The sequence below is a fragment of the Mus caroli genome, unplaced genomic scaffold (assembly GCF_978045245.1).
Source record: "Mus caroli unplaced genomic scaffold, Mus_caroli_1 scaffold_12, whole genome shotgun sequence".
NCBI classification, from domain to species: Eukaryota; Metazoa; Chordata; class Mammalia; order Rodentia; family Muridae; genus Mus; species Mus caroli.
The window spans coordinates 93,626,525-93,698,613 of record NW_028227267.1 but is presented as its reverse complement, the minus strand read 5'-3'; positions in this window follow the sequence as shown (position 1 = coordinate 93,698,613).

The following is a 72,089-nucleotide window of genomic DNA, read 5'->3' as shown; positions in this document are numbered from 1 at the left end:
CTTGTTGGAATAGGTGTGACCTGGTTGGAGTAGGTGTGTCACTGTGGTTGTGGTCTTAATACTCTCACCCTAGGTCAGTCTTCACTAGCACTCTTTGGATGAAGATGTAGAACTCTCAGCTCTGCCTGTGCCATGACTGCCTGAATACTGCCATGCTCCCACCTTGATGATAATGGACTGTATCTCTGAACCTGTAAGCCAGCCCCAATTAAATGTTGTTTTTATAAGACTTGCCTTGGTCATGGTGTCTGTTCACAGCATTAAAACCCTAACTAAGACACTTCCTAATTTAGTTTTCTATACATGTAAAGTTATTATAAATTGAATTATTTTTCTTTAATTTTTACTTCACACAATATATATTGATAATGTTCTTTCCCCTCTCACAACTTTTCACATTTCCTCAATGACTCCTTACATATACAAGTGGATGTCACTTCTCTTTATTAATACAACAAAAAACAATGCAAGGAAACTAAAAATAATAATAAAAAAACAAAACAAAAGTATAAATTATATATATATACTCACTAAAAATATTTAACTTATATTTTCTTTTTAAGTACTCAAATTTGTTTTAAATAAAATGACCAGATAACATTAAGTTACTAATCTTATTTTAATTATACAATAGATATATAAATCACCATCTCTTATCATTTTGAAGTAATGCTAGCACAATAACACTAGAGTATTGTATAATTTAGTTTGGTTTTAGATTTCATATAAACTAGAGAATTGAGCCAAGGAGAAGAAAAGTGTCTTCCTCTAAATGATTTTTTTTTATGTTGTTGTAAGATCAGAAGCTAGTGTACATTACTGGGGCAATTGAACTCTGTTAAACATTTCCAAGTCACACCACAAGTTCACTAAATCAGCCTGAGGCACTGAGAAACTTAAAAGCTAGTCTGATAGGGCTTCTTACAAATATTCTTTGAATTTTATGACTTGTATCCCACATGAGGCGTAATAGTTCCGATGTTCTAATTAGTACTTGTGTATATTGCTATTACTTTGTCTCCTTAATCACATTATTAAGAGTGTTATGGAGATTCCTTATAGAATCACACTTTATAATAGTGTTTCTAATTTGAATATGTCCTGTTTTATGTTGTCTGATTCTGAAACATCATAAACTCTTTTTATGGGTCCTTTGATAGTGCTCACTTTCTTCTTTATACTTGATTAGAATGTACAGTACTGAGTAACAAAGACATTATCTGAAGCTTCAGGGTTTCAACTCAGCAATGTGCGTCCTATCTCTAGTTTGTATTCTGATAAGAATAGAGTAAATATAGAAGTTAATACTTTTTTAAAGACATTATTTATATGTATACAAGAAATTTGACTGAATATATATTTGACTATATTTTTAAAAATCTATACATAAGAGCCATGAACATTAATTGTTCTTACAACGCTTCTGTAAATGCTATTATTTTGTAAGGAAATATGTGTTATTCTATGAATAAATCCTTTATTGTTCTACATGGGAAACAAATAATACATTACAAAAATAAGATACATGGTTTCTAATAACTCCTAAAATTGGCACTGAAGTCATTGGTTAAAATAGGCTTTGTTTTTATTGATATATGCTTTTTCTTAAAACATGAAGTCATTTGAGACAGAAAAATAGAATGATTTTGTCTTGAACCTAGTGGATTCAGTAAAAGTTTCATAAAACCTTTTTCTTTTACAGAGTTTTGAGTCCTATATTCACATTTTATATAAATTATAAATTATAAACCTCACATAACCTGATACATACTTATTAAAATATACAAGAAAAAATTAAATGTATGTGTATTTTAATTTAATTTATAGTATCAGCAGCAAAATGATAAATATTATTCTCAGCCACTTACTTTCCTTTCTATATATTTACTATATAAATATTCATATTAAAATAAATTCATATGCATTGTGTTACCTCCCATTGACTTAAAAATAGTTTTGTAAATCCCATTATGTCAATAACACTATATGTGCTGATTGGTTTTACAGATGAGAAAAATCTCTAAAATTCTTTATTTTTTCTCTTTGTTTCTTTGCAAAACTTAAGAATAGTGACACATATTTTTCAGATTTAACAAAGAAGAAAAAAATATAACACACAGTTAAATTCACATTTCACCTTAACACCAAACAGTGTTTTTAGTAATAATCCATATAATATTTGGGATACACTTGTACTAAAATATAGACATTAAGAGTCTCAAATGTAGATTTAACTGAACATCTGCTTATATTAACTTGATATTAGCAAAGATTGAATATTAAACACTATTTCTCAAGGTTTAAAAGAGTGAGAATGGAATTTAAATTGCTGTCTCTTTTCTACTTTTCCAGAATAGCTTAGTAATCCTTTCTACTGTCCTGCTCTAACTTCACATTTAAAGTACATGTGTTATATAACTCTAGTCAAAGGCCAATAGTCTACTCTTAAATTGTAAGTCTTAAAATTTGATTCTGGGCATCTACATTAATAACTGTCTCAATACCCACTTATATCAAAGATTTAGAACAACAGTCCTGTACAATGTGAAAAATTGCATTTTAGAATTCATCAGAAGGACACTGCATTCTAGCTGAACTAGTAGGCAGTGAAGGACAGTAATGAAAGTGTGAGAGATGAGACAACTATATTATCTGTGTCTTAGTCAGGGTTTCTATTCCTGCAAAACATCATGGCCAAGAAGCAAGTTGGGGAGAAAAGGGTTTATTCAGCTTACAATTTTCCACATTGCTGTTAATAATCAAAGGATGTCAGGACTGGAACTCAAGCAGGTCAGGAAGCAGGACCTGATGCAGAGGCCATGGAGGGATGTTCTTTACTGGATTGCCACTCTTGGCTTACTCAGCCTGCTCTCTTATAGAACCAAGACTACCAGCCCAGAGATGATACCACCCACAAGGGGACCTCTCCCTTTGATCACTAATTGAGAAAATGCCTTATAGCTGGAGGCATTTCTCCAACTGAAGCTCCTTTCTCTGTGATAACTCCAGCCTGTGTCAAGTTGACACAAAACTAGCCAGTACAATCTAGTACTAGTGCACTTGAGGAATAACTCCTCACCAGAGAAGAATAGGAAATGACACACTTGTCAGTGGAAATTTATGAGTAAAAGCCACACCACTTGGACCTTGAGAAATGGATCACTGGTTAAGAGCATTAGCTGGTATTGCAGAGGACACAGGTTCCATTCCAAGGACCTTTATTGTACCTTGAAACTGTCTGTAATTACAGTTTCAGGGGATCCATTGCCCTCTTTAGAACTCTGTGAGTACCAGGCTCACACACTGAGCAAAGTCTTATATAAAGGCAAAACAAAAATAATATTAAATAAAATAAATGAATCCTAAAAGATACAGGTATATTATGCAAATTTGGCTTGATGCTCATTGACAGAGATAAGAAAAGCTATAAGAAAATATATTTTGGACATAAAGTATTGAGCATTAAGTACTATGTTTTATAGTATCTGAACATGCTAAGTCAGTTGCCAAAGGAAAAAAAAATCAATCAACAGTCTTAGCAAACAGCAAGGTTTGCTAACCACAACAATTACTAACATAGCAAGAAACCGCTAAGAGTAGGTACAATAGTGGTACTTATAGCTTTGGAGAAACCAGTAACTATCTAATTCAACTTAAGAACATCTTATATAAGGGAATTGATGCTTCATATATAAAGGTATCAGTATTAATCAGAGTTCTCTTGGGTAACAAAATTTGCATAATAAATCTCTCTTCATATACATATATTTTTATATATGTATATATATGCACATAATACATACATACATGTGAATTAATTAGCATTTCTAACAGACCAATCTAGATAATTCAATGATTGCTGACTACTGATTCAATATTCAAGTAGTAGTTTGGTCCACAAGGCTCGATGTCTCAGATGGTCTTCAACATATACAGAAATTTCAAAGAAATAGGCTCTAATGCCAGTGAAGGAATGTGCTTGCTAGAATGGTGAGAGAAACCAACCAAAGTGTTATGCTTCCTTCTTCCATTTCTTTATGTAGGCTTCTAACAGAAGTTGTGGCTCAGATTAGAGGTGGGTCTTCCCACATCATAAGACCTCAATTAATGGTATGTCTTTCCACCTCAAGATTTAGATTAGATGTGTATCTTCCCATATCAAATTAAGCAAGAATCCCTTACATGTGTGCCCCATCACTGTTTTTTTTTTTTCCTTTTTTTAATTGGATATTTTCATTTTATTTTATTGGATATTTTCTTTATTTACATTTCAAATGTTATCCCCTTTCCTGGTTACCCCTTCCCGGAAACCCACTAACCCATCCTCCTTCCCCGTTTCTACAAGGATGTTCCCTTGGTTGCTGGTTTAGTCCCTCAGAGCTCTGGTGGGTCTGGTTGGTTGATATTTGTTTTAACAGTTAATTTCAGATACAGTCAAGTTGAGAACCAAAAACTGCCATCACACTGGACAACCACCCATAGCTCTTGAGGTCACAGACCCTTAAAGAGGATCTACTACTGCCATTTACCTAAACCAAGAGCATAGGAGACAGTTTTGTTTTGTTTTATTTTCTGATGGTCTATATATGAAATTTAAATGAAATGGATTCATTATTTGGGAATAAATTGTTAAAAATCATGGTAAAAGTTTTGCTTTCTAGTACATGTTTACATAATTTAGCATTATTTTTGTTTACATTCAGTTTACAATAAAATAGTGGATTAGTCCCTAACAGGACTAAATTGTTAGAACATGATCTAGCTTCAAAGGTTAATGAAAATATAATTAGAATAGCGTGTACACCATGTTTCTCAAAAGAGCAGTAAATCCTATTAATCCTTCTTAGTTCACAAATTATTAACCTGATTGGCAATAATCTCTCAGTCTCATTTTGTCAACTTAACTAAAGTATTTGAATATTGAGCTATAAGGTTTTCTTATTATTCAATGTTATAAGTTAGCAGAAGTAATTCACTAATGAAAAGTAGGAAATTCAACTGAAAATGAGAATTTATTTTTGTAAGTTTTATAAAACTACTTGAATAAGAGTATAGTATGGAAGTATTTTAACCAATCTGACATACAACCTTTGAGTTTTCCATGGTGGTCTTTGATGATCATGATCTAATAATTTAGTCCTGCTAGAGAAGAAGCCACTGTATTGTAAATTGAATGTAAACAGAGGCTGACACTGTAGCCTTGAGGCTTCCTTCAGCCCATCCACAGGAGGATAGAGTATTTGGTGGAAGTAACTCGTAGAGTAAAATTAATTAGAAATTGGCATAATTTCCCCGAGTTCACATTCTAGGGCTCTTTTCTGCCAGTTATTCCATTTGGGTTGCACTGTGAAACCTGGGTACATTTGCAATTTGCCATCTGTCAAATTGCCACACCTTTTCATTGAAAGTACAGGCATACTGAATCTGTATTTTCCTTTGCGGTTATTTGTTTGTTTGTTTTGTTGTTAGTTTGTTTGGAGACAGGGTTTCTCGGTATAGCCCTGGCTGTCCTGGAACTCAATTTGTAAACCAGGCTGACCTCGAACTCAGAAATCCACCTGCCTCTGCCTCCTAAGTGTTGGGATTAAAGGCGTGAGCGACTACCACCCGGCTGAATCTGTATTTTCTGAAAGCCAAGCCACTTTTAGACTGAGCTTTTTTCCATCGTTGGTTTAAATTTTACAATGTGCTAAGTTCTTTATTGTAATGTCATTCGGGAAGCTATAAATAAATGTGAATATCTATATCTATAAATGTTAATTCTGATCTTTAGTCTTTTTGTCATATTCTCATGACAGTTATTTTTCTAACTCCACTTAAGATTTTTTTTCTTTGTCTTAGTTTGCACAGTAAGGTTGTAATCTACCATGTCTGGACAGACTTCTTGAGCTCGGTACAAAAGGAGGACTTCCTTTTTTAGCCAGGGCTTCTCCTCTTTGCTTGATCTGAGGAGCCCAACCCACACTCTACCTGGGGATTCTCATCTACTTTGTGAAATTAAAGATTCAGTAAGCTTCCTGGAATGCCTCTCCATGCAAATGAGATATCTCCAATACCTTAAGGCTCAGTCAATGAAACTATACCCTTCTCTGGGTTCACCTTTGGGGAGTGGAGGTGTATGCATAAAACCCACACCGAATAAAAGTATGTGCACAAGCTAAGATCGTCTCAGCAAGGATTTAAGGATCATTGGAGAAGGCTTTCATCTAAATGAGCTATAACACTAAACTCGAGGAAGCCCCCACCCCCACTGTACAGATCTCACCCGCTTTAGACTCCCTTCATCCTTCCAGTCTGATATGCAGCAGCTTCCAGGTACCCTGAGAGGGAGAAAACAGCGGACACAAAACCACATCTGGACCCCAACATGAATAACACAGCTAGCGCCACTAGGAGCCAACATTACTTCTGGTTTAGTGAAAGAGAAAAAGGGGGATGAGTGAACTCAGTACTGAGCCTCCATCCCCCATCCTTTGGTATCAGCCCAAAGGCCCAACCAAGCCTCCAAACTCTGAGAGCAGGCAGTCTTATTTTTCCCTACTTTGTCCTTCTCTGGATCTACAGTTTCCTTTCCTTTGTCATTATGGGGAATGTCTGTCTCATCTCATCAAAAGAAAAACAAAAAACCCCTCAGATTAGGAAAATATTGACCATCTTTAAATGCTCTATAAAACACTCACTAAAATGCCACATGAGACTCTGTTTAAAAAGCTGGCAGACTGCCATGCTGACTCTGACTTCCCCCATTCCCCCTCCCACGATTGAAGCTCCCCGATTCTCCTCCTGACCTTCAAAGCTCCAGTCCTCAGAATCTTTCCACATAAGCAGAGGAGACACCTAGTACTCTATTAGCTCCTTTCCCACAGCCCAAAATGGAGGAAACGCCAATCAATCTACTGCCCAGAGTGCAAGGATGTACAGCCAACCACTCTGTGGGTTCAGACTTGAGACAGTCACCTCACTCTCTGACTCACAGACCATTGGAACCTAACCTGGCATCTATACCTGTCTGCCTCTGCCTTTCAACTTTCCTGTGGTTACACAGACAGAGAACTACATCCCTCCTGCTGTAACCAGGCAGAATATGGTCTTGCAGGGCCAAGGAAGCAATTCACACACAACTGGAGGAGGGACCTGACCAACAGTCACAGACCTGTTGGTAGCTAGATTGCTGGTTGCAGTGAAGATGGCCCCTCCCCCAAGTCAGGTGTCTAACCCAAAAAGAACTGGACACATCAGATACACAGCACCAAGGGGAATACTCAGAGCAGAATGCTTATCCTAATCAACAAAGGGTTAAATGATGGGTGGAGTTTCATTGGGATGCAACCACCAAAAACCTTGATTTTTTTTTTTTTGTTTCTTTGTCTGAATTTTGTTTAAATATTGTTTTTTCCTAGTAACAAAAACAGCAGGGAGAATGTTTACACTTTTAACATAGAATCGTTCCCCAGACCTCTACTATGAAACAAAGATACATGTCTACTGCCTTTAAAATTTCTCTTAAGCTTTAGAGAATCTTCTGTGATCCACCCCTCACAGGTCAAATGGTCTATAACAAATATTATTTAATCTTCAAGATAGTAAAAATAAGATTATCTACTTAACCTATCTACTTAACCTAGTTTATATTTCACAGGCAGGCTGTGACCGCCTATCCCAGATATATAATTGACATGGTACTTCCTATTTCAGCCACCTTAAGCAGATTAGATAAGTAAATCATTAGCCGTTTCCTTTGCTTTTGTTGTGCCTATTCTAGAAACCCCAATGATCACCAAGGAGCTGACTCCAATGCAGTAATGCTAGAGTCTTTTTATTCAAGCTCAAGCTCAGGAAGGGCAGATAAGTGAAACTGCTTGGGGCCTAGTTTCAAGGAAGCATTTATAGAGGTACAAAAACAAGGAAGGGGGGTTGTTTCTAGCCTGTACACAGCTGATTGGGAAGCTACTATGGAATTTTGTTGCCCTTGAACATAATTAGCTGGTGCTGGCAGCCAAACTTAAACTTTTGCTTTTCTCCTGATTGGTGGTTGTTAGGAAGTGAAGTGCGGGGGCAGGCTTGTAACCTGGTAACTAGTGCTAGGTGCAGGTTTCTTAGGTAGTAACCTGGATACTGGTGCTAGGTAGTAACCTGGAAACTGGTGCTAGATGCCTGCTTGTTGGTTAACTTGAGTTCAACCTTAAATCAGGTTCTCTAACTAGAGTCTGATCTCAAGATCTGGGCTCTCACTTTCCTTATTTCAACACAGGTGACTTCCCATTTAAAGGATGCCAGGAAAGGATTAGGACTCTTCTAACATCTATCCCTTGCTTTTCTCCTATGCCTATACTAAGGGACCACAGATGTACTGTTAATCAAACTGTTACAGGCTTAACCTGTGCATTATCTCCTCTGATATATATATATATATATATATATATATATATATATATATATATATATCAGATATATATATATATAAAACAAAACAATAATCCCCCCCGGGTAGACATCCCCTGCCAGGGTTCTGCACCCATGTTGTGACTATTCCACAGAGTTTTCTGTACAAGGAAAAAAGCTGTTGCTGCAGATCAGTCAGAGTCAAGAGATATTCCTTTGCTGGAAGGAATAGATCCTGCCATCTTCCTTGGATCTGCTGGGGACACAACAGCTGCCTTTTTCCTGACACATCAACTGACAGTCTCATTGTTTAAAGAAAACAAAAAAAGGTCTTTCATAATAATGTCATATTCTGTAGATGTCTGAAGGTTTTGAAGACCATCTTTCTATCTAGAGTATAGCTGAATAAGCAAATATACCTTGTTTCTCGCAATATAGAATCTGTCCAACCTTGGAAACATAACTAGACTAGTCTATAACATCACCACCATATGATGGATTGAGTACTAACATGCATTTTACTTATCTTAAAGAGTTTGCAATAGCAGCTTTAAAAACAACTAGAACTTTAGGTGGCATTTTTAATAATTACATTGGTACAATATCTTAAAAGCAGTTGATATATAATATGTTGTAGCCAAATATAACCTTCATTTTGTATCAATGTACAAAAGCATATACCAATGTAATGACATATACCCCTAATTTTGTATCAATACACAAAGATCTATGCAAGATCTTTGGCTGGTAGTAGCTTATATAGTTTAGTAGTAGATTCAATAATCTATCCTTTGTTCCTATTTTCTTATATTATTCTTATATACTTTTTTCTCTTTAGCATAAGAAAGAAATATAGAAGAAAGAAAACGAAAAAGAAATCCCTGAGACTAACCACCTACATTTTTTTCCTCCCTAATCAAAACCATTAACAACTTGCAAACAAGGCCCTTAAGGACACCAAACACATCCAAGCACCCCAAAACCATCCATTCTACCTTTGAAGAAGGGGAGTCACTCTCTTAAAGATGCTTTCTGATGACTTGGGGTGTCACTTTTTTTCACACACAGTCCAAAAATTTGTGGTATTGGTTATTCGCCAGTGTCTGGCAAATACAGGAGTAGATGCTCACAGTCATCTATTGGGTAGAACACAGAGCCCCAATGAAGGAGCTAAAGAAAGCACTCAAGGAGCTGAAGGGGTCTGCAACCCTATAGGTGGAACAGCATTATGAACTAACCAGTATCCCCAGAGCTTGTGTCTCTAGCTGACTATGTAGCAGAAGATGGCCTAGTTAGCCATCATTGGGAGTAGAGGCCCCTTGGTCTTGCAAACTTTATATGTCCTAGTACAGGGAACGCCAGGGCCAAGAAGTAGGAGTGGGTGGGTAGGGGAGCAGGGAGGTGGGGAGGGTATGGCGGACTTTCAGGATAGCATTTGAAATGTAAATAAATAAAATATCTAATAAAAACAAACAAACAAATAAACAAATAATTATTTTTAATTAAGAAAAAAAAAGAAAAGAAAGAGGAATGGATATAGAAAATGTGGTACATTTACACCTTGGAATACTACTCTGTTATTAAAAACAATGAATTCATGAAATTCTTAGGCAAATGGATGGAACTAGAAAATATCCTGAGTGAGGTCACCCAGTCACAAAAGAACACACATGGTATGCACTCACTGATAAGTGGATATTAGTCCAAAACCTTGGAATATCTAAGATACAATTCACAGACTACTGAAGCTCAAGAAGAAGAAAGACCAAAGTGTGAATGCTTCAGTCCTTCTTAGAAGGGGAAACAAAATACTCAAGGGAAGAAATACAGAAACAAAATGTGGAGCAGAAACTGTAGGAAAGGCCATCCAGAGACTGCCCCAAGTGGGGGGATCCATCCCATATACAGTCACCAAATCCAGTGCATACTGACAGGAGCCTGATATAGCTGTCTCCCGAGAGGCTCTGCCAGAGCCTGACAAATACAGAGGTAGATGCTTGCAGCCAATCATTGGACTGAGATCAAGTTCCCCAGTGGAGGAATTAGAAAAAAGGACTGAAGGAGCTGAAGGGGTTTGCAACCTCATAGGAAGAACAATAATATCAACCAACCAGACAGTCACAGAGCTCCCAGGGACTAAACCACCAACCAAAGAATACACATTGTGGGACCCATGGCTCCAGTTGCATATGTAGCAGAGGATGGCCTTGGCAGGCATCTCTGGGAGGAGAGACCCTTAGTCCCATGAAGGGTAGATGCTACAGTGTAGGGGAATGTGAGGGTGGGGAAGTGGGGATGTGTGGGTGGGTGGTAGAACACCCTCATAGAAGCAGTGGGAGGGGATAGGGTTTTTTTTTTTGGGGGGGGGACTGGGAAAGGGGATAACATTTGAAATGTAAATAGAGAAAATATCCAATTAGTAACTCACCTTAAGGGACTAATTGAAGGTCAACCCGAAAGCACTAGAAAATAAACCTCTTGCTTTTACATTGGTGTATCACCTGGGGGCATCTCAAAGAAAATCGAGGGTGGGGGTCTTACATCTCCACCAGCATAACACATTTCTGTCCCTCCATTTTGAAGTTAGGATATCAGTAACATAAACAGGCTGAATTAGTTCAGTAAGTTTTTTCCATAAACCAATGTGTTTCTGCAGATGTTGTGTTTTGTTCATTAGCATTAAAAAAGCTTAAAGTTTATCTATCTCTTGGAATTTGGTTAACATCTTCTTTAAAGTGCAATTATAACTGTCTAAAATTGCTTGTCTTGTAAGAATGTAAGGTACCCCTGTAATATGCTTTGTATTTTAATATGGAAAAAATTGTTTAATTTTACTAAAGAATTAATTTGCATATTTATTCTCCTTATTGCCATAATTTCTAATAAATGTATAATTACAGAACCACCCTTTTTAGAACTTAAAGCAATGTTCCATTAAAATCCCGAATATGTGTGTATGGTATGGTGTTCATATTTTAATTTTCCAAACTTTGCAAAATGAAACGCATCCATTTATCAAATTTCATATCTTTGGGTGCCTTTTCAGTTATTCCCTGTATGTAATGGAGACTTCAGGGAATACAAAGAACAAGTAGGAAATTATCTTATAATTTCTTTAGTTTACTGCCAAATATTAGAAAAATCCCTTTTTAACCCTTTGCTATTAACATATTTTTTCTTATGAAATACTGAAGCTTTGAGCACATTTCTTATCAATAGATGATCAATTTCATCATTACCTTGAGTTGTGGAGCCTGGTAGACCCTTATGGGATCTGGTATGTGTTACATACAATAGATAGGTTCTAGTTCTGATCATTTGTTGTAGCTGAAAAACAGTGAAGGTAATTCTGAACTATTCAGAATGAGTTCTGCAGTTTCTAGTTACAAAACAACTCTTTTTGCATATTGAGAATAACTATATTAAGAGATTCTGTAACATCTAATAAAACCATAAGAATGACATATAGTTTTGATTTTTGAACTTAATTAAAAGGGCTCTGGGCCACTTTGTTTTTTCTGACTTCTTATCTTGACTTATTTGCATCAGTACAGAATGTAGAAGCTCCAGAAATCAGTATTCCAATTTCTGTATGAGAGAGAATCCAACTAATGGTTCTTATTAACTGATGTCACTTCCTTTTGGGGTATTTATTATTAACTTTCTCCAAAATTTTTATAAGCCATTTGTGAAGGTTCATTTTCTGCCCATGTGTCACTTTTTCATTGGTAAAAGGTACTGTAATTTTTGATCCATCTATTTCTGGTCACTTATGTAGTCTCATTTTTCCTTTCAGAATCACTTTAGAAAACTTTTCTATATAGGTCTTTATTTATTTACTGTTTTACTCTGCCTGTGTGCTAAAAATATCGATTTTAATATATTATTTTTTCTCTGGATATGAATTCCATTGGGAGAATGAGCAGAAGGCAAATAACTGAAATACAAGCTACTTTTGGATCCTAATGATCTATATGTGACCTTGTAATTTCTTTTCTACCACAGCCAATGCTTTTTTCTTCCTCAGCTAATAATTTTCTTGGACTACTAGAGTCTTTATCATCCTATAACTTTGAAATAAATTATTTATCTCTTGAGTAGTTAATCTAATTATGGGCCCTAGCCAATTAATGTTCCCCAACAGTTTTTGAAAATCATTAAGAGATCTCTCCTGATTTGGACCATCTGTGATTGAACCTTTTGTGACCTATCTTATATATTAGATCATTAATAAAATTTCTTCTTTGTATTTTTTGGGAGTAATTTGTAAGCCTCAACAAGGCAAAAATTATCTTACTTCATCAAACAATTTAAAAGATATTTATATTTGAATTAGCCCATAAGATACCATCCATATAATGATAAATTATGAACTGAGAAAACTGTTTATACATTGTTTTTAATGGTTGTTGTATGAAATAATAGGAGAAGGTGGGATTATTTAATGTTCTTTGGGGCCAAACTCTCCAATGATATCTCTTTATTGGAGAGCTTCTATTGAAAGTAGTTACTGAGAAAGAAAAAAACTTTCCCTAGTATGCTCACACAAATGGATTTTGAAAAGCAATCTTTTAAATCAATCACTATGATAGGCCATGTCTTATATAACAAGGAAGGCAATGGAAATTCCAGGTTGTAAAGAGCCTATTGGCTGAATGATTTTATTGATTGCTTTCAGATCTGTCAATACCTGCCATGTGCTTGACCTCTTTTTTAATGACAAATATAGCAGCATTCCAAGGGCTGGTGGATTCTTCTATATGTTTAGTCTCCAGCTGCTCTTGGTCTAGCTGTTGAGCATGATAGGGATGGCTTGACATGTTTCCCACCCCTGGAACAGAGTCAGCACGTTGTGGAGCTCCACAAGTGCTGATGGTTGCTGTAGGCATAAGACTTGTTTGTATAATAATATGCATATTCTTGTGTTCCCTCCTTGGAAAAATGTCCTCTGCCAAGGTTAATGACTCCATGATAACCAAAGCATGAGGCCAGAGGCAAAGGAGAGTGTGGCTAATATGTCAGCAAAATGGTTAATGGTGAGAATTTCAGGTCAACCCTTAAGGCTGAGGAAAAGAGTTCTGAAATCATGAGATAAAAATCTATGAAGTTGATCCTTATAAGGACTCTTATTAATGGGGAAGACAGTTTCAATTGGCCATCTCTTATAGCTAGTCAAGGATTCCAGTAGAGGGTTGCATTCAATTGAGTTTTGGCCAAGAGGATTCCCATGAAAATTCTCAAAGAAAAAAAAAATCCAGGTTGATGCCAAGATAGAGAATGGTTCTCCACAAACTGACAGTGTGTCCCTATGGCTGAAGACAACATTCCTAGAATACACTAAACATGCAGATATTGAGTCACTGTCTACATGGAGCTTCCACTCCTATGTTTAGCCTCTTTGGTGAGGGAAGACACTTTGCAGGCTATCCCCAACAAACACAGCCACCAACAAATCCACAAAATCATTGACCTGATATCTTTCCTGATGGCAAAATATGCTTGGGCAATGGTGGCATAGAACCTGGTAGTAGCCAACCAATGTCTGATTTCACTTAAGGCCCACTCAGGAGAAGGAATGAGTAACCATCAATCATTAGGTAACCAGGAAATAGAAACTAGAGGACACAGAGACCTAGAATAAAACAGAATACTATTAGTCAAAAAAAAAGTCAATAAAATCATTTATAATGTTATACTGCTATAGATTAGTTACTCATCCAGGCATCACCAGAAAGGCTTCCTCAGGCAGAAGAAGGAAACAGGTGCAAAGACTTATAGCTAGACAGAGAGAATCTAAATTGGAGGTCTTCAACAAACCCCTCCTCTCAAATCTCATAGAGTCCTGTGGATAAAGGAACAAAAAGATATTAAATCTAGAGGGAGAGAGAACACTAGTAGAATACAGCATCCATATCATCAAGGTGAGGCACATATTGACTGACAGAGACTGAAGCAGCAAGCTCAGGGCCTACAGGGGTCTACAGTAGGTCCATTGCACTTATAGTCTTACTATTATCTTAGCATTTTTATGGGATTCATGACAATGAGAATGAGCGAATGAGAGGCCCTCTCACTCTTGCCTGCTCTTGGGATGCATCTCCTCTTACTGGATTGCCATGTTCAATTTATATGATATGAAAGTTTTGCTCCATCTCATTTTATTTTATATGGTTATCTTTTAGAAGCCTGTTCTCTTCTAACAAGAATCAGAAAGAGTGTGGATCTGAAGGAGAGGCACTGGGCAGGAGTTTATAATCAGAATATATTGTATGAGTAAACAATCTCTTTTCAATTAAAATTTTTTAACTCTGTACCCCATTTTTAATAGGGTTATTTTGTTCTCTAGAGTAGCAGAGTGACCACAATGAGGGGTTTAGGGGAAGAACTGAAGAAGCTGAAGGGGTTTGCAACCCCATAGGAAGAATAGTAATATCAATCAACCAATCCCCCGCGCCCCCCTGCAAGAGCTCCCAGGGACTAAACAACCAACCAAAGAATACACATGGATGGACACATGACTTCAGCGTCATATGTAGCAGAGGATGGCCTTGTCTGGCATCAAAGGGGAGGGGAGTCCTTGGTCTTGTGAAGCCTTGATGTCCAAGCATAGGGGACCGCTTGGGCAGTGGGGCAGAATTGGGTGGGGGAACACCCTCATGAAGGCACCAGGAGGGGAGGATGGGAGGGTTTCGAGAGGAAACTGGGCAGGGGGATAACATTTGAAATGTAAATAAACAAAATAACCAATTCCAAATGTTAAAAAAAGAAATTGGTGAGATGAAAATATTTAGATAAAAATATGACCTAAATATGATGAATAATGAATATTAGATTCAAATCAACTCAGAACCAACTGAGGTTGAAACATTAGGTATCTTCCCTTTCAAGCTTACATGTCAAGTTTTCATTCAGAGCATTGTCTCAAGAATCAAAGACTGTCCAAAAGGCAGGCTGAGAGGTTAGGAAAAACCGGTGCTCATATAATATCATGCATCATCAAGAGTAAAAGAGAAACTGAAATCTGTAATTGTATAGTGGATATTTTATCCACTCAACGTTACATTGAGTGCTTTATCTCCTTGATAAGTCTTCTGATTTTATTTGCTTTTACTTCTTCATTTAAAAATACTGAATTAAAAATTTTAACCAAACCTCTACAAAAAAAACCCTTTAAAATAAAAGAAAAAAGCTAAAACAAAAATGAAATATTCATTTTCCATGGTACTCTGTCTTCTTTCCACTGAGACTTTGTATTTAATGATCTAATCAAAATGTTCACAGGTGCTGACATCATAAGGTTACCTGTGCTGTTTTGGACTGAGCAACTAAATGCAATCCCTTTTATGGTCCTGGATGACTTTCCCACACAATTAAAATTTCAGATTAAGTGTCTGGCAGATGCATTGGTAAACATTTGAAAGCCATTATTGATTTTGCAATGTATCAGGATTCAGTTCCTACCTTTCACATGGTGGCTTTTAACCCTTTCCAACTCGCAGATCTGTAGCCCCCTTCTGGTTTCTGTGGACATCTGGAATGAGTGGAGTTCATTTACATTCGGGCAAGATAAACAGACACACACACAGAATCAAAATCAATACGTTTTTTTAAATATTAGATAAAGGTGTAAAGTTTCTTTGTAAAACTTGATTTATCCCTTTCATTCTAGGCTCCTGTCATCTGTGCTCCTCTAGAAGAGAGTTAAATTTGATCACACACTTATCCATTTTGTTTATGCTATTCAAATATGTTTGAATTTTATATCTGACAGGTGACCAGTAAATTAATTAGATGGTACTAACTTATGGTAGGCCTGATACATTGCAAAATCAATCATATATATATATATATATATATATATATATATATGATGAAAAATGGATGCTATGTATCAGACGGTTACAACCTCTTATCAGAATCTGTGCCACAAATCCTTAATTTATAGGAAGGAACTTAGCAACAGTGTACACCTGAGTTAAGGATCTGGGGATGGGATAGTGAGCCTTAGCTATCAAAGCAATCTCAGTGTACTCACAATGGCGCTTCTACAAGAAAAAAAAGAAGATCAAAGAATTATCCACCACAAAGTATAAACAGCAGTAGAAATGATGCCCTTTGAAGATGCATGAAAGATCTCTGAGCAATACTGTAAGGTAAGCATCTTCTGTGTTCCACACTTGTGTTCTCTGTATTGGTAAGTCGTGGGACTACCCAGATTTAGTAGCAGAAGCTATATTTTTTCAATACCCATTGCCAAATATAGTCCCAAATATTCTGTGCAGTTAAAAAAAATATATCAGTCAAAAACTGATTACTTAGTTCATTCTGGGAAAACAAACAAACAACCAAACTGCTTGTAGAGACACACTCTATGGAAGTCATTATTTGCAGGAGTTTTGCTAACAGAAAAAAGACAATAATGTAATAAGTGCATGCTTTGGTAGTCCACACTATTTAAATGTTCTGAATTTATTTACGATGTTTCTGCTGTTTGTGAATCAGTAGGACAGTAACCATGCTCTCCTTTGTTTTCTAACATAGTTATTTAAGTTACTCTCTGATAACTTTCCTAATTGGAGAAGTTATAGTAAGAGTTGTTTGTAGAATAAACTCAACTATTCATGTATAAGAAGCCAGTGAAACTAATTGACAATGTTTCTGTCACAGTTGATTTCAAACATCTCTGTAATGAATCCTTTGGATAATTAAATGCATAAATCCTTAGTAAAATAAAAGTAACTGCGTCTGTAAGACACATTCTGCTTAATTCTGTACAGATTTAGGCAGGAAGGGAGTCAATAAGAGAAGTATTGAATAAACCATTAAAATTAATAAATCAAGAAAAGTAATTTAATCCAAAAATATATAAAAATAAATTTTAGCATTTGCTTTTGGTTTTCTTACGGTTGTGTTAAAAGTAATATATGTTACTAGACAGTAAAGAAATATTTCAAATTTACTATAAAGGGAGGGATAGAGTTAATGAGTTTTCCTTCAAATAAAGGCACAATTTTTTATTGTTTATACATAGGAGATAAAGCAATGGTTTTCTTACCTGATGTTAATGCAAATTGATAATAATATTTGAAAATTTATACTTTAAAATATATGGATAGAAGGGAAACCAGTGAATATCACACAACACCATGAATTTATTACAAAAGGACACTAATTTATTAAAACAATAATACTTTATGGAAAATTTAAACATGTTGTTGGTTATTTTTTCCACTTAAAATTCATCCAAATAAAGAATTAGCAGAGTGATTTATTCTTACCAAGATAAATGCTATTTTAACATTTTTCACCTGTAAAGAAATATTTTTGAGTTTCCTCATTATGTATTATACAGATGTGCATATGTGTATGTGTGTGTGTGTATAACTTTAATAATATATTTGTTACTTTTTAAAAGGATTGACTAACTTCTTTCCTTTTTCCTTACACAAACTTGATTTCAGTTTCTGATTTTTGTTCAGCAACACCTCAAGACAACTGTCTAGCTTTTTTCCTCTCTTCTCTGGATGGACTCACTATTCCCTGTCATTCAGTTCCTTTTCTATTGCTTCCAAGGTATGTTATGATCAAAGCCTCATATAGAAAAAAGAGTTTATTAGGATTACAGTTTCAGGTGGAAAGTCAATGACCATCAAGGCTGGTGGCCTGCCAGCAGGCAGGCAAACAGGCAGACATGGTTCTAGGGCAGTAATTGAGACCTTACCTATTGAGACAATATGCAAGGTACAGTGGAAGGCAGAACAAACTAGGAATGCCACGGGCTTTGAGGAAAATATGTAATAAAAATATTAAAAAAAAAAAAGAAGAGGAAGAGAACAATAAAAACTCAAGATTTTTTTAAAATAAAAAAAAAAAAAAAAAAAAAGAAAAGTCAATACCAAGTGTAGAGGCACCCCTCCCACTACAAGGCCCCACCTCCTTTCACAATACCCTGCCTCGTAATGTTTCCAAAATAGTTCCACACTGGAGGACCAAAAATTTAAATATGTGTATCAGGGCCTCTCTTATTTAAACTATCACATCTGTTTGATCTTTATCTTAAATTAATAAATATGAAAAATCAGAAATACAACCTGTTCAGCCTGTATTTGTTTGTCTGAATATGTTTTCAAGACTGAACTTTTAGCATTGGATTACCAAATGGTGTGGGGGAGGGGGGTGGATCTCAAAGCAAACTCCCTGTTCCTCAGGCTCTTACAATTCCTTTGCCTTCACCCAAGTTCCTCTTCTCTAAGGACTCCCAGGCCTCAGATACAGCAGTTGTAGTGTAGATGTACTGACATGGGCAGTGCTCAGCAACTCTGCATTCTAAATGATTTTGGTTTTCTGTCTGTTGCAAAGAAAAGTTTCCTTGGTGAGGAAAGAGGACTACACTTATGTGCTTGAGTTCTCTAAATAAATAAATAAATAAATAAATAAATAAATAAATAAATAATTGCCTAGGAATTATATCAAAAATTTCATCTTCCTTATCAAGTAGGGAAATGCAAATCAAAACAATTTTTGAGATTTCATCTTGCCTTGGTCAGAGTGCAAAGGTCAATTACAGAGTAAAAAAATAAATTCTGAAGAAGCTGCATTGATGAGGGAATGCTCATTCACTGTTGGCGGGATTTTAAACTGGTACAGTTTCTATGGAAACAGGTATAGACAATTCTCAAAAAGTACCAGACATCCAGGTTAGGTTAGTTGACTCTGTTGGTCCTCCTGTAGGTTTTCCACCACCTCATGGTCTTCAATCTTTCCCCCAACTCCTGTATAAGAGTTCCAGACCTCCATCCAATGTTTGGGTGTGGGTTCATGCATCTGATTTAGTCAGCTGCTGGTTAGAGCTTCTCAAAGGACAGTTAAGCTAGGCTCCTTCCTGCAACAATAACAGACTATAGTTAATAATGTCAGAGTTTTCAGAGACAACCACCAACCAAAACACACAAATGTGCTGGCAGGAGTCCCATATGTAGCAGACATGAAACTCAGTCTCCAGGTGGGTTCCCCAATGTCTGGAGCAAAAGCTCTCCCTAAAACTGTTGTAGCCTGACTGTTGTATCTCTTCTGCAAAGAAGCTGCCTTGTCTGGCCTCATTTGGAGAGGAAGCACCTAACTGGCAGAGACTTGATGCACCAGAGTTGAGGGGGATGTGGCAGATACCCAGGGGAGCCCCACCCTCTTAGAAGAGAAAGAAAGGGGGAAAGGGGATGGTGTCTGTGAGGGGGATGAGGAAGGGGAAGCATTTGGTAAATAAATAAATAAATAAATAAATAAATAAATAAATGCCAGACATCAGTTTACACAGGTAATCACACAGATAATGTTCTGTACTAGAAATAACTTGTGTCATTCAACTGAAATATGTGAATGTACATTCCCTCAAAAGTTAGAACAGGAAATAGAACCCACTGAAACTTGAGTTATAGGCTCGCATAAACTACTAAATATCTTTGCAGTGCCTGGAAGCTCAGTCCTCGTGAAAAGACACAGGAAATCTTAACTATTAAGCCATCTTCTCAGTCTCCTCTGTAAAATTTGAAAGAATCTAAAATGAATCTGTATTTTCAACATGTTTGCCAAATTAAGGGCATTTGGAACACTACAGTCAGAGAAATTCTGTGCTGATGGGTAGAATGATAAGCTTAGGTCTCTTATTTACAGTATGCATTGCATGTCTCATGTGCATATAACATGCATTTGTTACATTGATCAATCATGTAGTAAGATCTGAATACCAGCATAATTCTGTACAACTTGTCCAGATTCTGAGTCTAACATTTCCAATTTATATGCCTTTGGGCTAGCTACTTGAACATTTTGAAAATCATTTTATCATCCAGAAATTGAGACTATTACAAGTTGATGCTATTCATATTCAAGGCATGATAGAAATTTTTACCATTTTTCAAGATGGGATTTGAACTATGTTGTTCAAGATGCCTTTGAGATATAGGTCCACATATTTCTCTTACACCAGCCTTCCAGTAACTGGTAATGTATGGGAATGCCACTAGCTAGATCTTACTGATGATATAAAGTTTCAAATGTTTTGTGTAGTACTTGGTCAAAAAACACATGATTGAAAACCTGCACATTTTGAGAAAATGTATATTATCTCATGGTTGAAACATGTGTAAATGATTTAAATCTTCATTTTACTGCCTTCAGATTTACATGTGTGTTGAGCTACTGTATGCAGAGGCAAAATTAAGTTGAAGTTGACTGTGTGGCTTTGATACTTTTATTGGAACCTTGAAGTCAAGAGACTATGAAAGGAGAATAGAAAGCTACAAAGCATCCCCAAGAAGTGTTTAGTTGAAGGAACATTAGATAAAAACTCATGAAACTAAAGTTCTAAATCTGTGCCTAGATGCATCATGGTTGTTTCGTTTGTCATTTACTCTACCAATGAAGATTTTAAATTTAACATTTAAGAAAAATAAATCTAAATGTTGATATGGCCACAGTCAAAAGATCTAACTAATACTGAAGATACAGGAGTATCTCCTGGGCATATACTCAGAAGATGTTCCAACTTGTAATAAGGACACATGCTCCACTATGTTCATAGTAGCCTTATTTATAATAGCCAGAAGCTGGAAAGAACCCAGATGTCCCTCAACAGAGGAATGGATACAGAAAATGTAGTACATTTACACAATGGAGTACTACTCGGCTATTAAAAACAATGAATTTATGAAATTCTTATGCAAATGGATGCATCTGGAGGATATCATCCTGAGTGAGGTAACCAAATCACAAAAGAGCACATACGATATGCACTCACTGATAAGTGGATATTAGCCCAGAAACTTAGAATACCCAAGATATAAGACACAATTTGCAAAACACATGAAACTCAAGAAGAAGGAAGACCAAAGTGTGCATATTTCTTTCCTTCTTAGAATGTGGAACAAAATAACCATGGAGGGAGTTAAAGAGACAAAGTTTGGAGCTGATAGGGAAGGAAGGAACATCTAGAGACTGCACCACCCGGGGATCCATCCCATAAACAACCACCAAACCCAGATACTATTGCATATGCTAGCAAGATTTTGCTGACAGGACCCTGATATAGCTATCTATTGTGAGGCTATGCCAGTGCCTGGCAAATACAGAAGTGAATGCTCACAGTCATTTATAGGATGGGACACAGGGCCCCCAATGAAGGAGCTAGAGAAAGTACCCAAAGAGTTAAAGGGGTCTGCAAACCTATAGGAGGAACATTATGAACTAACCAGTACCCCCGACTCCTGAGTTTTTGTCTCTATTTGCATATATAGCAGAGGATGGCCTAGTGGGCCATCAATGGGAGGAGAGGCCCTTGGTCTTGGGAAGAGCATATGCCCCAGTACAGGGGAATGCCTGGGCCAGGAAGCAGGAGTGGGTGTGTTGGGGAGCAAGGTAGGGGGAGGGTATAGGGTACATTCAGAGAGGAAACTAGAAAAGGGGATAGCATTTGAAATGTAAATGAAGAACATTTCTAACAAAAATTAAAATAAAATATAAAATACCTAACGAATGCATGTCTTACAAACTGTAAGAGTAGAATGTTATGTATAGTGAGCTATGTTGAGTAGGTATGTGAACAATTGCAACAGCCAACCTAGCAAATGTGTGAACACCTTCTTCCATAGACTGCAAAGATGCACATCTGGTGACCAGATGAGGCAATATGTGGTACTAAAAGCATTATGTATAAGTATTAAAACTTACTTTGTTAAAAAGATCAGAAACAGTATAGCTGCTAAAGCCTGCTGGTAAAACTGGGCTATAAGAAAAACATAGTTAATTGTAGGAGGTAAAAATAATGCCAATAAATGAAAAGCCCACGTCCTACCATTTAGGCAAGTAAAAGGTCACAAAGCTTAGAGAAGATAGGCACTGTGAGTAAAAATGACAAACGACTTGTCTTCTGAGAATAAAGTAGCATATCTCAGGCACTGATGTTAGCAAAGATAAGTAGAGAGGAAGAAAAGGTGAAATTCCAGCACATATATGTGTTTCTTTATATGTTAGTATATACATATATATTTCCTATAATATAATTACATAGAATTTAAAATTTTGATAACACACTAATTATAAGGTAGCCTTTGACAATGTTGATGAAAGACATATCAATTACTTGCTCCTATAATATATTTTTAAATTTTATACTCTCTAATCCCACTATTTAAGAAGGTAACCTTTTCTTTTTTACAGTCCAGTAATTACCCTGCTCCTAGTCTTCCCTCCCACAGTTCCTCACCCCATTCATCCTCCCCCTGTCTCCAAGAGGATCCATCCGCTGCCAGGCCTCCCCCCTCCCTGGAGCCTCAAATCTCTTCAAGGTTAGGCACATCTTCTCCCACTGAGGTCAGACCAGGCAGTTCTCTGCTGTATATATGTCAGGGGCCTCAAGCCAGCTTCTGTATGCTGCCTGGTTGGTGGCTCAGTGTTTGAGAGATCTCAGGGGTCTGATTTAGTTGAGAATGCTGGTCTTTTTATTGGGTCATCCTCCTTCTCAGATTCTTCTAGCCTTTCCATGATTCAACCACAGGGGTCTGAACTTCAATCCAATGGCTGGGTGTAAGTATTTGCATCTGTTTCAGTCAGCTGCTTGTTGTGCCTCTTAGAAGACAATCATGCTAGGCTCCAGTCTGTAAGCACACCATAGCATCAATAATAGTGTCAGGCCTCGAGATGGATCCCAAGTTGGGCTGATCACTGGACTGTCTTTCCCTCAGTCTCTTCTCCGTTTTTGGACCCTGCAGGGTTTTTTTTATTTCATTTTTTATTAGATATTTTCTTTATTTACATTTCAAGTGCTATTCCCTTTCCTGTTTTTCCTCTGAAAATCCACTATCTCATCACCCTCCCCCTGCTCACCAGCCATGTACTCCTGCTTCCTTGTCCTGGCAGGAACATTTTTGGGGCATAGGTTTTGACTGTGGGTTAGCAATCATCCCATTCCTCCATTCCATGCCTTGTCTTTCAACTGGTGATACCTGCTCCCCACTATTGGGCATCTGAGCTAAGGTCCTTCCCTTTGAGTCATGAGAGTCTATCACCTCCCAGTCTCTGATGCATTATAGAGGGTCCCCCTACTTTTCTCCCCCCACCCCGGATGTTACACATTTCCATTCATTCTGCTAGCCCTCAGGACTTCTCTCCTGTCTCGCCCACCTCATAGCTAATCATGTTCCCCTTTTTCCAGCCTCTTTCCCTCCCCCAACTGCCTCCAGTGTTTGCTCTCTTCTCCCTCCCCATCCTCACTTGGGCCCCTCTACTTGTTAACCTTCTTGAGTTCTGTGGATTTTATCCTGAGTATTCTGTTTGTTTTTGTTTTGTTTTGCTTTGTTTTGTTTTGTTTTGTTGTGTTTTGCTTGTTTGTTTGGCTAATATCCACTTATTAGTAAGTAAATTCTATTCACGTCTTTTTGGGTCTGAGTTACCTTACTCAGGATGATATTTTCTAGTTCCATCCATTTGCCTGCAAAATTCATGATGTCTTCATTCTTAATAGTTGAATAGTATTCCATTGTGTAAGAGAACCACATTTTCTGTATCCATTCTTCCAATGTGGGACATCTAGGTTGTTTCCAGCTTCTGGATAAGTAGATAACTTTAAAAAATTGCCTTTAGTAATTCAATGATAGCCTATAGCCATATACTATATTTAGTCCTTGTTGGCATTCCTTCTAAGTTCCACCCAACAATTACCTACCAACAGCCAAGTAGGACTGGCTTGCTATAAGAGGGGGTGTTTGGTTTCTGCTTGCTCTCTCAGGCTATTTTTTCTCCTTAACCCTTTTTGGCCTCTCTTCCCTTCCCCCTCCCCATCTCTCTCCACATGTTCCTGGTAAGCCTCTCCTCTTTTCTCCTCCTTCCTTCTCCTTCTCCTTCTCCTTTTCCTTCTCCTTCTCCTTCTTCTTCTCCTTCTCCTCCTCCTCCTTCTCCTTCTCCTTTTCCTTCTCCTTCTCCCCCCCCCTCCTTTCTCAATTCCCTTTCCTTGCCCTAAATAAACTTTATTTAAACTCTACCTGACATATGACTGGTACCTCAGGAGAAGGAATGCCTCAGCATGTTCTGCAGAGGCACCCCTCTCACCTCACCATACTAAGCTCTACAAAGCATATCCTTGGCTCTTAAAAAAAAAAAAAAAAGAATACAGATCATAGCAGTGTTTGCTGTTTATTCTTTTGTTAACTTACAAAATAGAAAAGTGAAATAAATGATAAATTTCAAAATTTAGGAGAAAATGTTCTTTCTTTTACTTAATTAGCTGAATTTTAATAAAATAGACACCATCTGAAAACACACTACTGTTTTTGTTTTTGTTTTATATTTTTATTACGTATTTTCCTCAATTACATTTCCAATGCTATCCCAAAAGTCCCCCATGCCCTCCCTCCTGCTCCCCTACCCACCCATTCCCACTTTTTGGCCCTGGCATTCCCCTGTACTGGGGCACATAAAGTTTGCAAGTCCAATGGGCCTCTCTTTCCAGTGATGGCCGACTAGGCCATCTTTTGATACATATGCAGCTAGAGTCAAGAGCTCTGGGTTACTGGTTAGTTCATTATGTTGTTGCACCTACAGGGTTGCAGATCTCTTTAGCTCCTTGGATACTTTCTCTAGCTCCTCCATTGGGGGCCCTGTGATCCATCCAATAGCTGACTGTGAGCATCCACTTCTGTGTTTGCTAGGCCCCGGCCTAGTCTCACAAGAGACAGCTATATCCAGAAAATCAAATAACCCGATTAAAAAATGGGGCTCAGAGCTAAACAAAGAATTCTCACCTGAGGAATACTGAATGGCTGAGAAGCATCTGAAAAAATGTTCAACATCCTTAATCATCAGGGAAATGCAAATCAAAACAACCCTGAGATTCCACCTCACACCAGTCAGAATGGCTAAGATCAAAAATTCAGGTGACAGCAGATGCTGGCAAGGATGTGGAGAAAGAGGAACACTCCTCCATTGTTGGTGGAATTGCAAGCTTGTAAAACCACTCTGGAAATCAGTCTGGCAGTTCCTCAGAAAATTGGACATAGTACTACCGGAGGATTCCACAATACCTCTCCTGGGCATATATCCAGATGATTTTACAACCGGTAAGAAGGACACATGCTCCACTATGTTCATAGCAGCCTTATTTATAATAGCCAGAAGCTGGAAAGAACCCAGATGCCCCTCAACAGAGGAATGGATACAAAAAAATGTGGTACATTTACACAATGGAGTACTACTCAGCTATTAAAAGAATGAATTTATGAAATTCCTAGGCAAATGGTTGGACCTAGAGGGCATCATCCTGAGTGAGGTAACACAATCACAAAAGAACTCAAATGATATGTACTCACTGATAAGTGGATATTAGCCCAGAAACTTAGTATACCCGAGATATAAGAGACAATTTGTAAAACACACTACTGTTATATGCAGTTTACCAGAAGTAATAAAGTTGACACTGTTACATTATATTATGCTGAATTTTCTTCAAAGACATTATTGCACTCTAGAGAAATACATTAATCCAAAATTTATGATGGTACAGTTCTCAAATTTCAGAGACCTGCCTCAACACTCTGTCACAGCTGTTGAAAGAAAACAAAACTGAGAAAATCCTATGGTCAATGGAACCCTGTGGCTTCCTGGATTCAAGTGCGTCAATAATACTCTCATTCAGGAGCTGCTTCAAATAGGCCAATCATGACTAATTTATAGTTTAGAAAAAGGAAGCTGTAAAAAACAAATACAAATCTCATCAAACAATTACTTAAATCAATTATAACTGTAAAATATATAGCTTCAATTATTAAAGTACAAATAAATTTAGAAAACTGTACCATCAAATGTCCAGAGAAAATAGATACTTATAATTCTATTTCCTATTTCCAATAATACCATTATTATCTTGGAGAAGTAGGATTTCTCATCTACTGTTGAAATGAAAGTAGATCAACCCTTTGAAAATTCAATATATATTAACACTCAACTCAAATATTGTTGGAAAGCAATAGACGATAACTTGTTCTTATCATTAAATAATGCATTTGTTAAGTGGCAGAAGGACATTTGGGCTGTGATCCCATTCATTTGGCAGTCTCAAAGTCCTTATTGAGCTAGCAACATCCTTATCTTTTTCCGTTTCAATCTATATCACCTATAGTTTTGAAATAAGAAAGAAGATTGATTAAGTCTCGGCTTGGTATTTATTTAGGAAACTCACAAATCCAAGGTAACCTGATTATTTATTTATACCACACTTTCAAGCTTAAATTCATTCATCTAATTCAGTTTTGCAACTGTATTATATACTTGTACATGTATTTTGAAATGCGCTAATGATTTTGACAAATAGTATTGTTTGTTTCACACTGCTATTTGTTTTCATTTGGGAAACACCTTCCATTTCTTACATCTTAAAATAGTTCTCCCTTTTTTGACTTGTCTAAGTCTTAATGGAAAAGCTAACTTTTTCCTGTCTAAGTTTCTTCCATGTAAAGTTACAGCATGCAAATCCTTATTGGTATTTTTATAAACTCTTTCCCTAATATATCTGCATTTCATTACTAATATTTGTTTACTAGAATACTTACAGTTGCAACACTATTAAAAGCTAATACTGAAACCCTGAGGGACAGCAGAAAGAATGTAAACAGGCAACCTCAGAAAATAGGAGGTTGGGGAACCCCCACCACCACCACAGAATGCACCAGAGACCTGGGAGGTGAGAGACTTCACGGACTCAAAGGGAGGGACCTTAGCTGAAACATCTGACAGTAGGGAGAGGGAACTTATAGAGCTCACCTCCAGCAGGAAGACAGGACATCAAGTGAGGGATGGGGTTGCCACCACACAGTCACATTTCTGACTCATAATTGTTCCTCTATGAAAGAATTACAGGGATGGAAATGGAGAGGAGCCTGAGGAAAAGAAGGTCCAGAGACAAACCCAAAGTAAGATCCAGCTCAAGGGGAGGTCCTAAAGGCCTGACACTGTTACTGAGGCTATGGAGAGCTCACAAAAATGTATATATCATGACTGCCCTCCGAAAGACACAACAAGGAATTGAAAGAGTCAGATGCAGATATTTGCAACCAACCAATGGACAGAAGCAGCTGACACCTGTTGTTGAATTAGGGAAGGCTGAAAGAAGCTGAGGAGAAGGGTGATCCTGTAGGAGGTCCAGCAGTCTCAATTAATCTGGACCCTTGATATCTTTCAAACACTGGACCACCAAACAGACAGCATACACCATCTGATATGAGCCTCCCAACACACATACAGTAGAGGACTTCAAGGTCTGTGTTCATTCAGAGATGTTGCACCTAACCCTCAAGAGACTGGAAATCCCAGGGGATTTAGAGGTCAGGTGGGCTGTGGGTGGGGCCATCCACATGGAGATGGGGTGGGGTGGGGAGGAGGTATGGAATGGGGAACAGTCACAGGATGGATGGGGATGGCAGGAAATGGAATATGGAGTGTAAAAAAATAAATTAAAGATAAAATTAAATTAAAAAATATGTCCTGGATTATAGGTCTACCCAACAATTCTCTAGTGTAGTTCATTACAGATTAAAAGTTCAAATGAAAACAAAGAAAAAGCTAATATCATTTAGGAGATATTTCCTCTCTCATTTGTTTTCATTTTGAATTTTGTTGTTGCTGATGGGTTTTGATGCCTTGCTCTAGAAGCAAAAATTATAACATTAAGTCAATTAGTTTTTTTTGACACTTTTGCATATGCTCAAACTGTATCCTGATTACTTTCTGACCACATAATCATCCATTCCTATCTCCCTTCACTAACTTTCTATCCCCTTCCCCATTCCCTCCAAATCTTTTTCTCATATTCACCTCTAAAAGTGTTTTTTGTTTGTTTGTTTGTTTGTTTGTTTGTTTTTAATCTGTTGAAATTAAGCAGGGCTCTCAGTGGTACCATAGATTTGGAGCTATTCATTGGAGCCTGGTAGGCTTAGTAGTGGGTACACAACTAATAACAATGACTCTACTTCCTTAAGAATCCATCAATATCAGGTTACCTCACTAAGGATGATATCCGCCAGATACATCCATCTACCCAAGAATTTCATAAATTCATTCTTTTTAATAGCTGAGTAGTACTCTATTTTGTAAATGTACCACATTTTCTGTATCCATTCCTCTGCTGAGGGACATCTGGGTTCCTTATAGCTTCTGGCTATTATAAATAAGGCTGCTATGAACATAGTGGAGCATGTGTTCTTATTACCAGTTGGAACTTCTTCAGGGTATATGCCCAGGAGAGGTATTGCTGGATCTTCCAGTAGTACTATGTCCAATTTTCTGAGGAACCGCCAGACTGACTTCCAGAGTGGTTGTACAAGCTTGCAATCCCACCAGCAGAGCTTGTGTCTCTAGCTGCATATGTAGCAGAAGATGGCCTAGTCGGCTATCATTGGAAAGAGAGGCCCCTTGGTCTTGCAAATTTTATATGCCTCAGTACAGGGGGAAGCCAGGGCCAAGAAGTGGGAGTGGGTAGGTAGGGGAGCAGGGTGGAGGGAGGGTATAGGGAACTTTCTGGATAGCATTTGAAATGTAAACAAAGAAAATATCTAATGAAAAACAAAGAATCTATCAGTATCTACCAGTTCAGTAGTAAAAGGGAGGACCATAATTCTCCTATTAAATGACATACATCATGGTCAGTCTTGTGACAGTTTTGTGCTAGTAACCACAGTTGTGAGCATCTATTTGCAGTTGTTGTATTCAGTCTAGAGGTTAGAATTTCATTGTTTTTTTTTTTAGTAATACTATTCCCAGGGATATACGAAGCAATATCTACTTATTCCAAATAGGGAGATAGGGAACTGATGACACACTGAAGCAAGGATACTACCAAAGTCGGATTTGTGGGACAGTGAGTTTTCCTGGGGTTAGTTACAGAGGAAGATATGGCTCAGAGAAAACTGTTTCAAGTAAAGGCCCCTCACCTTGGCAGACAAATCATCACAGCAGAGCAGCAGGGAAATTGTTGGAGTAACCACACAAAGTGCAGTCAGCGCAACTGAAGCTTTCCTTTTTCATGCTTCTTCTAGGCAGCTCAGGTTGTCTCAGAGACACTAGGCAGTTGACATTATCTTAAAGTCTCTCTCAGCAGGCACTATATATACATATATATTGCTATATATATTATATATATACATATATGTATATATACACACATTATATATATATATATTGTGATATATATAATATATGTATATATTATATATATCACAAAACTATTATATATACTAATTTATATATATACTAGTATATATATGTACATATATATATATATTAGTTTTGTGTTATAAATATTTGTAAATAGTATTTTGTTTATATATATATATATCCAGTATTTTGTTTCTATATTTATAGAATATAATATTCTATAAATAGCCCGCTTATACACACATGCTTATGGAGGGACAAGCTAGTTGAATCTGGTATGTACAAACATACATATACACACATGCACACACACAAACGTATGATACATGAAGATCATGAAGTATCTTTTACTGGTATCACTAGTTTCTCCTCCCAGAGAAGTATTATTTTGCTGTGTGGTCCACTATAACAAATATAGCAACTCTCTTTCATTGAAAACAGGTATCTATGCAATATCTGATTTCTTGGAGTACATTTGCTCTGCTCAGCTATCATCATTGTCATCAGCTCCATCATCTTAAATCTTGAAACCAAAGAACTTAAAATAGCAGCATAATATCCATAGTTATACTCTTAAGTGTGGTGCACTTTAGAAACCAGGAATGCCATTTTAATTTTGCTGACCTCTAAGCTAGGTGAGACTTACAGGCAAAATATCTACATACTGTTTCTGTTCTCCTGAGTGCCATTTTCATTTTTTTCTAAAATACATTGTAAAACTATTCACATTTTTTAAGTTGCTTTAATATGTTATGTATGTAGGCCTTTTGCCTACCTGTATGTATGTGCACCACATGGGTGCTTGGTCCCTGCAGAAATCAGAGAGGGCACTGGATTCACAGAAAGTACAATGACAGAAGTCTGTGAACAGAGTGTGAGTCCCAGCGATCAAATCCAGGTTCTTTAGAAGAACACCACTTTGTCCCTTCTTAGAATTGAGAACAAAACACCCATGGGAGGAGTTACAGAGACACAGTTTAGAGCTGAGACGAAAGGATGGACCATCTAGAGACTGCCATATCCGGGGATCCATCCCATAATCAGCCTCTAAACGCTGACACCATTGCATACACTAACAAGGTTTTGCTAAAAGGACCCAGATATAACTGTCTCTTGTGAGACTATGCCTGGGCCTAGCAAACACAGAAGTGGAGGCCCACAGTCAGCTATTGGATGGATCACAGGGTCCCCAATGGAGAAGCTAAAGAAAGTACCCAAGGAGCTAAAGGGATCCGCAATCCTATAGGTGGAACAACATTATGAACTAACCAGTACCCTCCAGAGCTAGTGTCTCTAGCTGCATATGTATCGGAAGACGGCCTAGCCAGCCATCAGTGGAAAGAGAGGCCCATTGGTCGGTCGTGCAAACTTTATCTGCATCAGTACAGGGGAATGCCAGGTCCAAGAAGTGGGTGTGGGTGGGAGGGGGAGGGGGAGTGGGAGCAGGTGGGGGACATTTGGGATAGCATTGGAAATGTAAATGAAATAAATACCTAATTTAAAAAATCTTTATCTGGAAAATACATGTATTAGAAATTGCACATCGGATATTAGTCCCCTATCTGATTTGGGATAGGTAAAGATCCTTTCCTAATCTGTGGGTGGTCTTTTTGTCTTATTGACAGTGTCTTTTGCCTTGCAGAAGCTTTGCAATTTTATGAGGTTCCATTTATCAATTCTCGATCTTACAGTACAAGCCATTGCTGTCCTATTCAGGAATTTTTCCCCTGTACCCATATCTTCAAGGCTTTTCCCTACTTTCTCCTCTATAAGTTTCAGTGTCTCTGGTTTTATGTGGAGTTCCTTAATCCACTTAGATTTGACCTTAATACAAGGAGATAGAAATGGATCAATTCGAAATCTTCTACATGATAACAGCCAGTTGTGCCAGCACCATTTGTTGAAAATGCTGTCTTTTTTCCACTGGATGGTTTTATCTCCCTTGTCAAAGATCAAGTGACCATAGGTGTGTGGGTCTAATATCCAATATATATAAAGAACTCAAGAAGGTGGACTCCATAAAATCAAATAACCCCACTAAAAAATGGGGCTCAGAACTGAACAAAGAATTCTCACCTGAGGAATACCGAATGGCAGAGAAGCAACTGAAAAAATGTTCAACATCCTTAATCATCAGGGAAATGCAAATCAACACAACCCTGAGATTCCACCTCACACCAGTCAGAATGGCTAAGATCAAAAATTCAGGTGACAGCAGATGCTGGCGAGGATGTGGAGAAAGAGGAACACTCCTCCATTGTTGGTGGGATTGCAAGCTTGTACAACCACTCTGGAAATCAGCCTGGCAGTTCCTCAGAAAATTGGACATAGTACTACTGGAGGATCCAGCAACACGTCTCCTGGGCATATATATAGAAGATGTCTCAACTGGTAAGAAGGACACATGCTCCACTATGTTCATGGCAGCCAGAAGCTGGAAAGAACCCAGATGCCCCTCAACAGAGGAATGGATACAGAAAATGTGGTACATTTACACAATGGAGTACTACTCAGCTATTAAAAAGAATGAAGTTATGAAATTCGTAGGCAAATGGATGGACCTGGAGGGTATCTTCCTGAGTGAGGTAACCCAATCACAAAGGAACTCACACAATATGTACTCACTGATAAGTGGATATTAGCCCACAAACTTTGGATACCCAAGATATAAGATACAATTTGCTAAACTCATGAAACACAAGAAGAACGAAGACCAAAGTGTGGACACTTTGCTCCTTCTTAGAATTGGGAACAAAACACCCATGGATAGAGTTACAGAGACAAAATTTGGAGCTGTGACAAAAGGATGGACCATCTAGTGATTGCCATATCCAGGGATCCATCCCATAATCAGCTTCCAAACGCTGACACCATTGCATACACTTACAAGATTTTGCTGAAAGGACCCAGATATAGCTGTCTCTTGTGAGACTATGCCGGGGCCTAGCAAACACAGAAGTGGATGCCCACAGTCAGCTATTGAATTGATCACTGGACCCGCAATGGAGGAGCTAGAGAAAGCACCCAAGGAACTAAAAGGAAATGCAACCCTATAGGTGGAACAACAGTATGAACTAACCAGTACCCCGGAGCTCTTGTCTCTAGCTGCATATGTATCAAAGATGGCCTAGTAGGCCATCACTGGAAAGAGAGGCCCATTGGACTTGCAAACTTTATATTCCCCAGTACAGCGGAACGCCAGGTCCAAAAAGGGGGAGTCGGAGGGTAGGGGATTCAGGGGGTGGGTATGGGGCACTTTTGGGATAGCATTGGAAATGTAAATGAGGAAAATACCTAATTAAAAAAATGAAAAAAAAAAGAGTCATTTAACTATTATAAATGATTTTGATGACTTAAAAAATTTCAATTCTGAGTTGTATATTTTAAAATAAATTTATTATTTTAAGAATAAAAAAAGGAATGGAAAAGAAAAAAATTAACAACAGCAAAAAAAAAAAATAAGAAATTGCACATCGTGGTTTAGTTCTCCCATGACTTAGTCAAAATATAATAAAAGGATAAGTTTTTCAATTAAGACTTGGCATGAGTCTACACTATGTTTAAAAAAAAAAGAGCACCCAGTTCTCTTGAGGGCTGAGCCATCTCTGAAGTCTAGAATGTCATATATATATATGACATTATATATATATATGTATATATATGTATATGTATATATATAATGACTTTTTTAAACTTTATTAGGATTTATAAGTCTGTTTTCATCTACGATTATGGGTGAATATTTTAAGGTATATTCACTTATTGAAACAGCCTCACATTTACAAAATAATTTGCTATACTCACCTGTTTTTCCTTTAGTAATTATTTTACTAGGATTTTCTACATAAATAATGGGCACATGGATTTGTTGGCTTCATTTTCTTCAGGATATTTAAGATCATATTGGTAGTTAATTTTGCTAATTAAGGATAAGGTGGTTATATTTTTCATTTTATAAGCTTTTCTACTTTTGAAGTAGAAAAATCTTTGAATTTTCCTGATGCTTAACATTTGGCAGCAAAAAAAGAAAGAAAAAAAGAAAGAAAGAAAGAAAGAAAGAAAGAAAGAAAGAAAGAAAGAAAGAAAGAAAGAAAGAAAGAAAGAAAGAAAGTAGTGTCTAGTGATTAATTTGAGGGACTAACCAATTCTGTCTTTGTGTGGCTTAATTTAATAGCCCTCCTGAAGCTCCACTGAAAATTCCCTCCACCCATCCCAAAGAGAACTCATGTGCTGTAAGTTCTGCTGGCTCATATTAGACCACGTTGTACAGCAGGCTGAACCCACCATGGGAAAGCCCTATACTCAAAACTATCTTCTGTCAGAATCCCTGACCGTGAGAGCCTTGGGAACATCAAAATGAGAAATGAATGAGCTCTAGAGTCCAGATATGCCCACTAAGTTGTGTTTCTTTTCTAGTTGGTGGATTTACTGGGGATCTGATTTAAAAACAAACAAAACAACACAACCAACCAACCAACCAACCAACCAAAAACAGCAACAACAACAACAACCACCTTACCCTTACTGTAGAAGAAATGTAGCTGCATGTCTCAAATCATGGAACTCTTAGAAGTTTCACTAAGGTCCTTGAATTTCATTTCGATTTGTTTGGTATCCTCTGATGCTTTACAAAATCCCAAAGTGGTTGTTATTTCCAACTCAGTCCAATCAGTGCAATATCATCAATTCAATGGACCAGTCTGATATTTTATGGAAAAACATGTCATGAATATTCCTTCAGATCAAGTTATGACTCTAGTTGCAGAATTAAATACCCTAAAGGTATAAAAGTAATGGTTTACTATTGTCTTATCCAGCTGAAAACAAATTGTTTCTAGGTCTATATAGGCAACTGTGAAGCAAGACATTTTTTTCAAGATCAATAATTTTATACATACCAGATATAAGGATGTGTGTTAATCTGCTCAAGGAAGGAAACCACATCTGGCCTAGCAGCTGGATTCACTCTTTAATTAAGTTTGCAATAAATACAAATCATTCTCTATAATCAATGAATCTTGTGAATTGATCAAATAAAAAATTTATAGGGAGATATGTTGGGAATTATCTCCCCTGTATGTGTGTATGTGTGTGTGTGTGTGTTTGTATGTATATAAAATTTTATCTTTCATGGGTGTGGATGTTTTTCTTCTCAATGTGTTTTGAAATACTTGCATTACTGATGCTGGTAGGGGTGAGGAGAGGGCATCAGATCTCCTGGAATCGTAATTATAGATTTTAGTGAATCATCACACAAGTGCCCAGATCAAAGCCATGACCTCTGAAAGAGAAATGATGCTCTTAAACACTGAGCCATTTTTCTACTTTACTCCTGCATCTTTCATGTCTTTGATAGTGGTCTAATTTTTATAATCAAACCAATGATGTGATATTCATTTTAGCTTACTATATTCCCTTGTAGAGCCAGCTCTTGTGGCTCACATTTGACTCTTTCAATGATAATAAACATTCTTCAGGGAACCATGTTGGATTTCTGCCAGTTTTAAAGAGTATCTATCCCAAGTATTCAATTTAGTACTGGTAAAAATAACCACACATGTTATATGGTCTAATAGACTCCCAATAAGCTGAACTTTGTATGTATTGATCATTTGATCTTGATAAGTTCTCTCCACAATTTGTTGCAATATTTAGCTCCTCTCAGAGTATCTGAAAGGACTCATCATATATTTTTTCCAAGTGCAAAGTTATTTTAGTAATAGTTTGTAGGTACCTTTTGGGAAAAAATGAAAAAAAAAAGTTTAATAGTAAAACTTTTCCATACAGGAGGAAGATATTTACTTAAGGACCCAGCATTCTCTTTCAGTCAAAAGTTTCTATAATCTGAAAATTGCTGAGAGATTGTTGAAATAACACGATGGCCATTTATTATGAGTCAAATGGCTCTTTTCTTTGGAGGTTTCTCAGCATATCCACATTGTTCAGAAACTTAGCAAACATTTTATACCTAGTACTGTGTCTGGTACCCCAACCTGTTGTTTGAGCCTTTGTAGAAGAACAGAGCCTGCAGAATGAGTATACAATACAGAGGAGAAGATGGGGAGCATGTTAGATGGGTCCACCCTACAAGCTGGCTAGCCCTCACTGGCTGTCTGCATTCTGGGAAAGTTACAAATCTACAGCTGCTGGATCACTGAGATGGGAAGCTTCTGTGGTTCTGATTACACAGTGCAGAGCTGGAAGCTGAAGATCCTGGGTTCTGGTATCAGCAAGAAGGCACCAGCAGAAGCACCAACACATTGGATACGCTGACCAGAAAGGACACATGGCATGGAATACCACTTTATTATTTCTATGCCAATTTACTTGATGGTAGTTTCTTTTATTTTCTTCACTTCTTTCTTTTTTCACATTTAAAAAAATATTTTATATATAAAATTAAATATGATGTTTGGCTTCCATTACCATTCCCCACGTATTGTATATTCCTCCCCAAATTGCAACTATTAACAACTTCAAGATTTTATTTTTTAAATTTATTCTTATTTTCGTGTTACTAAGTCCAGTTGTCTATTTGTGCATGGATATGAGTCATGCACTGGACTCTGGGAAGCCTACAGTTGTCATATGCTCCTAAAAGAGTGACTATTTCTGCATTGTGGTCTTGCATTATAATTCAGCATACACATTTCATTGTTATCATGTTATTATTTTTTATGAGAATTTTTCGGAACAACTATTTCCTACTTTTATCTTAGCTCATTTCTTATTTTCCCCACGTAATACCCTTACAAAAACACTGCAGGCTTTTTTTTTTTTCTATATTGACCTTTCTCTAGTAATTTTGAATGTCTTCTGTTTGGTTTAGGTCAGTATGATGGTAAAGTAGAAATGTGCTTTTTTTCAAATTAGCTAATACCTTTCATATCTTTTGTGCATCTTCTGACATATTTTGTTTTATATTAGCCTTTGCACAGAAAGGAAAAGCTCATCTGATCAGAACCCTCATAATATAATTGTTGCTTAAAATACACTCACATACCCAGGGTCTTCCCTCAATCATATCAAGATTTGCCATAAAACAATTTTAACACTATTCTTTATTCATTCTAAATATATTGATTTGCATAACCCAAAATGGTAGCCTGTGACTTTCTCTACTCAGGCGACCAATTCCCTGACAACAGTATCCATCTTCCTATTCTGAGTTTCTCAACTTTGGAGATGTGTGTCTGTTTACTTTTAGATGCCACATACTAACAAGATTTTGTAGTACTGTTCGTTCTGTGTGTAACTTATTTCACAAAGTCTACTGGAGACTTGCTATGTACTCCAGCTGTCCTTTAACTCATATTTTACTGCAAGCTAGCTTATAACTTTTTCCAACTAGGTGTAAAACCACCTCTGAGTAAGATCTCCTTTTAAAATGATTACTGTCAGTGTGTATGTGTGGGGTGTGTGTGTGTGTGTGTGTGTGTGTGTGTGTGAGAGAGAGAGAGAGAGAGAGAGAGAGACAGAGAGACAGAGATAGAGAGACAGAGACAGAGAGACAGAGACAGAGACAGAGAACACATGCATATTTAACAATTTCTTCATTATTTATGTGCATATATTGTATTGTTTTTATATGTCGTTTGTTTTGAATAATGCTGCGGTAAGGTTCAGGAGCAAAGACCTTTATTATATGATGAAGATTTTATTTCCTTTCTATTCATACTGAATAGAAAGATTCCTGGTTTATATGGATTCTTTAAAATCTTTTTATGAACCTGCATAATATTTTACACAATTGCTATATTCATTAAAATTTTATCAATTGTTCATAATTCATATATTTTCCCTCCATTTCTTCAACCACTTTTCCCAGATTAGTAACCTCCTATGTTTTTGTTAATAGCTATTCTCAGATGTGAAGAGATACCACATTGTGGAACAGTGCGAGGTGAAATCTCGTTATGGAACGCTGTGAGCTTATATTTCACTATGGTTTTAGCTCACATTTCCATGGTGACTTTGAGCAATGCAGAGACTCCCTTCCTCTATCCCAAATGAAACTGACTACTTTCTGCAAATATGGTGAGATGATGATCTTTTTTGTTTTGTTGACCATGTGTGACAGAGTTTATTTTGGTGGCTCCTTTGAAAAGTATTCCCCTCTTTTTATACGAGCATATTGTAATTTCCTTTCGATTGTTAGCTAACACTGCTTTAACCAGAGTTGTAAGTAACAGTGGAAATACTTTAGTCGTTCTTGTTTTAAAAAAATATGAATTCAGCTTTATTTTGAAAGTTTTCCTTGATATGTTTGTATGAACTTCTTTTATTTTTTTATTGGTTATTTTATTTATTTACATTTCAAATGTTATCCCTATTCCCAGTTAAGCCCTCTATCCCCTCCCTCACACTCCTAGCTTCTATGAGGGTGCTCCCCACCACCCCCTCCTGCCTCAGATTCCTAGCATTCTCCTATGCTGGGTTTTCAAGCCTCCACAGGACCAAGGGACTCCCTTCTAATTGATGTCAGATAAGGTGATTCTCTGTTACATATGCAGCTGGAGTCATGCCACCCCCCCTCCCACCATGCTGTCTCTTTGGTTAGTGGGTTAGTTCCTGGGAACTTTTGGAGGTTCTGGTTGGTTGATACTGTTGTTCTTCCTGTGGGATTGCTAACCCCTTCAGCTCCTTCAGTCCTTCCCTTAACTCCTCCATAAGTGTCCCCACCCTTAATCCCATGGTTGTCTTCTTGCATCCACATCTGTATTGGTCAGGCTCTGGTACAGCCTATCAGGGAACAGCTATACCGGGCTCCTGTCAGCCAACTCTTCTTGGCATTTGACAGTCTTGTAGATTTTAACTTTGGGTTTATGAGCCAATCTCCCTATATTAAAGGTATCTTTTATGTGGAAGCTGGAAGAGATATTCACAACCCCAGCATAATCAAGTATCTGAAAGCATCCAAGTCCAGCCTTGTAGATTAGCCCATTTTATATCTCTTATCCACCTTAGCTTCTCAACTAATTCCCACTGAACAAAAGCAGATCAATTCACCATGTGCAGACATTAGAAAAAGTAAAATACTATTGATGTGGTTTACTAACTTTTAGGGTAGCTTGTTCCATTGCAACAGAGAAATTAAATAATGAATTGAAGCCAAACCACTGTTGTTATTTCTTCCATTTTTTGTGATTAAATGCTAAGTGCATGTTTGGGGGAACTTCATTGCAGATATGAATTTGAGATATATGCTTCTGTTTGATAAATGCCACCAATGATCTTTTCAATTTTAAAGAACTATAGTTATGGTTCTTTGATTTTTTTGAAGTATATATTAGGATAAGGATAGCATGTTGTCTGTATGATACCGGATTGAAATTGGACAACATTCTGAATAAAAACTAAAGCATAGACTAAATTTCAACACACTAGTTTTATAGTTCTGCTTCTGTGATCTTTTTCTTAGTAATGGCAGAAGCTTGACACAAATGTATTGTCACAAACTTGGAGACAGTTGTGCCCCGCTGCATATCAGAATCACAGTTCCACAGTCTCTGGGACATCAGGCAGCTTAGCTCATTTCAGTTTCCAACTGATTTCATTCCCCTCTCTGCTAGTCTCAAAATTGTCCCTTTGTCCTGCAATTAAATAGCTGAGTGGACCATGGTCTCATTTTTATTTATGAAAACGAATAATTCAGATTTTTTCTCTAAAAATGCCTTTTATATTTTAAGATGGACATTCATAAGTGTTTCTTTACTTGTATGAGTATTTGTAAAAAAAAAAAAAAATGAAGTTACAAAAAATCATGAACTAAAATGCTCCAGATTATTGTCTCCCATGCACAGCAAACTTCTAACGTGTGCCTTCGAGAGGACACTGAGACAGTAACAGAAATAATGCAAGTGAAAGTCAGTGTGGTGAGGATTCAATAACAGAAGAGCGAGATCAGAGGGGATTCGAAGCTGAAACTTCGGTTTCACTAAGGATTCAGCACAAGTCCTCACTTATTTTGCACCCATTTCCTCCTGTCATTGGATTCATCTAGATGTGGGGCTCTTTAGGAGACTACCTAAGCCATCTGTGTTTTCCCCAAACTTGGCTAATAATAAGGTGAAAATCATGATGCACACCTGGGCACTTCATCTAAGATGAAATGGTTGATCCCACGGATTCCCTTAGTGTGAAGGAAGGGTTAAAGTAGGACTTTTATTTCTGTCACAACTTGTCTAAAGTTCACTCACATTCTTTAGCCTATTAGAGACAGGGGAGTGGTAAAGAATAATTTAGATTGTATTATCAATATGAAACCATAACTTATGTCTGATTTCCCACAAATGCCCCAAGTTGTGAGTGTACAACAATTTAGGACAAACAAAAATTAATTTTATTAGTATAAATAAGACAGATTTCTTCATTCCCCTTGTGTCATTTATGTATGATAATTAAAAAATCTTTTTAACAAATCCCAATTCCCTATACCTCACCCCAGCTGTTAGGTGACTAGAACTCAGAAAATACAGATATTTATGTGTGACTAGTGCTAGAGTCTTGGCTGCCTTTATTTGTATGCATTTGGTATTAGTACAGTCTTAATGTATTTTACTTGACAAATTTTTATGCAGATATTACATCACATTTTTTGACCACATGTTGGAACATTTGTGAGGAAAAAAAAATCCCATCTTTATGTTTGAAATTTATGGGAACACAATTAAAATGAGAGGGGTCCAAAGGTATCAAGATAATTACATTTTTCTAATCTTACTAAACAAGATAAATTACCTGCAGGCCCTCTTATAAAAGATGAAATCTTCATAATAAGTGAATTAATCAAGCAGCAGCTTGCTACTGCACTTGCATTTATAACAGAAATGATTCAAAGACTTATTTTATGGGGAAATTAATGGAAACAGGCTTCTCATTCTTCTGCACCAATTGAAAACCTCAGCAACCAGCTGCCCACTTGTCAAGGAAACAGAAAGAAGCTGGAAACAAAGATAAATAAAAACACCTTTTTCCTGGCACTTTTGAAGAGAAAAAGGAGCTCTCATTTACAGCAGCCATCTGTTTGTTATTTAATATGGGTGAATTACATGCTGTAATGAGTTTGTTTCTGCATCACTCAGTGCAATGGAACACAAGTTCACTCTCATAACGGGCAGCAGTTTTTAAAAGCTAATCATTTAATTGGACACAATCGTCAATGACAAATGGAGATGTAAAAACTCAGCCAGCTGTAGAGTGAATATGTAATCATTGTGAAATCATATTATTTTACACGCTTGAAGACTCCTTAATAGTATCTGATGTTGGCCATAACCGCAGACTCTGAAGAATTGAAGGAACACAGTGAAAAACAGCATTTCAAAATGGCCTCATGTAATTGGCCCGTATCAATGCCTGTGTTAGAATCACCATTTGACTTGGGTATGTAAAACCTTTCTAAAGCATTTATGATTGTCTAATTTTAGTTTTTATTTTTATATATTTTGCCTGCATTCCTTTGCAGTTAAGAGTTACTACGTAGAAGCAGTTTGGGTGTTATTTTATAATGCTTTAGCTATTTGTAGTGATTTGTTGCTTTCGCATTTAACATCACAAGCAGATAAACAGGGAGACCTGAAAGACTGGAAGTTAGAAGTTTTTTTTTTTTTTTCATTTCTTTTCAATAAGTTGTACCCAGACTCTTGTGCTGCATTAAACCAAGCCTCCATGCTATATCTAAAGATGTGCACACCTTGGTCAGTATTTAGACAGTGCTTCCATGCTCTTATAAAAATGAAAATAAATCTGCAATCTGCATTACAAAGACTTTACTCTTGAATTCTCCACAAAGGAATTGGCCTCTTGAAGAAATCTCAACAATAACAATCATATTCTACTTCTAGGTATCTTCAAAGAATTATGAGAAATAAAGTCATGGCAAATTTGCTTTTGTAATAAATTTTGTAACTTGTATATATTTTCTTTATATATTATCGACAGAGTTTTATAGAAGTGAATACTTTATTTATGGTACTTCTAATAATGGTACCATTCATAGAATGTTTTAATTATTAAAAGGCATGTCAGGATATATTTGGAACAATAATATTCTGATAGTTCTATACTTGATTTATAGTATATTTCAGGACAGATGAGAAATAACCCTTATTTAAAAAATCTCTTACTATTCTCTCTGTACAAAAATATGTCAACCTTTGTTATTATACCCAATAACAAACAAATAGCAATATTCTCCCAATAATTATTCTTGTTTGTTACATGATGTTCTTATGGCAATGATACATTTATTGTTATGTCTTCTATTTTAGTATTTAAAACAAAAGTTGTGTTTTCTAAGCAAACCTTAAAAAAACAACATATTTTATATATTTATTTTCTTTTGCAGTTCACAAGTCTTTTATCATGCTTATCTTTTCACACATAGTATTTTTAAAACTTGTAGTTTGTTATAACAAAAGGAAACAATCTTTGAATTTTCATAGAGGATAAAGACATACAAATAGGGCATGCTTCAACATTTCATTCTATCACTGTTTATACACAGAAATTCTTTATGTCATATCAAAGCCTATACTAAAAATGTTAACCCAGAATCACAATATAAATCACATTAACAAAAAAGACAGCAGAAAAACACCTTCTATAAGGTGAGAATATTAACCTAGGAAGTAAGGGGAAAGAGATGCCTTACAAGTTAAGAAATCAGTCCAAATCTTCTCTGAATGTTATCTGAAAGAGAACAACTGTCACAATCTGTCTACTAAATGATTAGCAGACAGGAAAAGTAAATGAATAAGGATGGAAAGTAGAGTTTTGATGATAAAATTAAAACTTAGTTCTAGCGTAATATACAATATAATTAGCTACATGAATTTGTGTAGTGAGCTTCACCTAATCACCAACATAACTTCAATTCATTTTTTTTCAAAGCTAATCAGAAACGAAGGTATCATTACATACATGAAAGAGACTCTGAAGCAGAAACCCATGGACCCACCTATCTATTGCTATGAAGATGATGACAATTATTCACAAGAGACCATATTTTTTTTTAATTGTGTTTGTCTTTTGTATACTCCCAGAGTTATCCCTGGCCCTGGGAATCATGTAAGTAACCCAGGGGAAATAATGTTGAAAGACAAAAGCATGATGAACCCCAGTGTAAGGAAGGAAGCTTCCTTGTTGTTCAGACCACACTGGAGAGGTTTGTAGCTGACAAGGCACAGCTACAAAACCTTTGAGTAGCTGTTGTTGCCATTGCTGTTTCTTCAGACTATAAAAACTCTTCACTATAGAAACCTTGTATACCTCTCAAAGTGTACACTGACTGTTCTTTAAGCAAATCTTTTATTTGAGCTAAGACATACTAAGAAGACATTGTAAATTGTTGACCCAAGTTCTTATACATGATCACCTTTCAAAGAATAATGACTTGTAATTTTCTAGACTGAGTTCATATATCAACTCTTATACTGAGTTATTCCTCATGGTTCAAGTTCATAGGAAAGTGATCCCACCCTAAATTTTCAGAGCATTTTTACTTCTCTGAACCATTTTCATCTAGTTATGAAAGTATTTATATTTCTGCCTACATTTTGCAAAGAGTGAGTGTTAATTAAATTATTTCACTGATTTTACTCCTTTTTTGAAGATAGGATTGGACCCAATGTACATAAATATATCAATTTACTAGTAATTACATGCCCAATGAGGTTACACTAAATACCCTATATTCTAAAACATCACAGAACTCTTCAGAGTAAGTCATTCATCCTAGTGCTTCCTTATAGAGCTAAAACCACAGAATGTATCCCCTATTTTACTATTTTTTAGTTCATTTCAAAATTCTTTTACTCATTTTGAGTAATTCTCAATGTAATTCTCAGTACTTAACTGATAGCAGTGATTAAATAATTGTATATCGTATGGAGTTCCTTTAAGGCAGTGACTGGTTATTATTACAATGTTGTTCAAAGTGAAGTGTGTAGCAGATACTCAATAATTTTCAATTTAATGATGAGTAAATTTTTCGAAGAATGAAAAAAATGACAGAATGAAAAAAATCAAACACTTTCAGGTCTTATCTTTGTAAATACATGGAATTTTAAACAATGGAAACTATATAAGTCATTCCCTAAGATAATTCTACCATGGAGGAAATTGAGAGCAGACTTCTATGCCCAATTGTCCTAAGTCAGTCATCTAGAAAAGCATGGCTTCCCTGCAGTGTGCACTTTCCAGCACACTGTCTCAATACCTTAATTTTGTAGGTCTTAGCAAATAATATGACTTTATCTGAGTCAAGGAGATAAAACAAGAAAATGGATTTTTCCCATTTTTCCCATATACTATCCAAAGAACCAATATAGACTTAAAAAGATTCCATGTTCTCTATAAAAATAGCCATTAGATGAACTCACATTTTTATTAAATTAAAATGTTTGGGACACAAATTATTCTAAAATGTATAACGTTATTATGAGAAACCCTGCATAGTATAAGTAAAGATGTCATTTCTTTCAGATTCTTTAATGAAATCAGAACAAATATAAATTCACATTTTATAAATAATTATATGAAACAAATAGAAGTGCAAGAAAACTTTGTTTTTCGAATGATTCCAATAAAACCAATTTATCTGCTGAATACTACAACCTATCATGTATCTGTTCAACCTTTCATTAAGGTTTGAAGTAAAATGGTTTTTATCACCAAATAATAATTGTAAATGTAAAAATAAACTTATGTGAAAAGGTATGTTATGTAACATTATAAAATTAGACAAATGCCAAAGAAGAAACTGAATACTATACTAAAAAAAACATGATTAAGTCAGTAGAAAGGGAACACTTGATATTTTAATAATATGTGTGATAAAGAACTGGTAAAGCATTTCTGTATTTTACAGCTGTCTTCATTATGGTGGTGTATTTTAGCTGCTACTGACTTGTTCATCGTGGATTCAAAGGAAGACATCTACAGAGCTGAGAGGTAGGTGGACAACTACATGGGTGATTGGTACTTCAGGATCAGGTACACTTTACAAACACTGAGAGGGTCAGGTACACTTGAAGAACTGAGGCATCAGTATCACTTAAGAAGAACCAGAAAGCTATTCAGGAGGAAATATCAATAGTTAATAATGTATCTTTAAAGAGGACAAAATCTAGAGAAAGTACCCAAGGAGCTAAAGGGGTCTGCAACCCTATAGGAAGAATAATATGAACTAACCTGTACCCCCCAAAGCTGTGTCTCTAGCTGCATATGCATCAGAGGATGGCCTAGTTGGCCTTCAATGGGAGGAGAGGCCCTTGGTCTTGTGATGATCATATGCCCATATATAGGGGAATGACAGGGCCAGGAAGTAGTAGTAGGTGGGTTGGGGAGCAGGGCAGGGGGAGGGTATAGGGGTCTTTGGGGATAGAATTTGAAATGTAAATTAAGAAAATATCTAATAAAAAAGCCTTTAAAAAGCCATTAAAAAAAAGAGGACAGAATTATCATGACTCCTACTTTTTTTTCCCCAGTATTTTGGAGAACTCTGAAAATAACAATGTCATTAGTCATATATTTCCAGGATTTTGCATAGAAAAATAAAAGTCACTATTCAGATTATAAATAAGATTAAGACTATTAGTCCTGCGTAACTAGAAGTGTAAGCACCTCCCTTTTCTCCAGGTCTATGGTCTGGTGTATATTCCAGAACAATAGTACCAAAAGTCCATTACAACTAATTGTATTTCTACTTCTTTGATGTAGAAGTTAGTTAAAAACTACAAAGAATCAGAAGGTGATTCTCTCCCTGTGGTGAAAGGAAACTTCTCTCACAATGGAGAAAGTCTCACACCTGTTTTCTCTGAAGATGCCCTTCTGAGCCATCTCTGTAGGTAGAGAAGTCCTCAATTCACAGAAGATGGGGTCTCTTACTTCATAAAATGTATTTAGGGAACAAGGACTGAGATGAGCAAAAAAAAATATTTTCAAATCCTATATTCATTTCAAATCCTATATTCAAATTACTTATATATTTTTTTTATTCTACACACACTTCAATGATATAGAAATACATATTCTTTATGTTGAAAATGTTTTGTATTCATCTGAAAGAAGCAGGAAATTATTACTAATAGACACAGCATTCTTTTTACCTGCTCTGTCCATTGCATTATAAATGGAAGTCCAAAAATTGCCCTTTATTGTTTGACATGTAAAGAAATTTACATCTGTCAGTCAGTGGTCTGGAGACATGAGGAAGGGAAGAAGAGAAATTAACAATGGTTTTCACCCAAATTCAAGCAACCCCAAGGCAATAAGGAATTTATTTGGAGGGTAAATTATTCCTTTTAACTGGAAAATTATAAAATCATTTATCATATTGTCGAGATATTTTTCTTACTAATATTGTATCTCATCCATTTAACTGTCATGGAAGCCACTGCCTCTGTGCTTCTGATGTAAGTGAGTCAGGGTAACAGGCATGCTCTCATGTGTGAAGTAAAACAAAGAGAAAAAAAACTTAAGTAGACTTCATTGACTGAATATAAGGAATGTGAAAACAACTTTGTAATGACAGACTGTGCATTCCCCTAAGTGTTTTTCCATAGTTTCTTAAACATTTGTCTGGGAGACTGGGAAGTTTTACCTCCTTCCAAAGTGGTGAGCCCAAAAAAGACTACTATCATTGCTTAGCAAATTACTACATACTAGTTTTCCTTTCTCTCAGTCTCTCTCTGAGTGTCTCTGCTTCTGTCTCTGTCTCTGTCTCTGTCTCTCTCTCTCTCTGTCTGCAACATTAATACACACACACACACACACACACACGTGCGCATTTAGGATACTTTTAGTATTTTATTCTAGGACCCAGTTTTGATATACCATCAATTTCTTTATGTTTTCTACCATTCAGTGGAGAATAAGAGAAAAGGAAAAAGACAGATAACTTACCACTTTTTATTTTTATCATAGTTTTATTGTATTTCATTTTTTATAATGTGTTAGACTGGTCGATTCTGTTGTTGCTGGTTTGGGGCAAGAGGATTGTTTCCAATTTAAAAGCATCTAGGTATGCACAATGAGATGCTTCCACAAAAAAAAGAGGAAAATTATTCTTTGACTTGATGCAAGATAGGGAATACATGAGCGACAAAAATCCCTTTTTAAATTTTTTTTAAGATTTATATTTTCTTTTTTTTTTAGATATTTTCTTTATTTACATTTCAAATGTTATCCCCTTTCCTAGTTTCCCCTCTGAAAATCCCCCTATCTCCTTCTGCCTCCCCCTGCTCCCCAACCCACTGACTCCTACTTCCTGGCCCTGGCATTCCCCTATACTGGGGCATAAAACCTTCACAGGACCAAGGGCTTCTCCTCCCATTGATGACTGACTAGGCCATCCTCTGTTACATATGCATCTAGAGCCATGAGTCCCTCATATATTTGGCAGGATTAATATAGTAATCCCACTTTGAGCCTATTGCTGGACCTTCTTTTCTTCAGGCTCCTCTCCATTTCTATCCCTGCAGTTCTTTCAGACAGGAACAAAGACCTGACACTATTACTAAGGCTATGGAGCACTCTCAAAAGGGGACCTATCATGACTGCCCTCCGAAAGACCCAACAAGCATCTGAAAGACTCAGATGCAGATATTTGCACCCAACCAATGAACAGAAGCTGCTGACCCCTGTGATTGATTAGGGAAAAGCTGGAAGAAGCTGAGGAGGAAGACAACCCTAGAGGAGGACCAGCAATCTCAATTAATCTGGACCCCCGAGATCTCTCAAACAGTGGAACACCAACGAGGCAGCATACACCAACTGATATGAGGTCCCAGCACATATTCAGCAGAGGACTGACAGATCTGGGTTCATTCAGAGAAGATGCACCTAACCTTTCAAGAGACTGGAGGCTCCAGAGAGTTTAGGGGTCTGTTGGTGTGGGTGGTAGGACATCCTCATGGAGACAGGGGGCTCAGAGGAGGTATGGGAAGTGGAACAGTTGAAGGGTGGACCAGGAGGGGAATAAATAAATAAAAGAGCGTGGTGCCTTGTGATGAGACCGGAAACCCTGACAACAGAGGAAGGGAAGCACACACCTAAAGTAGTAAACTGGGATACAGGCAACAGAGAAGATTCTCCAAAATTTTCTGATTTGGATGGGTAAGAGGCTTGTTTTGTAGTCTATTTGGAGGAACTACCTGTGAATGGTAGTGAATAAAAGCAAATATCTAGATATAGAGACCCCATGGTGCAGTACTTCCAAGTGGAAGAAATGTCATTTTCATAGGCAGTGGTATGTGAGAGAATAGCATTTTATGTGTTTTTTTCTAGTTTGTTTGTAATGTTGGGAACCATCACATAACAACCAGAAAAAAAATATTTGCAAGCCATATCAGTGCTACAATTTAGTTTAAATACCTGAAAAAAAAATCAGCACTATTTGAATGTTTAAAAAAAAAGGAATGATTTATTTTTGTGACAATAATTGTAGCCCACAATTGAGAACAAAATGTGCATTGAGTGCTACTAGTTAATGAGGAAACCTGGAGAACACCTGTTTCAAATACTGTAGAGTGTATGAAGACTATCATATCAGTTTTGTGACAAAAACTCATCTTCTTTTTATGTCTGATTTATTGTGTGCCAATACCCCATATTACTGTAGTATATTAAGGTTGCATTGCAGAGAAAATCAGAATAGGATGTCCCATCACTTGCACAGAGTCAGAATAGATGTTGTTATGAGATCTTATGTTATTTAGCTGCTGTTTTTATTAAATACCAGGATTTCAATTAGATCAGCTTCTCCATTATCTGTAGCAGCACATAAACATTCCTACACACGGTGGCTGGATGCGTGCAAATGATAAGATTAGTCCGCGTCTCCCCCTCAGCACCGCAATGAAGTCTGGCTATTTGATTAAGAATTCTAATGATCTCTCTTATTTTTATGCTGCCATCTCTAAATGCTTCTGACGCTATCTCGATCCTGGTCAAACTAATGAAACATGCTACAAATAACACTCAATGCTTGATTACCTGGCCGAGGGTGATTAAATATTAATAGATAGCCAAAATTTATAACATAAGCTGAAAATCGTGAATGGAGGGTAAGCAGAGATCTTGAGTGTCTGACTGTCATGGCATGCTGATTTACAAATCTGCATGAGCATACACTTTAGTAACCAACCCAAGCTATGTATGATGGAGAAAGTGATGACCACTAATGCTAAGACCAAGGGAACAGGCTTAAACCAAGACATACTGCACTTTGCCTATTCTTATCTTTCCTCATCCTGTCAACGGCAGAGATTTCACCATTATTTTTATACTACAAATACTCAAAGATTGCCAAAAATGAAAGAAACCTTTCATGAAGATAATGTCACTGGTGTTATAAACAATTCTTGAGACATAAAAAAAGTATTTAAGCACCATCGTAGATAAGCATTATTGAATGGCTAATGTTTAGCAATTTACATCCTGGCAATTTTGCCCTCAGTCTTTGTTCTTTTATTTGATATTTACAGTATTATGGTATACTTTAACAATTAGCAAATAATTGTTATCCATAGTCACTACTGTTCTACAGCCCCGTGAAAGGGCCTAGTGTCAGCTAACTGTAACCTAGCCATCACATATCACAGCCTGTTCACAACACTCCATTTCCCAGACTTTACAGTGCCTACTTTGAAATGGCTCAATCCTTAAAAGATATATTAAACTCAATAACCATAATAATGTTATCAGCCTTTGCAATGTGGGTTCAAAAGGTGTGTGTGTGTGTGTGTTTTACCCCAGTTAGTAAGATAAACCCATAGGGGAAACATGAATAATCTTCCTGCCTGGGTGTCCTATTTCCAACAGAAACCAAGCATCTACACCGTTCTTTATAGACATCCATACAGGTCACTTTCACAGTGTTCTGTATTGGTCTCCTCCTTAAGTTCTTCCGTATTCTAAGAAACTCAGCCCTAAGGCTGTTATTAAAATACACTGCATCTTCTCATAGTTCTATCCATTTATCACTGTACATGATGATACTGAATTTGTTGCCAATGTTCAGCCTTGGAAATAAGGCAATACATTTTGTTTACTATAAGAAAAAACTGCCTAAGACTTGACTGACTGAAATAATTACTCTTGAGAGGAGAGTGAAGCAGAAAACTAGTTTATTTTGATGTTTGCCAGCATACCTAAAATGCCAACATGGAAGGAACTTGGAAGAAAAATGCTGGGATCTTTCAGATGTTAAAGGAGAGTAGGATAACAAAAAGCACAAAAAAGACAGCAAAATCAATAGACGTGCTGATCTATTCACTTTTATTACTGAACTTTGGGGTTTTGAGCTGAATTTCAGCTATTCCACATGTCCCTAGATATAATGAAGGGATGATATAGGCTTCTGTAAGTTATGGGGTTTATCTCATACATGTGAGTGCCTTGTAACTTATTAGTGCCCGGAGCTATAATGAGTTATGTTACAGTTCTCATACAGAGTCCCCAAAATGTGTAACTCACCAAAACCCTGGGCCATTTCATTTATTTAATGCCTTTTTAGTACTGGAGTTTCTAATCCAGAGTTTGTTAATTTTTTTTCATAGTTATTTGGTAGTGTCCCTTGTGGTATGTTAAATTCCAAAGGTCAGGAGTCTCTATATATTTTGCTGAAGTGAACATTTTCTGCCACAACATCTAAAGAATAATATTTGGGGGTGGCACACTAATACATCATGTCATGCTGACATTTATATCATGAAGTTTACTGTTTTCTGGTGATACTGTTCATAATGTACGCCTTTGACTTGTTTGCAATCACAAGTCGGTAGGATATAGTGGTCTGTTAAGCATCTCTGGTGGAGGTTTGCAATGAATGTGTGACTGCTCTACAAATTTTCAGAGATGCTTTGCCCTTTCATTTTGGTAGGAGGATAGATAGGATGATAAAAGGCTCTATTCATCTAGTTCTATTTCTGTGGGAGTGTCTTCAAATTTTCCTGGATTCCCTTTTCAGGTGGCCATGTGTGTATATATGTGGGTCATCATTCTGAACAATAGCCCTGAAGAAAATTGCATGTGTTGGAACTGATTCCAAAAAATAAAGTTGTATTAAAAGTGGTCTTTGCACACAATAAAATAAGATTGCTTTGGGCTGCATTTGCTTTTCTGCCATATTTCTTGACTGGTCCTTGGCTTGCTTACGGAGTGACATGGGCAAGGAATCCTGGAGACACTGGTTAAGTTGAAATGCATCTTTCTTAAAAATGTGAGGCAGAACTAGTTTATAATAATGTGCAATAATTTGATCTAATAAATATCAGAATTTTCTTGAAATAATTCAACATTTTATGCCTTGTAATGTTAAAATTAAATAATAAATATTTTCAGACATGAATCCAAAGATTATCATGACTAAATATAATTATGGTATTTATTTATTAATGATTTCTTGTTTGAATGAGCTTGCCAGTAGAGCAATAATATATACAACTTATCTCTTTTATCATACATAGGATGGATTCTTCCTTTTTCTTGGTGTACACTCAGTTAATGGCAACTGGTATTACTCAAAATTAGAAGAAAAAGCATAAAGAAGGGCTTACTGACTGGAAACACATTTTGTTTATTCTAGAGTCAAATATAATGGTCTTTGGGTCCTCTTCTTTCCTGGAATGTCTTTGCAACTTCTCTGCTTGTTCCTGTGAGTAATTGAGAGATGATAGGATTTGTATATTACATTAAATGATTCACATTTGCAAATTCTAAAAGTAAAAGTCCATTAAAATAAGACCTAATTAAAATAAAGTAGATGAAATCCCTGGAGTAACCTAGACTTCCCCCTAAGAGCTAGCAGCAATCAGGAAGAGAAGAAAAACAACCAGATTGTTGAACTTGACAGTCCTAAAATTAAGTGTCTTTAAAAATCAAGCAACATTTAGAGAGGATTATCACGTTATAAATAGTTGGAAAAACACTTTAGTGCACTGTTTTCCTTCCTTTAGATGCCGTCTTTGTAATAATCTTTTTCATGGCCTTCCAGCTTAATATTTGTTTCTGACTTTTGCTTACTTGACATTAAGGAGTAATTCATTGTATTACAGATATAATGTAAACTAAATAATATAATGAGATGCTGACAATTCCAAAAGAGATACAGGAAGGCATTAGAAAAGCAAATGAACAGGGCACTCTCTAATAAATACTTAGGACTAAACTACAGACAAGAGGAGTGTGCTTTTCTTTATCCACTGTAAAAATATTTGATTTTTATTGTCCTCTATTATTACATAAAACATCAACAACTATACAGATCTTCTAGGAACAGGTTAGAAGCAACATTATTTTTTCTGTCAGTTTGTATGAAATTCCCAATCTACTTTGATTTCTTCTCTCTCTCTCTCTCTCTCTCTCTCTCTCTCTCTCCTTCTCCCACTTCCCCACCTTTCTCTCTTTTGTGATGCAGTGGTATAACCAGTGCACAAGTGAAAGCTATGCATCAAGGAATGAGTACCTGACTACTAGCTACATCAAAGGATAACCTCTCCCCTAGCAGCTACCCCTGCCTTTGACCCTCCTGAGCTTGCTGTCATCCTATGGCTCCATCCTTTGCTTGCTCTGGTTACTAGCTAGACTGTATTCAAACAACCACACTTGCTTTGCGTTCTTAAGTGCCAAGGTCATATCCTCCCCATAATAATGCATTGTGACCCATATTTTCTGACTTTAATATTTTTCCTCTCCTTTTCTGACATGTTCACTGAGTACCAGATCAGATGATATAGCTTCCCTGGTTAAAGGTGCACTACAAAGACAAAGTACATAAACATGCATTCCCATTACTTCTACTGTTTTAGTCTACCTATCTTTTTAAACTCTTGCATCTTGCTTTAGGTTTTAGTTAATCTAAAAATCTCCACCTCTTTATTGATTCTTTCACAAGACAGTGTATTTACTGGAAAACAGAAGAATTGTAAAAAAATGCATATAACAAACTATGTGTATAAAAATGCATGCATTGCATGTTTTACATAGATTAGGTAAAAACACTTAGGCTTTCTTGGTGCCATGCTCTCACTCTATACTCTCTGAGGCTCTTAATTCTTGTGCAAACATAAAAAAAGCAAACAAACAAACAAACAAACAAACAAAAAACTAGAAGAGATGAATGGGTTGTACTTCAAAAGTTAGAGTTTATTTACTACAGAGTAAAGGAAGTACCTTGAAGGCTGGAGATTGGGAAGTGACCCAAGAGACTGTTGTACTATCCTGCATTATTACATAAGATTTATGTGGTTTTAAAACTCTCTAGAAAGATAGCTGCCTAGGAAGTCCTGGCGATTGACAGGCACATTGGCACTGGAGAGCCAATGTTAGAACTTTGTTGTTTACCAGAAAAGTCCAACTGGATAAAACAATTTTTAAATGTGTTTTTATAAATGTCGCAATGTTCAGAGTGGGTTATAAATAGTTGGGGGATTTTTTAATAGTACTCATTTTACATTATTTTAAAAGCTGCTCTTTTTCTTCTTTTCTTTCCTTTTTTTGTTTTTTGTTTTGTTTTGTTTTGTGGTTTTTTTTTTTTGTTTTTGTTTTTGTTTTTGTTTTGTTTTATGTTTTTAGAAACAAGGTTTCTCTGTGTAACCCTGGTTTTCCTGGAACTCACTTGGTAGACCAGGCTGGCCTCAACTCAGAAATCTGCCTGCCCATCTGCCTCTGCCTCCCAAGTGCTGTGACTAAAGGCTTGTGCCACCATTGCTTGTCTAGAAGCTGCTCTTGTAATCTTCCTGTTCATTGTGTTTTAGCTTCAAAGTTGTTTCTGACATTTGCATAAGAAACTGAAGACTTCTTATACAGTGTAAAATGTCATGTCTCCATCTAGGACAAGCTTAAGATTCAGTTCTCTTCATTTTGATCAGTAATGAAAGAGTTACGGCTTTGATTCCCTGGTATTACAAACTACTAGTCATGGCGATTTGTCCATAGTCATGGAATCTCTACCCTGCAAATTACTAGGCAACGATTGACCCCAATGTCCTGGCACAACAGGTTTGAGAAATGAACCTTTTTAGGTGCCTTTTCCCAGTGGTGCTAGCAAAAGGAAGTGGTCTCAGTCCCTTGTCCAGAAAAAGGAATGAGGGAGTGACTGAGCAAGTGTGTCTTTTTATAGAACTGTAAGTAACACAATATTTTGTAAAGGGGATATTAGGGTTTCAGGATTGCTAAACATGAGCTTTACCTCTGAGTAAATGGCAATAAAGATGCCGATTATATCCCCATTTTTTTTGTCTAGAAGGAAATCTTACAGTCGTTTCTTTCCACATGTGCCTTTTCTACATACTATTATTATGATTAATCATAGTATACAACAGCCAAAGTGTAGCCAAACGCTTATAACAAACTCATACACGTAGGCCACACAAAAATAAGATCCCTATCTGACATGGTTTAGAACAAGCTTAGATTACCTTTATATTAACTATTTTTCTTTGAGTTTTCTCTTTAAATCCTTAATCATAAGGTGGAAAAAAAAACCCTATCAACGAATGCATAGAGCACATCATTGTACATAGAACAATGCTTTTTTTGTTCTTCTCATTTGTACACAACTATGACATCTTTGAGTCTTCATCTCCCTTGAAAAAGGAGACTGCATGCATTCCTATTTTGCTTCACACATGAGCAGCTATGTGTTTTGAGCAGGATGGTGGTCTGCATTTAAACTCAGCTCCACTTTGGTAGGCAAAATAATTTTGAGTCACATGTAATTCTAAGGGATGAGTGGGATGGCACTTCAGGGAGCTTCTTGTCCTTGGGGTAGGGTTGTCCATCTTCTGAGAGGCATGGAGTAAGTCTTTGTTTTGTTTTTTTTTTTTTTGAAGGTCAGGTGACAATTACAGGAACTATAAACATTCATCCTATTCAACTGATAAGTGATTTCTACTTTAAATTGCTTCTAAATCTTTTCTCACCCACCTTAAATCCAATATTTATTTTAACCTTGAGCTGCCTAAGACCTTTAATAGGAAGCTTCAAAGCATTTTAAAAATCGTATCCTTTTTAAATCTTTCTCATTTGAATGCAAGTGCCTTGAAAGCTCAAACAGTGTTGGCTGTTCTTATTGAAGTTTATAATGCTTTAGATATTCAAATCAGCTCTGTGTCTTCCATTTGTTATGCAAATCTTTAAACTTTATATACTGCATGGTTTATCTACATTAATACAGCTTTCACTAACAGGTCTTACCAGAGCAGACATATACTCCAAAGGTGCACATTTTTAGTGTCTTGAATTACCATAAAATCATAAAAATAGTGTGTATTGCTTTACTCTAATCAGACTCAGTTTTATGTGGTTGTTGAAAGCCCTTTTACATTCCATTCTGTGTCTGGAGGACTGTGTATAAAACTGATTCAGAAAAAGCAAAGTGAAGACACCTGCTGGCTTATAGCACAAATACTAAAATGTCTTAGAGCCTGCTGAAAGGAGAATTGGAACAATATGTCATTACTGAAGGCTCACTTGCAAGTTCTAATGTATTATAATGAAAACAGTATGACAGACCTAATGAGACAGTGAAGATTTGGGTAATTGTTTCTACAATGTATGGTAACTTTTCCAGCCGTTATTGGCAAACATAAAACCTAATGAGATTTTATTAATTTAAATGCAGTACGTCTGCAAAACATTTCCTTCCTTGCATTTACCCAGTCTTCTTTCCACATGAACTTGATCCTTTTAAGTTAATTGTTCTGTATAGTACACTCTCCCAACAAAGCACTTGACATAAATGTGAATAATGCTTTTTTCCCCTTTTTATTTTTGTACACATTGTCCTGAAGCGCAACATTACATGCAAGCTTAGAAACTCTGTCAGCATAATTTTAATAAAAACATAGTGTTTGCATTTATGCTTAAACTGTGTTTTACTATAATCTTTTTGATATTTTTCCCAAGCTTCATAAATGCCATTTCTTTTTAATTTGTAAAGAGATGAAATTAATTTCCTGTTATTTTCTGCCACATGTTTTAAATTGTCAAAAGATTAGAGATGAATCAGAGGCAGCACTCTACCCTTGATTGGCTCTTATTCACTCATTTACTATTAGCTGATGTTTAGAGCATTAAACATGATGGAGGACTGAATCTATTTCTATGAAGTTTAACTTCCAATTTTCACCATACCCTTTCAAAGAAATATATTCCATTAAAAATAAAAAAAAATGTTTTCATCGTAGATGTTTCCCAACATAGTGCACATTTAAACAAGGGAAAGAAACCTGAAGATAATGTTAATTTCCTGTTACTATTCATTAATTCACCTCCGGTTTTTACCTCATTCATTGCATCATATCATTTTAAGCTACAGAACAACATGTGTGTGCTGGAAGAATGAACTTATATTGATGAAGGCCATAGTAACACATCTGCAGCTCCTGGTAGCGAAAGCAATACAGCTGTCAGGAAATTCAAAAAGTATATTGTCTCTGCTGAAATAACTGAAGCAGCATTGTACCCTCATTCCCTCCGGGCTTTGCAGGTCACTTCAGATTTCCACAACAGCATTTTATTACAGTGGAAAACTCTATAGAAACCTGAGGTGTCTGTTGTTATCAATGTTTTCCATCCAAGCAGATGAGACTGAATTGAATATGTTGATCTGTTTCTATGAAAGTAAATCCTTCCATACAGATATAGTTGCCCTATTTGATCCTCAACATTTTAGATAAGGCATTTCTTTTGTTATAATGACCTTGATTTTGTAAAATAGTTGAAGTATTTAAATGACCGATAATTTTACAAGAGTTTTCAAAAGGTTTTGGTCAAAATTCACCAAGGAAAAATAGATTTCCCCTACATTCTAAGTATTTCATCAATGTGTTTGCAGCTACACATTCTTAAATTCTCCATATATTCTATGGATAGTGAATCTTTTCTAGCCTTTAAATACATAGATAGCACAAGAAGATTGCAAAACAATTTCTGTCACCAAAACCAGTGAAAATAAATATGAGTTCTCGAACTCCTTGACTTTGAAGTTCATCCCATAATTACTTAGTTTGTTACTTTAAAACTTTTTTTATTATTATAGTGCATAACACTTTGATGTAATGTTGCTTCCTTTCAATTTATTATATTATTATTATGAAAAGTCAGGGTTTATTGTTAGAAATAACAAAATATTGGGTAAAAATAAAATTCTTAAAAACACATAAATTCTTACCTCAAAACACAGTTTTAATGTTGAGAAGTATTTCTGAAATATTACTGAAAGAAATCAAAGCTCAGAGTTGTTTTTATATTGTTGCCCACTGCAGATTTTTTTTCCTTGTCAGTCATTGGTAAACTATCCTGTGTCTGTGCCAGGCACAACATTCTTTGGAATGTTCATGAAAAGCGCAGAAAACGTAAAGATTTGAAAATGAAACATGGAGCTTTGTTACAGGTTTCATACTTTTGTGTTTTCTTGTTGCCACACATGTAAGCATGGAGCATGAAACTTGTATTAACATTCAGGTTCCTATGGTTTTATTGCATATGACCATAACCACACTCTTCCTATTATCATTAGAACTTAGAAACACCACACACACACACACACACACGCGCACACACACACGCACACACACACACACACACACACACACACACGCACACACACGCACACACACACGCACACACACGCACACACACACACGCACACGCACACACACACGCACACACACACACACGCACACACACACGCACACACACGCTCGCACACACACACGCACACACACACGCACACGCACACACACACACGCACACACACACACATACACACACACGCACACACACACACACACACGCGCACACACACACGCACACACACACACACACACGCTCACACACATGCTCACACACACGCACACACACACACACACACACACACACACACACACGCACACACACGCTCACACACACGCACACACACACACACATACAGGGTGAGTACACTTCATTTGGATAAATCACTTGGATTTTCAATTATAGCAGTTAATTGAACCGAGATGGAAATGTGGAAATCCTTGCTGATTAACCATTTTCTCTTTGTCTTTTAATCGGGCATCATAATTTCTCCACTACTAACTAAAATATAAAGAACACAGTAAGAACTGCTGTTGAAAAAGGATTGACAGTTTTTTCTCATGAGAGCCATTTCAGGAGTTCAACTTCAACTAGCACTGTGCCTGGGCTAATGAGTTCTGACCGATTGTTTGTCTTTTGTTTTTCTGTTTGCTCTGTTTGAGCCACAGGTGAAGACTGGCTTTTAACTATGCATCTTCTTGCTTCGCCTCCCTACATACCAAGATTACTGGTGTCTTCATCACACCCATATATGTATTTATTTTTTAAATTTATATTTTTTGTAAAAATAGTAAGAAGCAAACTTTGATCAGACTAATTTTTCTATATAGTCTACACACCACATTAGATAGGAATTTTGACAACTAATGAAAGTGTTCTGGTTTCATTTTCCTGTGTATAAAATGGAGAAGAGCATTAATATGGCACAGATCACCATATATATTATGTAAACTATTGTAGGCAGCACCCCTGCCAATCCAGGAACATATATGTGTTCAAATAAACATCCATTCTATCTCAGATATTGGTGGCTTCTTTTTGAAATACTTTATATTTTAGGTAATATAAACCAAGAACGTCCTTGCTTTTCCATGAACAAGGTAACAGACCTAGTGTCTACCACTTGTAACTCAGCGAAAAATAATCCATGCTTTCTAGAAGCATGTATGTATCTACTGACAATGTCTGCATTTCTTAGAAGAAGCACATTCACAAATCCAGTTACAATGTTTGTTTTCTTAATTTAATTTCATTCTGTTTTACTTTAAATCTTTCAGTTTCTGTGCAGATCTTCTTTTTGTCCTTTTGGCTTCTTCTCAGGGGTGTGTCATCTTACAATTTCATTGACATTAAATTTATCTACCAGAAAATAACAATTTTAGTCCATAAAATATAACTTGAATATTTATTTACATTCATTGTATTTGGGAAATCTTATCTGGCATGTTCACTCACTTACTATTGTAAAATATATTTTTTAGTTTATGTATGTGTTAGTTTATCTTTTAAAATTGGTTTGGATTAAAAGATGAAAATGAAGCCAGGCGTGATGGCACGCACTTTTAATCCCAGCACTCGGGAGGCAGAGGCAGGCAGATTTCTGAGTTTGAGGCCAGCCTGGTCTACAAAGTGAGTTCCAGGACAGCCAGGGCTACACAGAGAAACCCTGTCTAGAAAAAGGAAAAAAAAAAAGATGAAAATGGGATGCATCAAAGGAGATTCCTTTCATGTTGGTGCGTCTCAGTTTGAGGTTGCTTCTTTTTAAAGAGAGACATTTTCTCATTAAATATTTTTATTCCTTGGCATATCAAAGATGCGGATTATGATACAAGTGCTTGTAACAGAAGAGTAGAGGGCCAGAAAAAGCATAAACATAATAATAATATTTTCAGGCATCATTCATTTTCCACACACCTGTCTTTAGTGACTGTTAGCAGTAGCAGTATCTACCCCTATGAAAAGCATCCCACCGTGCCTCGTCTGTGAAGGACGGCTCCGTCTCAATGATCTGATGGGATGCTTTATTTTATGTCTATTTGGAATGATTCGAACTATCCTTATGTTGTGGAATGACCCTTGAGGTGAGAGTTAGGTGACTTGACCCACAAGGGTTTCTTAGACTGAATAATTTATATTTTGCCTTGAAAAACAAAATATACTATTATTTCTAATGAATCACATGCATTTTGTATACAATATAGAAAGTATAACTTGCTAGGACTATATATTTAGATTTAAGTTTTGCTAAAGGGTTTGTTTTTGGCAGTATGATAGGTGGTAGAATTTTATTCCAGGAACACTATAGAAAATGCTTTAAAAGAGGACTGGATTTTTTTGTCCATGTACTACTAGACACCATTTCAAACCACATGCCATCGTTGAAAAACATGTAATAAATTCATAGATTAAATACCACTCCAACTAAGAATAATCAATCAAAAATGACAGCTGATTGATTTCTTTTGTAAATGAGAATATACTTATTGTTTAATTGATTTTAGTATGTTCTGAAGGTGATGTGAAAGTCATATATTCATAAGAATATTGCAGCTGTATTAGTGAGAATCTGAAATGTTCAAAAATGTGATTCCCTGAACACCTTGAGATTGTTTTCCTGTCAAGAGAAGGAAATTTATGACCTGTTCACTTATTCTGAACTTAACATGAATGTAGATAATAAGCCAAAAAATGAGCTCGTAATGAGTGCTCAATTTTTAGTTTTGTCAACAGTTCCTTCCCAATTACTTTGAATAAAAAATATTTTTGTATGAAATATGCAATGCCTCCTATAGTAAGTCAAATATTATGTGAAAAAGCTCCCAAGTGCTAAGACTACAGAACTGAGATGACAGAGTAGGTAAGAAACAGATGGCTCCACAGGCAGGGATATTTTAAAATCCACACTAATATAAGTTGAAATAAAATACTCATTAAGAAAGCCACCTTAATCATGGAAACTGTTGTTGACTTTGTTACCTAAAACTATTTCATATATTCTAGAAAGAAATGAAAAATACTAATTAATGCACCATATGATGAATGTCTGGCACTTATGATTTTTACTTATAATAAAGACTTCTTCTCCAAGAATAAAATGAATAGTACCTCAGTTTCATGAAAAGTTATCTATAAACATTTTGATTGCTTCCATGGTACTTGGAAATGCTTTTTAGATAGGGCTACTTCTGTTCTTCTAAAATATATTTTAGCTTGTATTATTGCCTAAGGCAAAGGGTCCATGCTAAGGACATTTTTTTTCTTCTCCTGGTTTTATAAGAACAACTAATTGACTATTAAAAATACAGGCCATTTCAACACTGAACTAATCATTGAGTATATCAACATATTCATAACTATATTTTCAAAAAATGCCAAAATCCAAGTGCATGTAAATAACATAACAAAATCTTTAAAATTATTCAGCATAAGAAATATCCTGGGGCTGGAGAGATTGGTCAGTGGTTAAGAGCACTGGCTGCTCTTCCAGAGGTCCTGCGTCCAATTCTCAGCAACCACATTGTGGCTCACAACCATCTGTAATGGGATCTGATTCCCTCTTCTGGAGTGCATGAAGACCATAAATATATAAGTTATATTAAAGAAAGAATATTCTTGACATAACCTTGTCTATACAACTGGTTTTATATCATGTTAATTTGTTTTTAAGTACAATAACAAAATTATATAGTTACCTATGTGATAAGATACATGTATGATTTATTTAGCTTGCTTTCAATGTCTTTAAAAGTGTAATTCCTGGTGTTAATGTATGCTGTGGTTTGAATATGTTTTAAAGACAACTCAAAGTTCATGTACTGGATCTTGATTTTGGTGGGATACTTTGAAAGTTAACTCAGCAGTTGACAGTTCATCACATGAACATAATACATTGTAGTCACATTCACAATCATTCCCTTTATCTAAATACTTGTCCCCTCATTCCTCCAAGTCCTTTTCCCACTTTCCTGACTTTTAGAGTGTCAGGGATTTTATTTTGCAATTCACGGGGCTTAACCAAGACTGCCATTTGGAGATGAGTGTGGAGCACTTGACGGGAGCATGACTGACAATCAGACCTTCTCCCTGAAGAGACTTTCTCTCCACTAACAGCCATAAGCTCTAGGCCTGGCCGACTGAAGTAGTAAAAAGACTTTGAGAAATGACTTGAAGATTTTAGGAATTGAGGGTACTGCTTTTAAACGGTTGAGATACTGCACATTCTTACTCTTATTAAGTGTATGCTGTTTCTGTCATTTACATATTGGGTTTTGTCAGAATGACTTTTCACTAAGGTTTGCCAACAGGTGGGTCTACTTTGGATAGAACAGTAGCAGAGAAAAAAAAAATTGCATTCTCCATATCTACTTTTCCATCTTTACAACTTGTTATGTTAGAACATACTGGAAGAACAATTGAAAACCCAACTTTGATATTTAACATTTCATATTCTTAGACATGTTCTTCTTTACCAGCCATGTATATGAAATGGCGAATAATTATAGATTTTATACTCAATAAGATAAAGATGAACAAAGTTGTACTATAAGGGCTATTCGTATGTGGATAGTCTTCCAAGTCACATTAGTGCTTTTGCCTCTTTTTTTACAGATTTTTTTTAAGGTTTTCCAATGAACATCAATTTACCATCTTGAAGCCCACCATTTATGTCTTGGCCCTGATACCCACCTTAGCTCCAGTCCTCACATCCTTACAAGACTGCCTTCAAGTTTCTCTGCTGCAGAGCAGTGTTCTGACCAATCCCTATGGATTGAAACTGGGCCATGTGCTTTGATGATTTATTTACATACTAAAGTTTACCCCTTAAGTTTTTCTCAAAACTGGACATGATAACAGGTGGTTCCCAGTAGGTAAGTTGTAGAACCTCTAGGAACTATGTCCTAATGGTGGTCTTTTATTCCCGCCCCTCCCACTATTCCCCCTTGACTGCTCCACATCCCACACCTCCTCCACACCTCCCCTGTCTCCATGTGGATGCCCCCATCCGCAACCCACCTGACCTCTAAACTCCCTGGGGCCTTCATTCTCTTGAAGGTTAGGTGCATCTTCTCTGACTAAACCCAGAACTGACAGTCCTCTGCTGTTTATGTGTTGGGGGTTTCCTATCAGCTGTTGTATGCTGCTTAGTTGGTGTTCCAGTATCTGAGAGTATGAAGGGGTCCAGGTTGAGACTGCTGGTCCTCTTACAGGGTTGCCCTCCTCCTCAGCTTCTTTCAATCTTTTCCTAACTCAACCACAGGGGTCAGCAGCTTCTGACCATTGGTTGGGTGCAAATATCTGAATCTGACTCTTTCAGCTGTTTGTTGGGTCTTCTGGAGTATGGTCATGATAGGTTCCTTTTTGTGCATGCTCATTAGCCTCATTAATAGTGTCAGGCCTTGGGACCTCCCCCTTGAGCTGGATTTCACTTTGGGCCTATCACTGGGCCTTCTTTTCCTCAGGCTCCTCTCCATTTCCATCCCTGCAGTTTATGCTTGTCCTTTTCGGTCTGAGTTACCTCACTTAGGATCATATTTTCTAGTTTAATTCCATTGGCCTGCAAAACCCAGGATGTCCTTGTTCTTAATAGCTGAGTAGTATTCCATTGTGTACGTGAACCACATTTTCTGTATCCACTCTTCTGTCATGGAACATCTGGGTTGTTTCTAACTTCTGACTATCCCAAATAAGCCTGCTATGAACATAGTGGAACAGCTGCCCCTTTGGCATGGAGAGCGATTTTTTTGTTTTGTTTTGTTTTTTGTTTTTTTTTTTACAAGTTTGGTTTTTTTTTTTTTTTTTTTTAGTGGATAATGTGAGGACAACCTCCTTCTTTCTCCTTTCCGCTGCTCAGTCATGAGGTAGGACTTTCTGTTGTCAGGCATCAGCAGGCCTTTTGCTGCCTTGTCCCACCTTCCTAACTTATTCTTGACTTGACTTGAAATGCCTGATGTAAGGAGAGAAAGCTAACTAGCACATCACCACAACTCTTTGTCCCTGATAACTAAAGAAGTTGAGGATGAAGAAAATATTTCAGAATTGACACAATGTCTCCGTTGCAGTGGAAAGAAAAGTAATTGAAGTTATCTGCTTAAAATTACATGAAAGGAGAAGTTGAATCTTCACTTTAACCCTGTGATTGATTCCCAATCACAAAGGACAGTTATCTGTGTGAAAAATCTGCCCAGTTATAATTCACAGCCACTAACTGGAAGTAGTAATTAAGACATAAATGATAATTTTAGCCACTCAATATTCTTGAATACGTTATAGTAACCTTGAATTCCACTGATGATTTTCCTTTGAATGACCTTTTGTATTAAAATAAATACCTGGTTGTGAAATTAAAAATGTTTAAAAATGCAAACATTTGCACCATAGTACATTTTTCAACAAGTTCATCAATAATTTTTGCTTTCATATGGTTTTCAAAGTGTCTACAATGTTTATTTTCTATCTGTATAATTTCAGCAATACATAACAATACATAAATATTTAAATGTTATAAAATTATATATACAATATATATTTATACTGAGAACACTATAACTAAACATTTCTAGATATATACAATTTTAACTATATACTGAATTACTGAATTATAAATAATACATCAATGTTTTATAACAATTCAAAACATAGATAAAATGTTAAATTACTTTCTAAAACATCTTCACCATTTTAATTTTTTTTTGTCTAATAAGCATGTTACTGTTCTGGTATTTCTTGCTCTATAAATGACCATAATTCAAAGCAAGTAAGCATTTCTAAGCAGTACTAAATAATAGATTTTTTCCATTTCGATGAAAAACATATAGAACATTCTTAGTCAGAAACCTTGGATTCAAGTATTACTTCAATTTCTTTCTTGCTTGCTTGCTCTCTCTCTCTCTCTCTCCCTCCCTCCCTCCCTCCCTCCCTCCCTCCCTTCCTTCCTTCCTTCCCTTCTTTCTTTCCTTCCTTTCCTTTCTTTTTTTCTTCTTTCTTTTTTTTTTCCTTTGAGATAGGTTTTCTCTGACTATATGTCCTGGAATAACCCTCATTGTAGACAAGGCTGGACTCTACTTCCGAGAAATCTTCCTGCCTCTACCTCCCAAGTGCTGGATTTAAAGGCATACACCTCTGTCGAGGTTTGAATATTTTTGGTGATAGGGGGTGGCACTATTGTGAGGTGAGACATTGTTGGAGAAAATGTGTCACTCTGGGTCTGGGCTTTGAGACCCTCCTCCTAGCTTCTGGCAAACAGTCTTCTCCTCAAGCACCTTGCCTGCTTGGATGCTGCCATGCAACTGAGCCCCAAGTACATGTTTTTCTTTGTGGGATTTGCCTTGGTCATGGTGACTCCTCTTAGCAAAAAAACAAAAAAAAAAACCAAAAAACAAAACAAAACAAAAAAAAAAACAAAACCAAATAAACAAACAAACAAAAACCTTAACTAAGACAGCAATAAAACCCTGCTTATTTCTGTGTCTTAAAAATCATTTTCATTTTTATGTCAGTATATATAAATATGGTATTTATATTACCATAGGTAGGAGGTCTCATGGTATAACTTTTCGATATATAAATATGTTCATCGCCAACATTGCATACTCCAATTGAAAGACAAATCTGTAAGAATCTGAACTAGAAAAGGAATCCTATGGAGTGTTCATCTGTCTCCAGGGAAAGGAAGGTAATTCCCAGAAAAGAGCCTCAGATTTTGTTTTATTATGAATCATATTAGTTTAATGTTGTTTTGATTTTTGTCCATGTTTGATTATTAATTTCTATTTTGTTCTAAGTTTATATTATAGAATATTCTGAGCCAATCTAACTTACACTGTTCAAAAACTGAAATAACTCTTGATAAACTTAATAGAAATTCATCATTTTATATTTTAAACAACATAAAGAAAGAAACAAACAAACAAAAAACCCCACACTAACCCACATCCCTCCCCCAACACCCTCTATCCTTTTTTAAAATTATTTTTTATTTATTAGATATTTTATTTATTTACATTTCCAATGCTATCCCAAAAGTCTCCCATACCCTCCCCTCCCCACTCTCTGACCCACCCACTCCCACTTCTTGGCCCTGGCATTCCCCTGTACTGAGGCATATAAAGTTTGCAAGACCAAGTGTCCTCTCTTTCCAATGATGGCCGACTAGGCCATCTTCTGATACATATGTAGCAGAGACACAAGCTCTGGAGGGTACTGGTTAGTTCATAATGTTGTTCCACCTATACAGTTGCAGATCCCTTTAACCCCTTGGGTACTTTCTCTAGCTCCTCCATTGGGGGCCCTGTGATCCATCCAATAGCTGACTGTGAGCATCCACTTCTGTGTTTGCTAGGCCCCTGCATAGCCTCACAAGAGACAACTCTATCAGGGTCCTTTCAGCAAAATCTTGCTATGTATGCAATGGTGTCAGCATTTGGAGGCTGATTATGGGATGGATCCCCGGGTCCTTAAGTTCAGAGAAAAACCCTGATTATATATCTCATATGATTAAAGTCAATTTTTTTTATATTCAAGTAGTTTTAGCTCCATGACAGAGTTCTCAACAAATTAAATAATAAGAAATAATGATTTTTTTACCTTAAAAATAAAAGTACATTGAAATTCATGAATATGAAAATTCTGTATTTTTTTTCTCTGAATTATTCAATTATCTTATTCTGTGGCTTTGTGAAAACAGAAAAAATTCAATGTGCTTTTTTGGCACAAGCTATTTTGGGGTGTGAAACTTTTGTAAGCAGACTGTTCAATGCCTGGTTATGTTTATTTATAACTATAATTATAAAAATTGAATGTAGATAGATAGGTAGGTAGATAGATAGAAAGTAGATAGATAGATAGATAGATAGATAGATAGATAGATAGAATGATAGATAGATAGAATGATAGATAGATAGATAGATAGATAGATAGATAGATAGATAGATAGATAGATAGATAGAGGGACTGGTTCTGATCCTTTGATCAGGAATCTGTTTCCTGACAATGAAGGTCCTCACTCCCAATTGTTGTTTGATCTATCAATAAAGATGCCAGTAGCTAATGTTTGGGCAAAATGAAAGAAGCTGGACTTCCAGGTTCCCATAGGCTAGGAGAGAGAAAGAGAATAGAGATACTGGGGGGAGAGAAATGGAACAGACTCTAAGCTGCAGGGGATATTTTCCAAATATAGGTAGGAAAGGAAAGTACCCCTTGGGCTTCAGAGAAAGTAACTAGGCAACTAAGTGGAAGAAAAATTTAGAGGTGTTGAGCTAGGACTAAAGGAAACTGGACAACTAGATTGAAGGCAGATTTAGTGATGTTGAGCTAGGACTGAGCTGAGGGCAGAGGTAGTGGTGTTGAGCAAGGAGTAAAGGTAAGAGCACGCTAGCCAAAGTAGGCTTAGAAACATCCAGACACTGTGTGTGTGTTTGTATGTGTGTATCTGTGAGTGTGTGTATCTGTCTGTCTGTCTGTCTGTCTGTCTGTCTGTCTGTCTGTCTCTCTCTCTCTCTCTCTATGTGTGTGTGTGTGTGTGTGTCTGTTTTATCTGCATATTTGAGATAGATCCTGGGCAGGTATGTATGTGCCTAGAATACAAAGCAATGTATAAAAAATATTGGGGAATACCTGTAAAAATCCAGTTTGAGTCAAATCAAGTAATTTTGAAATTCTTGTAGATAATGAGCAGTTTTCTTAAAAAATATTTGTTTGATTCAAATTAAAATTGTATTTTAAAATTTACAATTAACTCTTCAAACCAACAAAGGTGATTTACTTTGTGATAAAATGTTTGGTTAAGGCCAATCATTAGCATTGGTTATCATTAATCTCCTCAGCACTTCTGCATTATGTGATTTAAGGACTTCTATTTTTTTCTTGTTTGTTTTTCCTGCATATAGAAAACTTTTGTTAGGGATTTTTTTTTTCTCCCTGAAATTTAGTCTATTAAACTTTGGCTAACCATGATTCTCCTTTCATAGTATATACTGATCTTGCAACATTTTGTGAAAAACAGCATGATAGCTTTATATAACAGGATCAAAATGGATATGCATAAAGGAAATATTTAAGACCTCAATTTCATAGTAGGATATGGCTCAGGGGATATCTATTCCGCTTAGTTAATCTTAACCAATAATATCAACCTCAGGTGTCATCATTGTATAATAACATTTGACAAAAGTTAAACAGAAAAAATAAACAATTCACTTACAAAAATCTATTACAACTCACACCAAAGAGGTTAATTTGGGCACTCATTACTCTGCATCAAAGGGTAGAGGTTTCCTCAGATCCTGGTCTTCAGTAGACTACCACACATCAGTGACTTCCGTACAAGTATGCAAATCATGTATGTAGCTTTTGAGGGAAGGAATTTAAGTTTTCATCAAATCCAGCCATGTATCTATTTTAAATTATTATTTAGCTCTGATATTTCCAGTTCGATTCCTTGTTGTTGTTTTTTGTTTTTGTTTTTTTTGTAAAAGTAGTAAAGAAAGTGAGCCTCTGCTACCTTAGGCTATGTAGTTAGAGATCTCATCTAAAATAACAGTGAGAGAAAGAAAAAGATGATGGGTGCGAAGTGGAGAACTTTAGGCAAGGGATGGAAAAGATACATGGAGAAAGGGAGGGTGGTAAAGAATAGGTGGACGAAGGAAGATCAAAAGTGAAAATAGATAAAGACATGCCTATATATTAACTACATGGGCTTTCTAGTAACAAAACTATTAAACTTTAGCAAGTATGGAAATATATAGTCTCTGATATCAATGCAAATATTGGTAATATTCTAAAAGTTCCACCATATTGAATTTATATTTTTATAAAAGATTGTAGAGGCAACTAGACAACCCAATGGATTAAAGTTCTTCTTACCCGAACTTGATGACTTGGCTTCTTCTGTAGATCCAATCTAGAAGGAGAGCATCCACATTGACAGTTGATCTCTGATCTTCACACGTGTACCTTGCTGTGTTCACATCTATTCACAGATATCACACACACACACACACACACACACAATTGCACATGCACACAATCACACATACACACACAAGCACACACACAATGATAAATAAATTAAATCTAAAAATAAAGATTCTATTGGTTTTAGCGTTACACCATGAAATATTTACAGCTAAGTGATAAGACATTTAGAAATCTCTTTAAGAAATTGTATCTCAGCAGGTGGCTAATTGGCTAGAGTTAAGTTGGCAGCATGCTAGGCATGTGAGACAATTTTAGGCTATACTCTTCTTTCTTGTGCTGTTACATTTGCCACCACAAAAGGTTAATGATATTTTCTTTAAATTTTATTGCATTTGTTTTTAAAAATATATTTACTTAGTGTGCTCATGTGCAGATCAGTGAACAACTTGTGAGAGTCAATTCTCTCTTTTCCCCGTTTGAGTTCTGGGTTTGAACCCAGGACATCAGATTTGGCAATAAACGACTTTACCCCCTAATCCACATCTATGGCCAAAAGTAATAAGAAGATTTCAATTACTTATACTTGTTAAAATATGGGCAACCTATCTTGGAATTTATTTTCAGAAATATGTCAATATTTTTCTGTAATGTTGGATGCTGTGGCATTACTAGACAGCATGTACATTATTTTAATTGTTTGAAATTCAGTGTATATTTCTATGGATGGAATTCATTTCAGACTTGGTAGTTTGTAATCAGAAATACACACACACACACACACACACACACACACACAAAGGACATTTCCATTACTAAGAATTTTTATCACCGACGTGAAGTCACAGTCTTTCTGGTGTGGTGGTGACAGATATTCCATCTACATTTTCTATTATTAGAGCGAATGTCAACACAGAGGAACGGAAGTTCTTGCTGTCACGAGCTCACACTTAGGCTACATCTGATCATTATTTTTTCAGGAAGAGGCATTCAATGATTTGATCACTTGTCACAAGGCTCTCAGAGAAAGAACTTGCAGCGAGTTCAGGTTCCTTTTCTGTTTTAATCTCAAAAACAATGAACAAAGGACCCACTTTTTTAATCATAGCAGGGTAAAAACCAGGTATTTTTTCAAAAACCCTCATGAATATCAGGAATTATGCAGACTTCTCTGTACCTTTATATTATCTGCATTCCTCCTATTAGCAATTTTGTCATCATTTCATTTCTATGCAACCTTGTATTCAGTTTGGCCAGATTCTTACATGGATTGGAAGGTATTGCTACATAATTGCTTGGTAATTAATATTAAAAGACGCTCCCAACCATTTCAAAGAGTAAGCAATGCTGGCGAGCGTATTGTGGAGAACACTATTAAGCAGATGGTATCCACAGTGGCATACCTATACTTTACCCCATATTGCCTTCTGTCATTGCTTCAGCCACTGTGTAGCTGACAGTGACATTTCAAAATCCAGTATTAAAAAATGATGTCACAGGACAAAAACTGTTTCCACTGTTTTAGAATGCTGGGCTCACAAATGATATATATGTGCAATATGTCTATGACAAATGTGTTTGTGTGTGTGTGTGTGTTATGTAGAGAGAGAAATAAATAGGAAACTAATTTTTAGTATTCTAGAATTTAACACAAAACCCAGAATATCTATGTTCTTTGTGTTGGATACTTTATTTTAATGCATGCTATTTCCTACCTGATGAAGGATAAAGTATGTCTGTTTTAACAGACTAGGAAAATATCAACTTCTGGCCAGTAATTATTAGAAATGCATATCATGATTCATCCATTTCATTTTGACACCTACAAAGGTAAAGTATTCCGGCTTTTCTTGTTATGTAATGTTTAAATACCTTTATGTTTATGATGCTTATGTAATCACATAAAAGTTTGCCTTCAGAATTTTGAATAAAAGACATAAAAATTTAAAAGAACTCACGATTAAATTTTTGCAGCAATATTCTTTGCCTAGTTGTTATATCTATATCAAGTTGTACTGAATTCACCATGCAGTAGCATCACGATTTTAAGTAGGTTCTGAGTCTATAAGTACCTAATACTAAGTACCTTAGTTCTTGTCTCCCCAGATGTGTTCTTCCTTAGACTGTTTTTATGTTTCTTTTACTGAAGAAACTTCTCAATTCAATTTCGATTTGTATCTCCAGTGTTGTCTTGGATAAACAAAATTATCTAAAAGGTCACATAACACTTTTTCATCCTGATGTCCAGTGCATTGATAGAAAGTTTCTATTTTTTATATCAAGAAGGATTCATTATTATGGAAAAATGCTTACAAAATTTTCTTGCATCATAAAATATTAATATTCATAGGAAGTAAAATAAAGTGGAAGATAGGCAAGTGGGAATACTGAATAAGAATAATGCTAAAGAACTCTGGGTGTAACATTTAGAAAATTTTACAGCAATTCTGTGTCAAATGCAAGGGCCTGATTTGTTCTCATGAAACAGAATGGGAGACCAAATGGAGCAAGACATATCTGGAAATCTTGATTTTTCAGAATGCTGTGCAGAATTTTCCTAGCATAGTGATGATAACATCACGAAGTCATTTTATTAAAATACAAAAATATGAACTTTTAAGAATTATCTTAGAGTGTGTAATAACATTTCAGAAATCTGGAAGAAAAATGCTTTCAAATATTGAAAGTTATTTTGAAAATCTATTTCAATTTTCAGAAATTAATCAACTACCAAGAAAGAATTTTCAAATATATAAGGGTGAAAGATAATTTCTTCTAAAAGTTTTCTCACAAAAATATAATTTGAGCACCTAAAGGAATCTTGTAGTTTATCTTGTAGTTTATATTCTCACATACATTAAAAAAAATCAGGAAAAACAAAGTACCTGTTTTCCATATCTCCAACAATTTTGCCTTGGCCAATAATCTCACATATAATACATGTCCACAGATTTTATGTGCCTCTATTTTTATTGAGGAGGAAACACAGGAAAAGCTTCCAACCTTACTTTATTTTAATCGTACTTAAAAGACAGGAAAAAGAAATTCTTGGAAATTATTTGGCAGTAAATTGGTCACCATATAAATAAATCTCCCTCTTCTGTCTTTCAAAGGTACTATGTTACCTTTAAAACCCAGCCTTTCCCCCATTTTTGCTGTCAATAAAGAAAGATTAGCTTTAGTCAGGAATGTGAGGGACCAGGTACCAGGTGAATTCATGTTGAACTAGGATATTTATGACAAAGAAAATAGTTCTGTGGTCAACATATCCACAAGAGAAACCGAACCAAGCCAAATAAACAGACTAATAAATGAATGGATAAATAAATAAATGCATGTACATGTACCTGTACATGTAGATAAGCATATACAATTTTATAAATTTGCAAGAGAGAAACTCTCCACACTGGAGTTATTGGAGATTTCCTTTTGCAATAAAGTCAGATCTTGCAAGCCAAGTCAAACAAGGAAACCATGGTGGTACAGCAGAAGGCCAGGTTTTGAAGCATAGACCTAGGAAATGTGTACAAGGTAACAGTCATTTTCACTGTGTCTGAGGAAGTCACTCATCCTGAGTCTTGCTCTTGTCCATTAAGAAACTGAAGAAACAGACGGTGGCCCTGTCCTTCTTCCTTCACATAGTACACTCTCTGTTATTTTTAGTATCAGTAATGACTTAATATTATTTTGTAATCCACTGATATTCTGTATCTATTTTAAATTAATGTGTTTTAAAGTCCTATCGTGTCAGTAGCTAATATAATTAATATTCTTATTTAGGCCATTTAGTGATACAATCATTACCATTGCTTCACGCAGATGCCTTCATGATTTTTAAAGTATAAAATCAACATTCAAATAGGATTCTCTTTATTTAAATAGACTTATTAGAAATTTAAAGCAGATGAAGATGGTTTCAATGAAATGAATAAATAATTAAGGCAAATCTCTACACTTGTCAGAAACGCCATATTAAGAATCAGGTGAGGAGAGACAGGCTTCTGACAGAGCTGTCATTT